Source organism: Eulemur rufifrons, chromosome 7 (genome assembly GCF_041146395.1).
Source record: "Eulemur rufifrons isolate Redbay chromosome 7, OSU_ERuf_1, whole genome shotgun sequence".
Taxonomy (NCBI): Eukaryota; Metazoa; Chordata; class Mammalia; order Primates; family Lemuridae; genus Eulemur; species Eulemur rufifrons.
In genome coordinates this window covers 276,643,208-276,713,975 of record NC_090989.1, presented here as the reverse complement: position 1 = coordinate 276,713,975, position 70,768 = coordinate 276,643,208, and the positions used below count along the sequence as shown (strand labels likewise).

Sequence of the window (70,768 nt, the reverse complement as noted above, 5' to 3'; positions counted from 1 at the left end):
GGATCGTTTGAGCTCAGGAGTTCGAGACCAGCCTGAGCAAGAGCGAGACCCCATCTCTACTAAAAATAGAAAGAAATTATATGGACAGCTAAAAATATATATAGAAAAAAAAATTAGCCGGGCATGGTGGCTCATGCCTGTAGTCCCAGCTACTCGGGAGGCTGAGACAGGAGGATCGCTTGAGCTCAGGAGTTTGAGGTTGCTGTGAGCTAGGCTGACGCCACGGCACTCACTCTAGCCTGGGCAACAGAGTGAGACTCTGTCTCAAAAAAAAAAAAAAAAAAAAAAAAAAAAATAAAGTCCTTTTTTGATGCTAAGAAAGACCTAATTGAAATATGGAAAAATGCAGTAAAGTACCCACGCCGTTGGCAACATGCCCGAAAAATGCTTTCTTGCTTTTCAACCCCCTGTTGCTGTGCATCTACGTTCTCTCACGTAACCCAAATCAAGATGCCTTTAAGGTCACATATGACTGATACCCATCTAGAGGATCAACTGAAACTGCGGACCTCCATGCTGCTACCAAATATTCAAATGCTTTCCAATAAAAAGCAGACACAACAAAATCAATAAAAAAGTAATTAACTTTAAAATTAGCAAATAGTTTTCATTTTTTGAAATTATTAAGTATATAGTAGTTAGATTTTTACAGAATAATGTACATTTTAAGTATATCTAATTGAAGTTTCTTGAATTTGGCCTTGTTTGATTACAGCTCAATTAATGCAGCTTCCAACATGAAAAGGTTCCCCACTCCTGGGCTGGTCCAAGCTCTTTGCTTGGTTTATCTCAATTAATCCTCATCACTCCTATGGCATAGGTGCTATCATTATTTCTACTCATTAGATGAAGAAACTGAGGCATACAGAGAGTGAAAACTTGCTCAGGACCATACAGCTAAGAGATGGGTAAAGCAGGACTCAAACCCAGGCAGTCTGGCTATACACCAACGCTCATGACCATTGCACTCAATGCTGTGCTGTCTCAGCCTCTGTGCCTTGGCACAGCTGTTCCCTCTGCCTGGAATGCCTTTCCACACCTTCTCTGCCTGGTAAACTTCTATGTATCCCTCAAAACCCACCTCAAATGTCCCCTTCCCTTGGATGACAGTCAACCTCTTCTCTACATCTTGCTCACCCCGCTCTCAGAGTGCCAATCATGGTTTGAAGTGATTGTTGTGACTATGTCTTTCTCCCTGGGGACAGGGACCAGATCTGATCCATTTCTACATTCCTCATACTCAGGGTGGGCCAGGCACGGAGGCAGACATCAGTGAATGAATGGGTGAAGGAACAAAGGAAAGACTGAACACTTCATCACATACAAATTATAATCTGGCATATCTTTGAGAACAGATTTCAAAACTTTAAGAACTAGATATTTCAAATCTCCCAAATTCCTGTTTTTGGAGAAAAAGGAAAGTAAAACACAAACACCTGTATAATTGTCTCATGGAAATTTACCCTTTTAGTCTCAATTTTAATTCTGAGTCCAGCAGAACTGTTTGGATCTTTGTAACAAACTCAAAACTACCCCTGGAAGAAGGAGGGAACCTAAAACTCCAGAAGGGTGTTCCTGCCGGGGGCAGGGGAGGGTGGAAGGGAAAACAAAACAAGGAAAGGAAGAAATTCATAGCACCCCATGAGTTCCTTCAACATCCTGAATAGCTAAAAATGCATTTTTTCTTCATTTTTTTTAAAAAAGGCTTTGTTTTTGTAAAAATGACATAGACCCTTTTAAGTGATACTGATTACATCATTGAAAAAGATTTAAACCAGCCAGAAAAGAACAGAGAGGCAAATATAATTACTCCCTATCACAGCTCCCAGCAGCTGACGCAGTGTGTTCCTTTGTGCAGTCATTGAGCTACGCCTAAGATGTGAGCACGCTGATGTGTAACACTTTAATAAAATCCCACCACCCACAGCAAGCTGGTATCATCCTCCAGCCCTCACACCTGCCCCTTGTGAGGTACTAGTTCATTTGCCTAGCCAGTAGCTATTTATTGAGCACCTACTCTGTGCCAGGCGCTGCCTGGATCCTGGGGACAAAGGGTGGGGCTGCTTCCATGGGACAGACCTTAATCAAATAATGACACACATAATTATTTAGTTGCAAATGTGGCCAGAGATCCCAGGCAGGTGCTGGTTCTTTGACAAAGCCAGAGAGAACAGGGAGGGCTTTCTGGAGGAGGTGACAGAAGATCTGAAGCAAGAGGAGGTGCTAACCTGGAAAGATGGAGAAAGAGTATGCCCAGCAGAGGGCAAGGCCTGTGGGGAAGGAATTGCGATGTGGCCACCATGGCTGGCTGCCAGTTCACTTCCTTCTTCACTGTAGAGGCCTGATTTTGTTTTAGTGTGTATCCCTCCATTTGCTAATTTACTAATTTACTCAGGTAACTGCTGATGAGTCTGAGCTAGTCGTGGTGGTCCTCATCTCCTGGCCAGTGGTTTGGTGGGGGTGGGGGAGGGCACATGACCCAGTTCTGCTCATGAGAAGAGTAAGAAACAGTCTGCAGGGGGACTTCTGGGAAGGACGATCCCTTTTCTGCCTCTGGACACCAATGGTGAGGATGTGATGTCCACATTGCTGCAGCCATCCTGACCCCTGAGATGAGGCCGACAGGCCAGCAGGGTGGCTGAGCAAAAAGAGCAAGAAGCTGAGGCCTCGGTGCCATCATGAGCCTTTGACTGGACAGTCCTGGGCTGCCATCTCAGGACTTCTTGTTATGCAAGGACAATAAGTCCCTTTGTTGTATAAATGATTTTGAATAGCTTTTTGGGGGTGTCAGTCTAGTTAGAAGTGGGGGCTGAGGGGTTTGTCCTGCAGTGATTGCACAGTGAGGTGAGCACACTCTTTGCCTTGGATATGGGCTTGCAGGGGGGGAGAGGGGGCTGGAAGAGACTATGAGGGCGGTGAAATCTTCATCCCCCAAACCATCCTTTGCTCCACTAGAGCCCACTAAATGCTACTGGGGCTCCAACGCAGAGAATAGCGGGTAGCGTGCCAGGAGAGATAGCTGGGGAGGTGGCTACCTGCCTGTGTGCACGGAAGCCGCCTGTCAGTCCTGGCTGCCCCCAAGTAGCCCAGCCACCCTTTGATACTCAGCGAACTTTAGCTTCTCATCCCATGCACTGTGGGACATGCCCCTCCAGTAGTCCCAGGGATTCCTGGGGGGCTGCACTCCATAGTGCTATTGGCTTCCTAATTATTGCTTTGCATTTATCAATTTTCCCCTGAAGTTCCATCAGAATTTGTGTTACTAAAACATTATACACATACCCCAAATTTACCCTTTTAAAATGTACAATTCAGTGGCTTTTAGTTTATTCGCTAGGTTGTGTAGCCATCATCACTATCCTAATTTAGAACATTTTCATCACCCCATAAATAAACCCCAAGCTCGTTAGCGGTCACTCCCCATCCCCTGCCCCCAGAAACCACTAGTCTTTCCGTCTCTATGGATTTGCCTATTCTGACATTTTGTATAAATGAAATGATACAATATGTGGCCTTTTATGCCTGGCTTCCTTTTCACACCCAGCATCCCATAGGCAAATTCTAAACAGGGGCAAGAGCTACTGCAATTACCTCTTGTTTAAAAGACCTTCCCTCTCTGTGTACATAAAATGTTATAAAAATAAAGCCATAGTATACACGTGGTTTTTAAATCTTTTTTAAAAATTCAATAAAGTATCAGGGACATCTCTCTGTGTCAGTACAGATCTGCATAACTCTTTCATAGTATCTGTAGAGTAAATTACACAGTTAAAACAATGCCTGGAGCAAGCTCTGTGGTCTAATGCTCAGGCACACGAGGAAGGCAGACGAGGCCCCCCGGAAGGGTCTTTACTGTGTTTTCAGCTTTTTGTGAGCATAAGTGATGACTGGATGAACATCCTTGGACATGCATTTCCTTAAAGTCCTAGATATGAGATTGTGGGCCAAATCGCATGCATGTTTACTTTTTAAAAAATATTCTGCCAAATTATTCTCTGGAAAGGTCAGATCGGAAGGGCTGTCTGCTGTAATGAAGCATTGTGGCCTCCGCACAGATTGCTCAGGTTTCAATCCCTTCTCTACTGCTCGTTAGCAGTAGGATCTTAATCCATTTTGCCTCAGTTTCCTTATCTGTAGAATGGGGATAATGAAAGTACTAATCTCATAGGATTGTGTTCTTTTCTCATAGGATTGTTGTAAGAATTAAATTTGCATAATCCATTTAAGCAGTGGTTCTCAACTAGGTGCTATTTTCCCCTCTAAGGGACATTTGGCAATGTCTGGAGACATTTTTGGCTGTCACAGCTGGAATGAAGTACCACTAATTTGTAGTAGGTAGAGGCCAGGGGTGCTGCTACACATCCTGCAGTCCACAGGACAGCCTCACACAACAAAGAACGCTCCCACAGTCAGTGGTGCTGAGGTTGGGAAACCTCAGTGTATAGGGGCTGGCCCAGAATAAGCTCTCATCACTGTCGACTGTCATTATTTATGATCCCATCAGCAGGGCATGAGAATGTTCATTTCCACAAACTTTAGCCAAACCTTTGAAATAGGAGTTACTCTTTTTTTTTTTTTTTTTTTTTTTTTTTTTGAGACAGGGTCTCACTATGTTGCCCGGGCTAGCTAGAGTGCAGTGGCATCATCATGGGTCACTGCAGCCTCAAACTCCAGCTCCAGGGTTCAAGCAATCCTTCCAACTCAGCCTCCTGAGTAGCTGGGACTACAGGCATGCGCCACCAGGCCCAGCTGATTTTTTAAATATTTTATACAGATGATGTCTTGCTATGTTGCCCAGGCTGGTCTCAAAGTCCTGACCTCAAGTGATCTTCCTGCTTCGAAAAGTGCTGGGACTATAGGTGTGAGCCACCACACCCAGTAAATCTGGCGGGTTTTAAAAGTTCCCCAGGAGATTGTGCCATACATTTGAGGTGGAGGCCCCGCCTCTCACCTTCCTGCTGCTCAGCAGGGGCACCCCACAGCATGGCAGGGTGGATCTGAAGACTCCACGGAAGGTCAGACAAAGACAAGGTGAGTCAGATGTCAGGCTACACCCAGAAAAGCATCGTCTGCCTTAGCTGCCCCAGAAGAAGGAGCTGGGAGAGCAGGCCCTGGACTGGCGTGTCAGCCATTTCTAGCCTGGCATGTTACCCATGGGGTGTCTGCATGGGTGGGGTGTTCCTAAGGCACAGAGCACAAAGGCTCTCTCTGGCCCCAGGCAGTGCCCAGATGCTGCCCTGCCCACCCAGCCAGCTTGAGTTCTGCCCACATCTGGGGCCAGCCTCTCGACCCCCCACATTCCTGCAGGGACCCCGTGAGGCAGGAACAGACAGGGCTTTCACAATGTGCGCCTGCTGGTGGGATGAATTATCACCAAGAATTATCTGCCATGAGCACAGGGTGGCATTTCACGTGCCAAAGATTGGCTGGCCCCTCCCCGCCCTGGCTGCTTGGCTCCAGGGCCCTCATTCCAACTGTGCAAGGACAGAAACTTTATTCTCTCCCATGGTGAGAGGTCTCTGCCCTCACCATCTGTGCAGAACTTCTTTCCCTCCCCAGCTGTCTCCTGGCCCCCACCCAGGGGCCAGAGCTCTCCTTCCTTACGGCCCAGCACCAGAGCAGATTAGATAAGGGTTATTTGAAAGTCAAGTTTCCCAGGTCTATTTAAGCCAGGGATTTTATTGACAGGGAAAGTCACCGTTACCAAGATGTCCACCCCGATCCATTCTGGCTTTTCTGCAGGACTGCCCTGCCAGGCACAAACAGTTATTGCAGCCTGGGACAGGCCCCTTGTGGAAGGAATTAGAGCTTTTGGAGCCTGACAGTCCTTGGTTTGAATCCTGATCTATCATTTACCACCTATGGAACTTGGACATGCTGTTTGAAGTCTCTGATCGCAGTTTTCTCATCTGTAAAGTGGCATGACAACCTTGATCTTCCAGGAACATCGTGAGGTTAAAACAAGGTCATGGATGTGAAAAAGCTCGGAAAATGGGAACATGGAGGGTACTTAGAAAGACGAGGCATGGTACAACATAACTAACCTCAAAAACCGACTTAGAGTATCCCCCTCAGTCTCACTCTCAGGGCCTCAGTTTGGGGGAGACCCAAAACGAATTGTCAGCAAGCTCAAGCAGATCCTCAAAACTGATGACTCTCCTTGTCTTATATCACAGAGAGCAGAGAGGGCAAATTTCTTTCAATCTGTGTCTATCCAGATTGATTGGTAATACCTATCTACGTGAGCTGCCCACTCAGGCCCAGTGCAAGGGAGGACTCTGAGTGATTAGCAATGTCTGCCATGAGAAACAGAAGTTAGGGTGGTGGAATGTGTGCCACATTTTGCCATTTCCATTACAGAACAAAGTCTGAATAGTACTTTCCACTCTTATTCTCACTCATCCTAACCTTGAACCCCATCAATCTAAGAACTTTCAAGAACCAAGATGTGAGCATTCGCGGCAGTTTGGAAAGTCAGACTGAAAACTCTATGCCCAGACGCACAAGAGCAGGTCGAGATCAGAAGGCAGCCCAGACACCTCACTTCGTTTGCCACCAGTTAGCCTAACAAACCAGAGGGGGAATTTCTAATGACCCCAGAGGTGCGGTTTAGCAAAGCTGTCATTCTGCCCATCCCTAACCACACTGACGGGATTAGTCCTAAGTGGCCCCTGAGGAGGGGAGTTTACCCTGCTCTCTCCACATTGCCATTCCAAGGCAAATTCCCTCGTCAGCAAGACACAGAATGGAGGCCTCCAGGCGTTGCTGTGTCCAGAGTTTCTTGTCCAGGGCCCATGCATGCAAGAGGGTCCCTGTCCCGCCAGAGAGGCCAGGGGCCTCCTCCCCAGACTCCCTCAGTCCCAACTCTTACTATTCCCCTGAAGGCAATCAGATATTTTAATCTTGCTGTTCCACAAACACCTACTCTGAGCTCTTACTGTGGCCAGGTGTGGGTATGAACACTGGGGATTCAGAGGTGATGCACGAAAATGTGCCCAGCAGGAGTAGGGGTTCAGCAGACATTGCCAATGCATCTGCCTACAAGGGCTGTTGCTCCAGCGGCACCACCAGCATAGCATGGCTGGGGGATGAGGACTTCATACACCTCAGTCTGTTCCAGAATGCCTGGGACGTGTGCTGAAACTGCCAAGGAAGGGTCTAGGCTTGCTGAAGAGGCAACCATATAAATAGTTCCTTAAGGGAAAATAGCTGCTTTAAAGAAAAGTATCCAGATAGGCTTCTTTGTTCTTTCTTCTTTTTAACTTTTTATTAATTCTTTGACATAACGTCAGTCATAGGAAATTTACAAGAATAGGCAGGGCACAGTGACTCACACCTGTAATCCTAGCACTCTGGGAGGCCAAGGCGGGTGGATCACTTGAGCTCAGGAGTTCGAGACCAGCCTGAGCAAGAGCAAGACCCTGTCTCTACTAAAAAAAAAAAATAGAAAAATTAGCTGGACACAGTGGTGCATGTCTGTAATCCCAGCTACTTGGGAGGCTGAGGCAGGAGGATCGCTTGAGCCCAGGAGACGGAGGTTGCAGTGAGCTATGATTACAATACTGTATTTCAGCCTGGGCAACAGAGCAAGACCCTGTTTCTAAAAAATTAAAATAAAAAATAAAACCCACCAAATGTCAGTGCTCACTCCCACAAATCTAGTGTATTGGTCTGGGCTGGCACCCAGGTATTGGCATCTGTTAAAACTCTCTGGTGATTCTGACATGAGCCAACATGAGCTGGGGTTGGGGACCATTGCTGAGGTGTTTTGAGAGGGTGGCAGCTCAGCCACTTCCAGGGATGTGACGTTGAATACCTGATGGGCTTCAGTTTCCTCATTTGTGAAGTGTGGACAGCAACAGTCCCTATTTCGAGGGTCACTGGGAGGACTCAATGCGATAGTGCCGTGAGGACTCAGCCCTGCGCCTGGCACAGGGCAGACGCTCAGATGGTGTTGTTCCGATGGATAGGTCCGATTATTTCTTCCCTTCCCACTATGGCCAAAGAGAGATTTTAGGGCCTTGAAGTCCCAGGGAAAAATTCTAAAGGGCAGAGAGGTCCTTCTCAAGGGCCCCATCATTACAGGTGACCAGAGGAGGGTTCCTTGCTCTGACATGGAAGCTGGTTGGAGGTGTTGGCCACTTCTGTGGCTCCCGTGGGAATCCTTGTGACTCCTGTGGCTCTGAGAGAAGCCCACACTCCTGAGCAGAGTGCATGGAGCCCCCTTGCTCTCCACGCAGCAGGCACACTGAGTGGATGTGGTCGAATGTGGCCTCCCAGCTCCCAGCAGGCTCTTGGGGTAGGGACACCTGCTCCACTGGGTGCCTCTGAGCCCAGCACACAGGAGGTATCAGTCACAGTGTACAGCCCACAAGGCGTGACATGCAGACCAGCCAAGACAGCTGGCAGATTCTCTGAGCAGGGAATTAACTGGTCACAACCGTAGCAGTAGCAACCGCTTCCTGAACCCCCAGCATGTGCTGGCATCATGCAACGGGCTTACAAAATCACATGAGCCTCGTGACTGCTCTTTCTAGCACACCCAGATGATAAGGGTCAGGGACAAGTCTGTCCAGCCCCCGAGCCCACTGAGCTCTGCGGCCTTTGGCCTCTGCAGGCCATAGAGTTGCCTGGAACACTGACTTCAGGGCCCAGAGCCACATGCCTGCTGTATGCAGTGCCGTGAGAGTATCATTTCCACACACGACAGAAATGCCACAGCTTTCTTTGCTGCACAAGTCGCTGGTTGCAGACCAGGGTGGGGATTTTAGGCAGGTATTTTTCCCTGAAGATGAGTTTTCTCATTTTTGTAGAACTACAGGATAAAGAGAGTCACTGGGAATACCCTTTCTGCTCTCCAACCTTAGTGATCCGAGATTGCATTCTAGAGATTTCTGCGAGGAACCTGCCTAGGGATGGCCCAACAGATGTGATGCATTAATAAATGAAAGAAGTGTAGCTCATCCTGCGGCCATGACCTCAGAGCCGCTTGCTCAGGATACCGTGTATGAACTTGCCCAAGGTTCAACTGTAGATCACTGTTGTTTGCGGAAATTAGTTGAAGGTCTCCTCCGTGCTAACAAAGTGGGGAACAAGCTCTGTTCTCACAGAGCTCAGATTCCAGTGTGAGGGAGGGACAAACTTTACATGTGACTTGGGCCAACTTTACTGCTTCAAGGGACAGCCTCCCAGGGGAGGTGACACTTCAGCAGGGACCTGAATGACACCAGGGAGGCAGCCATGTGTAGGTGCAGGTACAGGTGTGTACCAGGCAGAGGGATGCAAAGGCCCCCGGCGGGGGAAGCTGCAGAGCGGGGCTGATGGGACCGAGGCTGGGGAAGGGCCCGAGAGGGGAGGCCGTGCTCCAGGTTACCCAGAGCCCAGCCCTGCTTGGCTTGCTTAGGACGTGAGTCAGCCCAGTGGGGTGTGCAGGGTGAGAGGGACTGCGCCAGCAGCCCCTGCAGTGGTGGAGTGGCACTGTGCTTCTGTCCTGTGGAGAGCAGGACCCCTGTCCCTGCCAGAGGCTACAGAGACAGGGCCCAGCTCCCAGGCTAAGGCAGGTGCTCTGCTGAAGCTGGCCTGCAGCTGGGGGAGGCCGGGGAGGGAAAGCCCAGCTGAGTGAGTATGTCCATGGGGGTCTCTGTGTGTGTGTGGGGGGGGTTGGTCTAAATCTGAGTCTACCCGCCAGTGGTTTGAGACAGCTCCTTGGTGGTACTTAAGCCACTGTGCAAAGGGCTATTCAGTCACATGGGAGAGAGCCATTCCCTTTCCATCCCCTCCCTCTGATTACATCAGGAACAATGTCCACTTGCTGCCACTTTACCCTTATGTCCCTTGAACACTTGCTAATCTTCTTTTTTAACAAACGGCAGCGGGGCTCGGGGCCCAGCAGGCACATTCCCTACGGGATGCGATAGTGCTGCTTGTTTTCCGTTGCGTCCCGGTTCGTGGTCATTGACACTGGCTTCCTTTTTACTATTGTAATATAAAGCTTCCTCCTTAAAAAATTTTTTTAAAGTTTTCTTGTTTTGTTTTGCTAATAACTTATAGAGCTTCCTTTTGAAATAAAATTATTTTCGGGGGGACTTGCCAGCCCACTGACAACCGGGATGCTGGCAATGAGGACACCCTCAAAAAAAATAAATAAAACAAAATGATTTTAGTAAAAAGAATGGACTCATCTGAAAGAGGAAAGTAAGCCACCCTGCAGGTGGTAAAGGAAAAAGCAAAAGAATAGCGAAGAGGCAGCAAGAGCGACGGGAGTTTGGGGCACGTGGGATTAAGCAGTGTCCGAGGCCCCTCCCCAATCCCACCACATGCTATTTTTCCCAGGAAGGCATTTCTTTTTTTTCTGACCTCTCCCTCAGCCCCACATTCTGCCTCAGGAGCAAGTGCACACGGCAGTTCTGTCTCTGTGGCCAACGCGAGGCGGAGGGGACGGGGCTGAGGGTGCTGTCTGAACACCTTTGGGAAGGGCTCTTCTCCTCCCGCCGGGGTCTAGTTTTCAGCCTGCACTGGACTCAGCACAGCCCATCGTTCAGATTAGTTTTCAGCCACAGTGTTGCAACAAGGCCAGTTCTTTACAAACTAAATAGTTTTTAGAAGTTATTACATGTATGTGTTATTATGATAAGGATACAGACCACAGCATTTAGTCAACACTTTTAAATCAAACTTTTGATCATGTCTTTATTTAGGTATATCCCACTTTGTTGCAAAAAAGGTATCATGGCAACTTTACAAAAATAGATAAAGTACAATAGAATAAAAATAAAGAGATCAGGGTAAAGGTAAAAGCAGAAAGCTAGGATGAAGCAAGTCTAGCAGGAGACTGTGTACAGTTGTTAGAAAGGATCTCAAAGTTTGACTCTGAGCTTCCCAGTGGCCAAAACAAAGAAGAAAACACTGGTTACAAGATTCCTAACGATAGTTAGTTTGGGGCTTTGGTATAAAAACAGACCTGGTTCAAATCTTGACTCTGCTACTTGTTAAGAGACATGACCCTGAGCAGGTTGCTTAACCTCTCTGAACTTGAGGTTCATCACCTGTAATGGGGAAAAATAATGCCGACCTTGGGGGTTCCTGGGCGGATTCGTGGTAATGTGCATAAAGGTATCTCTATCTTTGGAAGGGAGCTGCCTGGGCCTCTGCAGCCCTTGTCCTCACTGAGCTATGTGTCTTCAGCAATGAGCGGGGGTTAAAGTCCTACCCTGTAGGGAAAAGAACTTGCCCAAGCCAGTAGCATCAAGAGGTGGGGCTGGATTCCAACCCAGGGCTCCTAACTCCCATCCAGGGCTCTCTGACAGCCATCCAGCACCGTGTCCCTCTGCCACCATAGTGGTTTCCAATGCTGCCACAGAGGACAAGATGCTTTGGAACACATGGGCTTGCAGAAGCCCCTCAAATCATTCCCAGGAAAATCCCCCAGCCCAGCCTCACCGTTAGTGTTCCTCCCAAGGCAGAAGCTCCCTCCTTTCCTCCCCAGACAGCACAGATTATATTTAAGGACTGGAAATCTCTAGGGAGGAATCAGAGGTGGCAGCCAAAGCCCCTACACATATCACGTTGTCAGAAACACCAGAGACAGCTTCCTCTGCCTGCACAGCCGCGGTCGGTGAGGAACACTGGCCCTCCCTCCTCAGTCCCGGCCCTTCCTTGTTTGAAGCACCGTTTGCCAAATGTAATAAAGCCCAAGATAGGTAAAAACCCCAAAGTTCGGAGGGGTCAGGTTTCCTGTAGAGCTGGCTCCAGTTCCCCGACAAACCTGCCCTGCCTCTCATCACCAACGGGACAAAATCCAACTGTCTTAGAATTTTCTTTTCTCTCTTAATTTATACTTGATTTTGTTTTAAAAATGACTGGAGTTAGCCACTCCTAGGCTTGGCATTTAGGCTTTGTACAAGCTGGCCCCAACTGCCTTCTCGGGGCTGCTATGTGGATGCAGTTTGTGGCCCGGCCACACCAGATAAAAGCAGTGGCCGCCAAGTCTAGAGCTGCCACTGAGAGGCAGGCAGTTGGCAAAGAACATGCATCGACCAGCCCTGGAACCCCAGCCCTGCCACAGACTGAGCTGCTGCGTGAGCCTGGGTGGGCTCCTTCTCCTCAGTGTCATCATCTGTAAAATGGGCACATTCAGGATACATACCTTCCACTGTTGTGAAGATGCAAGAAGACACGCATGGGACATGCTTAGCACACCGTCAGTGCTCAGTTAATGCTGATGGTTTTATTTATTACCTGACTTTGAAACCTGGCTCACCACTTAACTGCTGATGAGAGAAGTGACTTAACTGTTCTGGGCTCCAGCGTGACCATGTGTAAAAATGAGGAAAATAACTGTACCTACCACATTACCCATGTACAAGAGCCCGAAAACAGACGGGGCATAGTGAATGTTTGGGGGCCGTGGCCAGCGTCATCCCCCAGAATGCAGTGCTGCTTGTCCTTTACTTTTTAAAAATCAGCCTATTGTAGCTTTCTCTTTTCTCCAACTGGTGAAGAAAAGGGGCCTTCTCTTTCTTCTCACATGGTTGGGCTGTGATATCATGAAAGACACGATCTCGTAAAACCCACACCCAGGGCCAAGGGAAACGCCAGGCCTTGCAGCCCCCTGAGGAGTCTGCACGTGGAGCCCGTGGCCGTCGGCGGCTGGGGGAAGCTGGATGTGTCCACCACTATGAGTCAGGCCTGGGTGTCGCCATTCCCCTCTATTTCAGGGGTGAGTTACAGCTTCGACAAAACACCATCACCTGACAATGCCTGAAAGAAATGTATTCTGCACAGAATGCATTTCCTCACACCCCCGTCTTTGCAGCCGAATTTCCTAACATGGCAACTGGGCATTCCAATACACAGCTACCCAGGGAGCTGGCGTGGGGGCAGGAGGAGGCCAGCAGGGTGCAGGGCTGTGTAGGGATCAGCAGTAAATGCGCGTCTCAAGTGTAGGATGGTTGGGTGCCAGGTAGTGTACTGCCTTCCCACGCTGGGAGAACGAGGGATGCAGACAAAACCCTCTGGAAGGAGACCGGCTGTGCCCTGTTCCCAGTGTGACTCTGGGCTGCCCTCTAAACCTCTCTGGGTCTATCTTCCCTTTGGTGAAACAGGAAAAATGGACTAGAGAACTTCTTTCTAGCTCTAAAAACACCATACAAAGCAGATCAGAGGCAGGATGGACAATCTTGTCCTCTGGGGGCTACCTGGTCTGAGGCTCCGGGGAGCTATCAGCAGCCCCAGGTGAGGTGGCCCCCCTGTGATCCTCTCCCCCAGGTCCTGGGCTGCCCCAACACCTCTGAAGCCAGGAAAAGCCTATTCCCAGACCCCCAGTCTTCCCTTCCCTGGTTCCACTCTCTGGCTCTTGCCTGCAACCAGAAGGCTCAGTAGTTCCCTGGACCTGACCGTTCAGGCTCTCTGTCTTCCCCAGCTCCCCAGGCTGCTGGGCCAGCCCCCCAAAAGACCAGGTCAGGACTGACAAGGAAGAGGGAACGGCTCCATCCTGGTGCCACCCCAGCCTCAGCCTGGGATCTTGTTCATGGCAGACTTGGAGGTATCCCTGAGTGTGTATAGGCCATGGGTTTGAAGGCCCAGAGAGAGAGGACAAGGTGGACCCCAGGCCCAAAGGCTTTGGGAGGGAACAAGGGGACCCAAGGCCGGGGTGTGTGGCCAACGCCAGTGCTTCTGGATGGAGAGGGAGGCTCGGCTCAGCTCCCCATCCTGGTGGAGCTGCTGCTGGCAGACAGCTGCCTGCCGCCTTCTCAGCCGCTGCTGCAGAAACAGATGACGGCACTGACGAAGAATAAGAGAGAATGAAAATGAGGACAGCAGGGAGGGGGCCTTGGAACAGGGGCCAGGATTTTCTCTACGGGTGTGGTTTCTGCTCAGTGGCTAGGTGACGGTGGAGGTTTGGAATGTGGCCGGACAGCGGGTGGGGTGGGATAGAGGCGCTGACCAAAGGCAAGAAGCAGGGACATTGGCCAAGGGGCCCAAAGCCCAGGACCACCAATAGCTGAGCCAGACAGGGGCCTGGGTGGCAGGCAGAGCCCGGGCCTCCGTGCAACACTAGCACATTGGCCCCAGAGGCCTCTGGTCTGAAGTGGCCCTGGGAGGGGAGACAGAGTTGAGGGAAGAAGAGGAGGGGGCGGAGGGGAGAGGGTTAGAAGGAGGAGAGCATGGAGACGTCTCCTTGTCCCCGCCGGAGCCCAGCTGAGCCATTGGGCAAGTGACGCTGCCTCTCTGAGCCTCAGATTCCTCATCTGCTGAACGGGCTTCACGACCTCTCTCTCCAAGGGCAGTGCTGGGAGAATGAAATGGGTCCTAAGTGCATGTAGCGCTGGGCACAGTGCTCTGCCAGTGGAAGCGAGTGCTACCCACTGGGTGCAGAGGAAGCTCGATCCCAGTTACCACCTCGTGCCTAGCCCGAGCCTGGGCTGGCCCCAGTAAATATTTGCTGGTTGGGTGGGCTGCAGGAGTTGCCGTGGGGAGCCCCTTCCCCACCGCTGCCCCTCCTGTGAGCACAGGTCCCTGCTCAGACCACGAAGTGGAGGGTGTAGGTGAGCTGGTGGCCGTTGTCCCAGGCGTAGAGCACCCGCTCCTTGGGGTTGTAGTCGATCTGGGTGGTGTAGGCGTGCTCGTTGAGGAAGGGCAGCTGGGGGCGAGCGTCAGTCCCCGTGTGTGTGTCGAAGGCGTAGGCCACCTGGCCTTCGCGCTGGTTGTACGTGTCCACTGCGTACAGGATGCCGCACACCAGGAAGCAGTTCCCGTAGGAGTTCCGCCGCAGCCGTGTCTTCCACGTGGTCTCCCGGTGTGTGGAGAGGTCGCCCGGGTCTAGGCGGCTCAGCACGATCACTTCGGGCTGGGCCTCGTCGCGGTCGTCCACGGCAGGGTAGATGACCCACAGGCCGCTCTCGTCCACAGCGAAGTCGATGTCCGAGTGACCGCGCCACTTCCAGGGTGTGGTGTCCTCATACACCACGTCGGGCAGCAGTGCCCAGGAGGCCACGAAGCGCTGCCGCAGGTCGTACTTGATGATGTTCTTGGTGAAGGCGCGGTTGTAGTAGAAGGCGCCCTGGTACACCACGTGGCCCGTGCCGATCCAGTTGTAGGGCAGCTTGTACATGTTACTCCAGCGGCCTGCAGGTGGAGGGGGTGGTCACACCAGAGCCTCCGGAACAACCCACCCCACATAGTGTGAGGCCACCAAGGGCTCTCAAGTGGCAAAGAAAGCAACTGATACCAAGCACATGCTGTGCCTGGAGCTGGGCCGACCCCTCTTTACATCACAAGAGTCCCCTGAAGGAAGTATGATCATCATTACATTTGCCTATGAGGAAACAGGCCCTGGGTTCATGGTCACCCAGCTAGGTGACCTTGGAATGGCACAGCTAGGATTTGGACACAGGGTGATGTAAGCCCCGGGCTTTGCCCCTGCTGTTCCTTCTGTCTGGACTGGCATCCCAATCGATCTGCCTGGGGAATGCCTGCCTGTCTTTCAGAGCCCTCAGTCAATGTCAGCTCCTCCAGGAAGCTTCCCCTGCCTTCCCCAAGCTGAGTGAGGGGCCTCTCCTCTGGCCTTGCCAGCCCTCTGTCTTGACACTTATCACTGCCTTCCTCCACCAGCCTGTGAGCCGCTCGAGGCAGAAAGCAGGCCAACTTTGAGCCGGCAGCGAAGGGCGTTAGTTGTTCCAGGCCATACTCTGGGACTGCATGGCTCTCAGGGCAAATCTAAACTCCTTCATGTGGCTCACAAAGCCTGCCCCAGCCCACTCTCACCCCCACTGCCCCATACCACTGTGCTTCCTATCACTGCCAGGCCTTTGCACATGCTGGGTCTTCTGCCTGGAACATCCTTCCCTCTCGCTTCTGCGGGCTGACTCCGACCCTTCTTCCAGGGCTCAGCTCAGCATCACCTCCTCTGGGAAGGCTTCCCTCATCTCAAGACTGGGTTCCCTCTAACGCTGGCTTCCAATTGTCTCTTCAAACCTTTGCCTCCCACACCAGACTGTGCATGTTGGAGGGCAAGGCCAAATCTAAATGACCCCTTCCCCCATCACGCCCCAGATCTGATAACCAAAGTTCTGCCCTTCCCCATGCTGATAGCTCCAACCTGACCTCTGCACAGACCTGTGGCTCCTCTAAGGCCTGAGGCCCTGCTCACTGGTAAAACAAGTGACAACCCCTAGCCCGTGGAGTTAGGAAGATTCCATGAGCTGATACCCACAGGGCGACAGGCTGTATTAAGTGCTCAGCACGCAGAAACTCAGTGTTGTTCCCCATGATGGTAAGTTACATTGTGACAGCAGGACCACGTCCTTCTTGTTTGCCACGGCATTCCCGCTCCTGGCCCAGTGCCAGCACACAGGGTGCCACAGGGTCTGGCTGGGCCCCAGCCCAGTGCCCCCAGGCTCCCCTCCTTGGGGTGGCTGCCACTCTGGAGCCTTGCCAGGCTGCAGCACAGGAAACCACAGGCAAAGGCAGGCCAGGGCTCCATGGGGGACCCTCCCCAGGCTGCCCACACCTTCCCCCTTCCCATCTTCGGGGTCTCTGACCTTGCTTGAAGTTTTCCAGGTTGCGAAACTCCACCAGGCTGTTTCCATAGTAGTAGTTGGTGACGTAGATCCTGTCGTCCCGGGCAGCAGGGTCCTTCATCCAGGCCCCCTCGTGGCGCCCATAGCTGTGGTGCCTCACGGGGGGGTCCACGGCCCGGAGGGTGCCCTCGCAGCTCGCCTCCCTGCCTGTGGGGAGCGAGAGGCACAGCTCTGGGTCCAGCTCTGGCGCATAGACCCCGCCGGCAGTGAACCAGAGCAATGGCCCTTGGGACGTCATTGGGGTCTAACTTAAATCCCTCCTGACATTGTTTATGGCCTTTCCCCACTTTCCTCACAGTGAAAGCAGTGCCTGATCAGTGCGGAAAGCATCAGATTCCATTATCCGTTATCTGTGGGACCTACAAAGTTGAAATCTTTGAAGCAGAGAATAGAGCAGTGGTTACCCAGGGGGTGAGGGACCTGGGCAGATGTTAATCAAAGGATTCAAAATTTCAGTTAGACAGGAGGAGTAAGTTTGATATATTGCATACTTGAAAACTGCTTAGAGAGATTTTGTGTTCTCACCACAAAAAAAATGTATGTGAGGTAATATGTATGCTAATTAGCTTGATTTATGCATTCCACAATGTTTACATACATTGAAACATCATGTTATACACCATAAATACATACAATTTTTATTTGTCAATTAAAAAAATTTAAACCCCAAGAATAAATAAAATAAAAACCTAAAAAATGTTCCATTATCTAAAGAAAATTCTAAACCTGTCATATTTCCTTCCTTTTCTTTTTTTCTTTGCATGGACAGTCACGCAGACATACTTTAAAAAACTGTGGCTCTTATGAATATACAGTTTTACGTATCCTGTTTTTTCCCTCCACTGAGAAATTTCTCACATCATTAAATAGCCTTTTAATGATGTGATTTCAAGGTTCTGCCAGGCCACAGGCAGCTGTGCCCTCGAATTGATTTAACCAGTCCTCCCGTGTCAGCTGTTGAGGTTATTTCCAGTTTCCTGACATTCGAAATTGTGCTGTGATGCAACCGCCCGAGTGGCAGCTGTTGTCCACATCGCCGGTGGATCCTTCAGGAAAATTCCTAGAAGAGGAATGCACTTGGACGAGAGCAAGGAATGGTTTTTGAAGGCTTGTCACCACAGACGGCTCAAGAAGAATGGGATGGATGGTTTAATGAGGAAGATTTCTACCAAGAGACACAAGTCAAAAGCGTAAATTGGAACATAAAAACATCGCCAAAGACTGAGAGAGGAAATAAAGAAATGAAAACAGTTGCTAGATTTGATGACGGGATTCTAAGTGTCATTTTAAGAAGAACTTGTTAACAATACTACCTGTTTTATAAGCACTTTATTTTTTTATTTTTTGCATGTGAGACGGGTAATGTGCCAACGTCATAACAAGGACTGCGGGAGGCACATCTCACGCATGCGAGTGAAAACCCAATCGTCACGCTTAGAACGACAAAAGGATCTACATAAGTGCTTTAAATGTTGGCAACGTTTTTCTGTATAGGATCAGACAGTAAACGTCTGCTGTCTGCGGCTCTGTAGAACACATACTTCTATTCCTTAGTCTCTTCTTTGTTTTTTTCTAACAACCCTTTAAAAATGTAAACACCATTCTTAGCTTGAGGGCTATACAAGACAGGCCGTGGGCTGGATTTGGCCATGGGCTTGTGAGGCTACTCACCTGGGCTGGGGACTTCTGGGCGTGAAGGTGGCTCGGTGGGCAGGGGACTGGTGGTGGGAGTCGGGGTGGTGGTGGTGGTGGTGGAGACAGGGTCTGAGGTGGTGCTGGGGGCCAAGGCCTCTTCCTCTGAGGACCTGGGCCCGGCCTCATCCTGCTCCGCAGAGTTGGGCTCGGGTGGCCTGCCCTCCACCTTGGGCGGTACTTGCTCCAGCCAGGAAGTGCCCTTGAGGGCGTTGTCTGCAGAGAGAAGACCCTGTGCTCACCCCCCAGCAGTACCCGTTGCTGCCTGGGTCTCCCCCGAGACCTACTGGATTCTTAGCAGCTCTGGAGCCCTGGGGGAGTCGGGGGAAGCGGCTCCCTCAGGGCGCTCCCCACACCCCGGGGAAGTGAAGGGCAGCCTCACTATTAGGGTGCCAAGCCCAGCTCCACCCCTCCCCAGCTGGGTGGTCCCATCCAAGTCCCCTGCCTCACTGGGCTCACTTCCACCCCGAGAACGGGAGCGATGAGGCCCACGGCAGGCCGCGGTGTTGCTCATCGGGAAACGTACACAGATCACTTGCACAGGTCCTGGCAAGTATGAGTTGTCAACTATGAGATCCCTTCCCTTCCTAAGCCCCAAGCACTTTGTACCCGTTCTTTCATTTCCTACATTCAATTCCAGAAGCCAGAAACGCTTGCTCCCATTTTACAGACTTTCTCTTATTCCTCTCCCCTGGAAAATGCAGTTGCTGCCAGGATCAAATGCAGTGGCATGTGTGAAAGGACTCAGAAAACTGTGACATCAGGGACAAAAGAATGGTGCTGTTGTTACCATGATGGCCTGGCCCCAGGGGACTGCCTGGCCAGCCAGGGGAGGGGCTCAGAGACCCCTTGACTCGAGGACAATGACCTGACTTCTTCCTTTTTCCTCCCTGCTGGGCTTCCTCTTTGCACAGGGGGTTACCCGGGCCCTGCTGTAGGGCAGCCCTGGGAGCCTGGGCCCTAGCCTGGACAAGGACAGTCCCTCTGGTCAGGGGAAGCCACTGTGGGGCCTGGCCTCGGCAGCCTGCCAGGGCAGGGCGCTCGTTCCCACAGCCCTCACTGGTGGAGTCAGATGACTGCAGCTGTTCTTGGGCAGTGCCCCAGCCAGGGGTCAGAGGCTCGGTGCTGTGGCCAGGCTGAGCTGGCAGGGCTGGGGGCCAGCAGCCGGTGCCAGGGGCTGGGGGAAGAGGCCCCTGAGCCCTGAGAGGCCAAGAAACAAGGGGGTTCTTGGAGGAGACTGGTCCCTGCCTGTTCTACCTCCCAGCCCCCTTGGGCATGGGCTGGGCAGAGGGCCTCACCAGAGGAGGTGATCAGTGAGACCCAGGAAGGGGAGGAGTAGGTTTGGGACACCCCTCAGGGACATCAGAGGAGAGCAGGCTTCTGGGGAGGATCTTGGGGGGATTTAGGAGCCACAACCAAAGGGTTGTGAGGCTCAGAAATTTGGGGTATCTGGGAACTTTTGTCTCTTATTTCCCGCTTAATCACTTTGTTACCCTTCCCTGTGATCCAGCAGGGAGCTGCAGGAAAAATACATGAGCCTGTGGGGATATAGAAGTGGGAGGGGCTGGAGAGGCCAGGCTGGAAAGGACAAGGTGCCCAAGAGGCCCCGTGTCACTTCCCAAAGCCCCGTGTCCTCCCACCCCCACCTGTGGCAGCTGCTTGGTCATAGGTATGCTTTTCCCACTAGACTGTGAGCTCTGTGAGGATAGGGACCGTATTTACATTGTTCCCTGTCACCTGGCGCACGGTGGGCCTTCAGCAAATCTATGAATGAACAAAGAAAAGTCCAACGAAGGTCAAGACTGCTTTAAATACTGGGCAGAAACTGAGCTCTTCCTGTTGGTTCAACCATTTCACTCCCTACAACCTCATGAATGGGGCGTCATCCCCCTTGTGTGTGGATGGGCAAAGGCACCCAGTGAGTGATCAGTGGTGGGGCTGCAGTCTGGGCAGTCTGACTGCAGAGGAGACGAGGGGATCCCTGGGAGGCGTGATGCCAGCAAGCCCCACCCGCAAGGTTCCCACCCCTCTCCAACTCACCAGCCACCGCCTCGGTCACCTCCTGACCGCCTGCCTTGTAGTAGGTGAAGCCCCGGATCACAGCCTGCTGCTGGGCCAGGGCCCGGGGCTTGGCTGTAGGCTGGGGGACTCTGCTCTTGCTGCTGTCCTTCCTCAGTTTCTCCACCTTCAGCAGCTTCTCCTTAGGAGGTTTCGGGAGGCCCCTGTCTACGAAGCTCTTCTGCACGATGCCATATTTGTTGGTGCCCTTGCCTTTCCCTGCAGCTGTGTCCTGGGGGAAAAGGGAAGCCTCAAACTGGAAGGACAGTAGAAGGGATGTTGTGAGGGGTCATGGGGCTCAGCATGCAGGGGCTAGACGTGGTCATATTGCTCAGGACCCACGTCCCAGGTGCACTTGAAGTCACAGCTTTCCATACCCTCCCACAGTGGCTGCATTCATGACTGGTTTGCCTCGGTTTCCCCACTTAGCTCTCTAGCTCCCTTGCAGGCTTGGAGCCCAACCTGATGAGTTGGATTCCTGACCCATCTCCCAGCTCCTGCCCACTCCTCCCCAGGGAGTTAACTAGAACATTCAGCTCCCTGGGGAGGTGGCTTCCTAGCCTTGTCTCTCTCACTCGCTAGTCTCATTGCACGAGTAGGGGAAAGTTTCTTGGGCCCTTAGACAGCGTGACCAACTCATCTCAGTGTGTCTGGAACTTTCCTAATTTTAGCACTGAATTTGCTGCATCCTGGGAAACCCTTCAGTCCCAGGCAAACTGGGACGGTTGGTCACTCTACCTCTAGGACATGCAGTTTCTAACATTTTGTGAGTTTTGTTATTTTCACTTCCTATTTAAATGCCTCTGATGCTGGCTTGGCCCAAGAACATAGGGCCTGTGATATCACCCATTGTTAGGCAGAAGCTCAGGCAGATACGGCAAGTACAGTATCCAGCTAGAAGCCTTCTGTGCCACTGCCAAACGGGTTCATTCTCGCCTGCGGAACCGGCACCAGAGTGAGCAGGAAGCCAGCTCTGGCCCAGGGCACAGGCTTCCTCCACACATTATTGGTAGCTAGGCGGTCCCAGAGGCAGACACGAATGGCCCCATTATCACACTGTCAACACAGGAACAGGAGGCCGAGAGGTAGAGAGGAAGAGAGGAAGAGGGCGGGCTTGGCAGTCACGCAGACCCGGCTGCCAGTCCCGGCTCAGCCATCCCTTCTCTATGTGACCTCTCCATGTGTCCTCATCTGCTGAATGGGCAGGGGTCATTCCCCCTTCTGGGTGGTTATGAGATTAACTGATAATGTCTGTGAGAAAGTCAGGTTTGAGTATGAAGTCCACAGATGTCAGCCCCCTTTTTCTGCCACTCACCAAGAAACAAGGCCACTGTGGACAGTGGCATGGCTCGTCTCGCCCTGTGGGCTACTGGCTGATGGTGCATGAATGGGGCTGCCGTCTGGTCTGCGCTCCATTCGCCAAGCCACACACCCTAGTGTGCGTCCAGCATAGGAAGGAGCCTTTGGGCAACGCGTTCACCCCAAGGTAGCTCTTCGTTCTAATTTACGTGCTTAGATGGACAGCCATTTTTGGAATGCATCTGCCTAAAGGGAGGACCTTTATTAAATTGGCACAAAGACGTGTTAGCTGTCATGGGTGGCTCTGCCTAGTGACCAAGCCAGTGCCTGTGCTCATCTTGTGCTCTGAGCTTGAAGACAGAATGTCTGGGTGTTTGGTGCAGGGATTCTCCACACGAGGTTGGGCTGGATGACTGAGGACCTCGAGGCATTGCTCACTTACCCCTGAGCCAGCCTGACCCAGCCAGGGGCCCAGCCACAGCAGGGGAGACTAGAAGCAGTTTTACTGCAGCTGACCTGGTCTCTCAGGACCAGGCAGGGAGTGTCATCTTCACAAACTTGTCTCCACTACTTTGGAAACTTGGGAATGAGAATATTACCAAACACCTGGCTTAGGGACCAGCTCCCTTGGCTGGATACTCACGTCTGCCCCCGCTCACCTGTGCCGGCTGTGCTTGCTGCAGAGCAGGCACCTCTGCCCCTGACCCTGCCAGCCCTCAGCCCTGCACTATGGCCCCAAACCCCCACTGAGCTGGCCCTCAGGGCCAAGGTCCTGGCACACTGTGCTCCCAAGCCCAGCCACCACCTGGCCAGTGATCAGAGCCCTCACCTGAGCCTTGCTACCAGGGCCGGTGGCTGGGGCCGCAGCAGGAGCTGCTGCATCCTTCTGCAGCAGCTGGAGGCCCAGACTGGACAGCTCCTTCTTGATGCTCATCATGATGGCCGAGTGGTTCTCGTAGTGCCTCAGCTGCTCGCTGAGGTGGCGCATGCTCTCCTTCACCACCTCGTTCTCCCGGCTCAGGTTGGCCTTGATGCTCTGTGGGGGTGGGATTCTAGGTCTTTCCCAGGCCAGCTTCTTCCAAACCCCCAGACCAGAGGGACACCCCAGTGTCAGCCACCAGGCCTTGCTGCCCAGTCCCCTGAGCAGGCCGGGTGCAGGCGGGGTGGCACCAATGAGCATGGGTGGAGCAAAGCATGTTCAAAGAGACCCTGCTGTCATCAACTTTGTAAATTTAAAATGTGAAGAAATGAAAAATAGATAATATGTGTTCATGATACTAAATTAAAAAGATATAAATGGGAGGCCAGGCGCAGTGGCTCACGCCTGTAATCCCAGCACTTTGGGAGGTCAGGAGTTGGAGACCAGCCTGGGCAACACAGTGAGATCCAGTCTTTATTTATTTATTTATTTTTTAGAAACAGGGTCTTGCTCTTGCGCAGGTTGGTCTTGAACTCCTGAGCTCAAGCGATCCTCCCACTTCGGCCTCCCACAGTGCTAGGATTACAGGCATGAGCCACCACACCCGGCCTAGACCCAGTTTTTATTAACTAACTAACAAAACAAAACAAAAAAATTAGCTGGGCATGGTGTCATGCACCTGTAATCCGCAGCTACTCAGGAGGCTGAGGCAGAAAGATGACTCGAGCCCAGGAGTTTGAGGCTGCAGTGAGTTATAATTGAGGCACTGCACTATAGCCTGGGTGACAGAGTGAGACCCTGCCTCAAAAAAAAAAGATATAAATAGGTGTAAAAAATGTCTAAATATGTCTCCCGCCATTATTTCTCAGTGCCACCAATTGTTGTGGGTGTCTTATGTGTCCTTCTAAAGACAGTCTGTACACCTGGAGGGACAAACATCTATAGACATACACACGGACGCTTTGGCGCTTTGTGTTTTCACTGAGCAGCCTATTTTGGAAACTGTTCCATATCGGTATCTATAGAGCTCCCTATTCCCTTTAATGGCTACACGTATGCCATTGTATTGGCAGGCCATAATTTATTTAGCCTTCTTGATGGTTATTTAAGTTGCTTCCAACTTTTTGCTACCTTAAAATTACTTTTTTTTTTTGAACCAGAGTCTCACTCTGTCGACCAGGCTGGAGTGCAGTGGCGTCGTCATCATAGCTCACTGCAACCTTGAACTCCTGGGCTCAAGTGATCCTCCTGCCTCAGCCTCCTGGGTAGTGGGACTACAGGCACGTGCCACCATGCTGGGCTAATTTTTTCTATTTTTTTGTAGAGACGGGGTCTCGTTCTTGCTCATGCTAGTCTTGAACTCCTGGCCTCAAGCGACCCTCCTGCCTCGGCTTTCCAGAGTACTAGGATTATGGGCGTGAACTACCGTGCCCAGCCTAAAATTACTTTTTAATTTCATAAGTAACACATAAGTACATAAATACCTTCCTTTTATAAAATATTCCAACATTTATATGGAGTGAAAGTCTTTGGGGTTTTGCTGTGGGTGAGCTCTGCTCCCTCCTTGTCTCCAAGCCTCAAACTTTCCTCCCATCCCCGTAGGCTCCTCCAGTGGCCCTGGGCCTGCCTTTCCTCCCAGGCTTGTTCTCCTGCCCACCCCATCTTCCCTCGCTGGGGCCCTGGCTCCCTGCCTAGCCTTAGCGGCTGCCTCCCCTCCCCCTGGAGCTACTCCTGGTTCTGAACCCTGCTGGGAACAGATGGGCTGCTCAGAGCCACGATGCTCCTCGCTCTGTGAATCCCTCACTACCTGGCGATCCCCTGTGTGGGCTGTTGCCCAGGCTGGCCTTGTTCACCAAACAGGACTCAGGAAACCTGGCTGGCCTGGCAGGCCTCAGTCCCAGGGCCCCAAAGCCACAGTGGGTCTGGGGTATGTGTGGGATTCCTTGGTCTGAGTCTACTTCTCAGATAAAGCAGGAGAGACTAGAATCAGATGCAGGAAGCTAAGAAGCTGTGGAGTAACAGAATTGTGAGTTCAGAATCTCATTCACAGAAATTGTCACAGAGGAAAGTGACTTACATCCAGTCAGTCCTGAGTGACTCAGCCTCAGGGACCAAGAGGCAGCGGGCAGGAGTCAGACACACCTGGGTTCAAACCCTTGCACTCCACTTCCTGGCTGGATAACCGTGGGTGAGTAAGTACCTGTCGGGGCCTCAGTTTCTTTGCTGGTAAAATGGGTCCTCATCATAATAACAACTAAACCGCAGGTTCAGTGTGAGGCCGAGAAAGGCTGAGGAATATGAAAGCACATTTTAAACATGACCCCAGGGATGACAGAAGTCAGAGCGTGTAAGGCAGATTTTCTCGGCCTCAGCACTATTGACATTTGCCAGATAGTTGTTGTTGGGGACAGTCCTGTGCACTGTAGAGTGTCCAGCAGCATCTCTGGCCTTCACCCAGTAGAAGCCAGTAGCATCCACCCTGTCCCCTGCGTAAATTGTGACAACCAAAAATGTCTCCAGCTAGTGGCAACTGTCCCCTGGAGGGCAAAACCACCCATGTTTAGGAACCACTGGCATAAGGGAAGAGAGCAGCGGGCAGCTGGGACCCCAATTGCTGCCCAACCCCCGGGAGGTTCTTCCCTTTGGCGGAGGGAGCCGGCTTTTGAATGAGGCTGTTTGCTCCTCCTCCCAGGGTGAGCAGAAAGCTTTTTTTCTTTTTCCGTAGGGTTATCACTCAGTAAACCATAGTTAACAGAAGCAAAGCACAGATAATGTAAAACAGAAGATAATTAAAAAATCATTGCTTTGTGGCTGTGGAAATCTTTTCTGATTTGTTCCAGGCCCAGGAACCGTACCCTCCAGATCGTCTGGCTCTGAGTTACATGAAGCGGGTTAATATTTCCTGAGATTACAAGAGGAAAGATCAAAGGAGGATAACTTCAGAGCCAGCAACAGGAGAGCCTGGCACGTACTAAGTACACAGGAAATACTGGAGCACGGACACAATTCAATAAATGTCAGCCTTCTCCCATGCTGGCGTGGGCTTGGCCTGTAGTAGGTACTAACAGACACTTTCTGAATACTTAAAGCCACTGTGACCCCAACCTTTGGGTTAGTAAGGGGTTAATCTCCCACCCTGGGGCACAGGATACCCAGATGCCCCCTCCTTCTGTAAAGGAAGCCGGGAAAGGAAGCCCCCACACCCACTCCTGGCAGCTGCATGTCCCTAGACTCCCAGCGGCCCAGCAGAGGTTGCATGCAGGAAACAGGCGGAGGCCAGGCTGTGCCAGCAGAGATGCAAACACTGAATCTGCAGCCTGGACCCTCACGCTCACCCAACTCTGTCCTTGTCCCCAAGGAGCAGTCCCAGCCACCTGCCCAGCCCTATAGCACTTTCACCCTGACCAGGCCAGGACACTCAGCACCTTTGTCTCCACTTCAGCTGGGTACTGGGACAGTCATGCTGCCCAAGCCCAGCGTCAGTGGGGTTGGCCAGTCCTGCCATGTTGCACCAACCCAGCCGGCAGCACTGACATGGTATCTTAGTGAATGGTGCCCCCAGAGTTGTGCCACTGTGGGTCCTGATCTTGGTGCATTGAGGGCAACCACAAGTCCCAGCCACCCCCACACCCCTTTCATAAAACCAGCAGGTGCCTCAGGTTCTCCACCCAGCCTTCCAGCTTCCTGGGGGCCCTTGAGCCCCAGTGACCTCTTCCCCCAAGACTGGACCCTGAGGCCTGCACCTTCCTCCCCAAACTCCCTGTTGGAGTCCATCTTCCAATGGCTACCAGGGTCAAGCCAGAATTGCCCAGGCCCCTTTGGCCCCCAGCACTGTGCCAGCCTGGCCTCTGGCGGGAGCCCCTCTTACCTCTTCCAGCGTGTTCATCTGGGAGGCCACCTTGTGGACGTAGGCGTGCACTTTCATCAGGTCCATGCTGTACAGGGTGCCCTCCAGGAGATCCACCATGGACTGCAGCTGCCCGGGCAGGGGGAGTGTTAGGCAAAGGGCGCAGTGCGCAGCCAGGCACGGCGGGTGCCAAAGGAGTCTCACTGCAATTAAGAACTCCCGAGCCCCAGAGCCGGGAGTGGCCTGCGTGGGCCCTCGGTGCTCCCTAGCCCCGGCCGGCTAATAAGCACAAGAAAAGCAGCAGATTCCATCTTTTGGGCCCTTACCATGTGCCAGGCACTGTGTTACGGGCTTTAATGAGTGACGTCACTTAATCATTGTAACAACCCCGTGAAGTGTGTAGCGTCCCCTTGGAGGAGCTTGTCCAGGTCCCCAGGGATCCCTCATTCTGTTTCCGCGCCTGTATCTGGGACTCTCATCAAAGAGCAGCTTTGACTGGCTGGTATGGGCATCTAACAGTCTGGTTCCCTAGTTCCAGTGAGGGCGAACCGAGCCATCCTTCCCACTCCAGAGCTCCCCCGAGCGTGAGACTGAGGCTGGCACTGTGCCTGAGACCACACCCTTGCCGGGTGTCCTCCTCTCCCGCCCCTGCTCTCCCACGTCAACCCCAGTTTCTCTGGGAGTGCTCCGTAGTAAATCACTCGCCTCCAAATCACTGGCTTCAGGGCCTGCTTCTAGTGACCCCACCTAACACAGGTATGGACAACTTCTACCTTCATTTTCCAGACTGAGAAGCTGCAGCTTGGAGGTGACTTGCCCAGGGCTGCCCAGCTGTTAAACGGTGGCGCCAGGAGTAGCACCCAGATTTGTATAAACACAAACCTCTCTCCTGCTCCTGTCCTGTATTCAGATGGGAAACAGAGGCCACGAGAGGAGGACAGCCTTGCACAACAGGTCAGCAGCAGGACCTGGAACAGACGCCAGGTCTCCCTTGCCCAGCCCCGGGTTCTGCCCCACAGCTGGCCCTCCCCTCTTCCTCTCTATCCCACCTCATCAGGATATGACACTCCCTGCAGATGGCCAAGATGCCAGAGTGTCTGGGAAACGTTGGCACAAGGGGCCAGTTGGGAAATCAGCTTTGCCTGGCTGCTTGGGAAGGGCAGTGCCTCTGCCCACCCTCCCGCGTGGCCCCACTCGGAGCCCCGCAGCGTTTCTCAGGGCCTGCACAGGCCGGTGCTGTTGTCTGGCCCTGACCAGCTGTTTCCCAAACAGTGTTACTCCCACTCTCCCAGGGGATATTCAAACTGTTTTAAGCCAGGGAGCTTTTCTCTGGGCGGAATCTGATCTAAAGCAGAAACGGGTGGGAGTCTCTGCTAGAAGCAGGGGCAGGCCCAGTGCCTTCTCTGCTCTGCAACAGCCTCACTTCGGGTCTGAGGGGCTGCACGGGACCCTTAGGGCTCTGTGGAGCACAGTTTGAAAACCATGGCCGTAGACATTTCTCAGCAAAGGAAGCTGTGCCTCAGCTTCCTTTGCTGAGAAATGGGGCAACAGGGCAGTGGTAAGGAGTGGCAACGTCCAGATAGAGCTCAGCACAGGGCAGATGCACAGCAAGGGCATCGTGAATGCAGGCAATGACAATTACTGCTTGGGGGGCCAAATGGGAGCTCCCAGCTTCACTGTGCTGCCTCCGTGGCCACCAAGATTGGCTTCGACAAGGGTCTCTCCCCTGCTAGATAACTTTCTTGGCTCTCCACTGTCCACATGTGGCTTCTCACCTCCTAAGCCTGGCATTTGAACCCTCTGTGACATGCCCCTGCCCTCCTCTTCAGGCTCAGTAGATGTTTACTCTGGGCCAGGCACTACAGACAGTGATGAGCAAGACAAGCATGGGCCATCGTGGTCCTTCGTGGGCTATCAAGGATACAGAGAGTGACATACAGATGCCCAGATCAGGGGACAGACAGTGACACATGGGTGCCCAGATCAGGGGACAATGACACAGAGGTGCCGGTATCAGGGAACACAGTGACACACAGGTGCCCAGATCGGGACAGTGATACAGAGGTGCCAGGATCAGGGGACACAGTGACACACAGGTGCCCATGTCATTAATGATGGGGCACTGACCTTGACTGTCAGCAGGTGTGGGTTAGGAAAGGCTGTCGGAGGACGTTCTGTTTGAGCAGAGCTCTGCAGGAGGAGCACTAATTTGGTGACGGTGTCTGGGAAAGGACAGTCTAAGCAAAGGGTACGGCTTGTGCTCAGAGCTGCAGGGGAGAGGAAACCCGGCATGTTCCAGTCTGGCTATCAAAGCATGAACTGCAGGTTAGAGCTGGTTCAAACTGCTCGTTACCAGGCTGTGACATCATAACTACAGAAAATGAGAGTAAGTTTTCAGGAACTTTCAGAGCCACTTGACAGAGCAATTTTTTGTCTATTGACTCTCATAATGAAACACTGGACTTATATTTTGCGTGTCTGCTTTCATCTCATTTCATTTTTCTAATAATTCATTTGTATAGTATTTTACAAAAGTATTGGACTTTGGCATATTTTTGATTTTTTAAAAAGCTGGTGGTCCTGAGAAGCACTGTGTCAGAGGGAGGGCCGGGGCCAGTGGGGCCGGAGCAGACAGAAGGCACGAGGTATCCACCCGCTCCCTCTCACCCAGAATGCCCTCCTGTCTTCCCTGCCTGAGGAACTCCTACACATCCCTCCAGCCCCAGCCCCTCCCTCATTATCCTCCTTGGGGCTCCCATGGTCCCTGGGACATCTCTCAGCCCAGCCCTTATCACACTGCCATGACTGGGGTCAGCAGCTGTGTCCTCACAAGCCTGGGGACTCCTATGGGACCACATCCAGAAGACAGAGGAGTGGAGAGGCGAGTGGCGCACACCCTGCAGCCAGCCCACCCAAGGTGGGGCAGGGGACAGGCTGCCCACAGTGTGGTCTTTTACCAGAGCCACAGGACTAAGGCCAAACCGCAGCTGGAGTTATCAGCTTGAGGGGAGGGCTGGGCAGAACAGGGGGTAGGCTACAGGGCAGGGGCCCCACCCTATGGGCTTCCCTTCACCTCCTCCCCTGGGGGATGCATGCCAGGAACCTCCTGCTGAGGGAGGGGGCGCCAAACTGTCTCCTACAGCCTCTGTCCCCCTCTCCTCCTCCAATCCCACCATCACCCTACTCCAGTTCTGTAAGGCTGAACGAGACCCCATGGTGACCGTGCACTGAAAAGGCCTAGGGGACGTGGGCTCCTGGCTGACAGGTAGCCTAGTGACCCCTCTAGTGGGCAAGGGGACATGACAGAGAATTCCTGAGTTCAAATCTTAGCAATGCCACTTTCTTCCTATGTGATCTTAGGCAAGTCACAGCCCCTCTCTGGGCCTCAGATTCCCCACAAGTACAGCCGACGCCGTAAGGGTTATAGCAAGGACTGAATTGGGCAGCATTTATGAAAGGGCTTTGTGTGTCCTCACGTCAAGCGAGCTTACAATCCAGTGACTGAGAAGTCGACCTGAGCAGAAATCGGGTTTGTCCCTGTAGCTGAAGACTGGCTTATGTCCTCGGTGCCTGGAGTCCGCGGGGGCCTCGTGAGGCTCCAGGGAAAGTGTGGTCCGGGGACTGCTGAGAGGCAGTCAAGAGGCCACTCGGCTTAAAATTCACCCCCACCCCATCCCCAATTTTGAGAGTTTTGGCATCCATTCAGGTATTAACAAAAATAAAACTAAAGTTGAATTTAAAGAAAACATTTTTAGCCAAATGTTGGGAGATAATTCCTCTCAGAAGTCTTTTGTTTTTACGTATGTCTCACAGGCAGAGGCACCGACTGTGTCTGTCCTGAGCCATCGAACTGTGCAGTGAGCAGCCCAGGGAGACAGAGACAGTGCGTCCCTCCAGAGGAAAGCGCAGGCACACACAGTGCCCATTATAAAAGGTTTGGATTCTCTAAGCTCGGGGCTCCTCTCCGTAACACACCCCACTGTGAGTGCAGGTGTTGTCTGGGCCTCACTGCATCACCCCAGGGGAACTGGAGCTGGGAAAGCCAGTGCCAGAAACCGTAGATTTGCTGTGGGGAATAAAGGCCCTTGTCTTTGACCTAGGAGGCTGTATCTTCTGCCAGCGTCCGTGACGCCGGCAGGCTAACAGGTTAGCTTACAAGTAGGGTGACATCTTAGACCTTTTACAGTTTTTGATACCACACAGGCAAAATAGACACAGGTTTGGAAGAAGTCATAAGAGAAAAAGATACTTTCAAAAGATACCAAATAATCTGGTCCTTTACAAAAAGGAAGACAGGAGAGCAAGGTGATTTAGAACACATGCTTTTGATATAGCAGGCCCTGGGTTCAAATCCCAGGCCTACCATGCCCACCAAGCACCCAGATAAGCGTAGTACCAATGGCAAAAAGGTGCCTGACTGGCTGTGGGGACTGAGATCTAGCCTGCACTCGCCTAACCAAGCCACCTTGGTGGGCCCTGGCATGGGGCCGTGTCCCCCAGAGGTGACGTCTCTTTCTAATATGCCTATGGGAGCGTGGACCTTTTCTAATTCTTACAAAAGGATGGTGTAGACTTGAAGCTGCCCATTGTTACGTGAGCTTGGGCAAGTTACCTGACTCCTCTCAGCCTGTTTTCTCACCAATACAACGAGGACAAGGAAGCCTATCTCACAGCAGGACTTAAGGATTCAGAGAAATAACGTGTAAAGGAAGCACAGGATCTCGCAGAAACCGGATGATTCAGAATAGTTACTCAAGCATTAGAAACAGTTATATCTCTGTATCCATCTGACATCTATACCAATCAGTAGAGAAGAACAGACATTTTATAATGCTTGTACAATGCCTTGAAAATATACTATACAGCGGGTAGTGCTTGAACACAGGAAATATGACATTAAAAACAATAAAATGCCACAAGATCTAAAACACAGATTGGTGCCGATAGGTGACTTGGTTTGGGTGAAACACAGACACCGGAATAGGTGGCGAGGGCCACACTGAGTAAACAAGCCAAAGACCCTGCCTCCGTCACTTACTGGCTGAACAGTCTTGGGCAAGAAGCTTTCCCTCAGGGAGCCTCAGTTTCCTCATCCGTGAAATGGGGTGGTGACAGCCCCTGCCTCCCAGAGCATGCGGTATTTGCCCTGGAAGGATGGCCCTGCGCCAGCCGGGGAGAGCCACTCACTTACCCCCCTCCCGCCCAAGGCTACCTTAAGGAGCTCCGGCGCCTGCTTTTTGAGTTTCTCCATCTTCCACTCGTTCTCGCAGGGGTTGAGCGAGGAGGGCGGCGCGGTGCAGGAGCAGCGGCAGTCGGCCCCCGAGCTCACCGTCTCCACCGTGTAGAAGTCCTCCACCCGCGCCCGCCCGCTGCGCACCCGGCTGCAGGCGTCCTTGCTCAGCGGGCGCATGATGCACTTGCAACGGCAGTCGGAGCCCTCGGAGGTCATCCGCACCTGGTCCATGTCCCCGAACACCTGTGGCACGAGGGGATCCAGTGAGCTGCTGGCCAGGGCTGTGGCGGGGAGGGGCGAGGTTGTAGAACCCAGCCCGGCTGGCCTTGGGGGAGAGGAGGCACCATCAGAGGTGGTGGGGAAGGGAGCGACCCTTACAGGGAAATAGAGGCCTTATAGTAATAACAACAATTAAAGTATTAATGGCAGCTGTGAAAAAGTCTAGCAGTTTCTCAACAAATTAAGCATAGGATTACCACATGACCCAGTAATTCTACTCCGGGGTATTTACCCAGAATACTGAGAAGAGGTATCCAAACAGACTTGGGCGTGGACATTCACAGCACCATTATTCCCAACAGCCACAAGGTGGAAACGACCCACGTGTTCATCCACCGAACACAGTGTGGCCTACGAGTACAACGGAATATTATTCAGCCATAAAAATGAATGGAGTATGATTCATGCAACAACATGGATGAATCTGGGAACATTACGCTAAAGGAAAGAAGCCAGACACAAAAGGCCATATACTGTATGATTCCATGTCTATGAAACACTGTATTCAGAACAGGCAAATCCATAGAGACGGAAAGCAGATTAGCGGCTACCAGGACTCAGAGCGAGGGGGCAACGGGGAGTAACTGCTGAATGGGCACAGGGTTTCCTTTTGGAGTGACGAAAATATTCTGGAACTAGATAGTGGCGGTAACTGCACAGCATTGTGAAATGTACCAAATGCCACTGAGTCGTACACTTTAAAATGGTAATTTTGTTGTTTATTTTACTATAATAAGAAATATGGAGACTTTTTATTGAGCACTTACTATATGCTAGGTTTCACATGCATATGCTTTTCAATAATACCTGTGTGTGTGTTGGGGGGAAGGTGTTGTTACCTTCAAAGCCCTTTACCACAGCCTTCAAGGCCCATGTGAGCTGACACGCTCCCTGCAACCACTCCTTTTTTTGCTCCTCCCTTCCAATGGCTCACTCCACTCCAGCCACAGAGCCTTTGCACATGTGATGCCCTCCGCCAGAGTCTCTTACCCCCTGATGTTCCTGTGGCTCACTCCCTCATATCGTTTAGCTCTCAGCTCACGTCACCTCCTTGGGGAAGCCTTTCCTGACCACCCACCTTGTTGCTCTCTATCCCCTTATCTAGTGGCTTTGTTTTCTTTATTGCACCTATTACCACCTGAAATATGTCTGTATTTCCTTATTTTCTGTCTCTCCCACTCCACTTTAGGTACCATTAGAAGCAGAGTTTGTCTAGTTCCTTCCTGTATCTCCAGGACAGTACCCACCTGGCCTATAGTAGGTGCCCAGTAAATATCTGTTGGATAAACGAGGCTGCCTTTTACAGACACGCTAGAGCACAGGGTTAAGAGCATGGAATCTGGAGCCTGGGTGAGACTGTGGGCAACTTAATCTTTCTGTGCCTCTGTTTCCTCATCTCTAAAATGGGCTCCTGTTTTGTGGGGTTGGTATGAAGATTAAATGAGTTAATATAGGTGAAGAACAGGCCCTGGTACATATTGAATGCATCTTAAGTCTGAGCCATTATTAATGCAAGTAAAGAAACAGAGGCTCAGAGAGGTGAAGTCACATGTCCAAGGTCATTCAACTTCAATGCAAAAGGTATGTCTTTGGACTTGGCTCCAGATCACAATCACTGCTCTATGCTGTTTCTCATACAGACCCTATGTGTATTTCTCATACAGACCCCACACCCTATATGACCTTAAACAGCTTATACAACCTCTCTGAACCTCATTCCCTCAATGGTATAAAGGGTGACTCTGTACCCAGCCTTCTCACAGCCAGGATCAAATGAGATAACACGACCCTAGGTTAGTGGTTTCTCTGCCTTTCCTCCTTCTCCCTCAATCCCACCCCCAGATGCCACATATCCAACGACCAGGTATGGCCATTAGTCACTGGGGGCAGCAGGACTTTGTGTCTGCAGGAGTCAGCTAAGTGAGATCAGTGACAGATACTAGGCTCAGTCACCACCTCCAGCCTGCCTTGCCCTGACAAGCCTGCTGGGCTCTGGGAGACCATCCAGCCTCTCCCCTAGCTGGCTCAGCCAGCCCACCCTGGGCCCTGGGCCCTTGGCACACGGCTGTTCGTGGCTCAGACAACAAACACCTCAGGCCTCAGGGATACTCAGCTCTCACTGAAGCCACCAGGACCCAGGTGAGCTCAGAGCTCCCGGGGGCTTTCTGCCAAGCCCAGTGCCCAGGAACATCCCAGGGGCCTCTAGGGAAGGGCCTTTGGCATTCTGTTTCCACTCTGAGCCCTCAGACATCTGTTTGAGCTCCTGGCCTTTTCTAGGCCCCAGGTGCAGGAGAAATGGATCGAGGTATACTCTTGACTTTCTCAGCCACGGGAGAAGCTGGTGTAGTGAGCTCTGAGAGCCCAGAGAAAGAAACCCACGAAGACTGCTTGAAGGAGGGCACCTTTCGAGCACATCTTTAAGGAGGAGGGTGTTCCAGGGACAGCAAATCAGACATGTGGAAACAAGCAAGGGCCTAGTACTTTGGGGAGCCTAGAGGTGGTTCACTCTGTTTTTCTTTTCTTTATTTTGCCTGTGTGCTGGTTGACACTTTGAAGTGGTTCACTCCGGATGGTGCTTCCAGGGAGCCCGGGGTGGCAGGAGATGAGGCTGAGGGGGGTGGCAGAGCCCAGCTCCTGAAAGCTGGCTGAGATCCTGGCTTCTTCCTGAAAACACGGGGGAGTCATGGAAGGGCTTTAAGCAGGGGAGAACCACGGTTAGATCTGCGTCACAGGAAGCTCCCACCAGCTGCTGTATGGACAGATGGTGGACGGAGGCAGCAAGTCTAGGGCACAGAGCCCAGGGAGGAGGCATTCACCGAGCACTCACTGAGTGCTGGGGAGCGCAGGGCAGTGGTTAGGAGTGCAGCCATAGGCCACCAACAGCTGTGTGCTGTTGGGTGGATTACTTAACTTCTCTGTGCCTCAGTTTCCTCATCTGTAAATCGAAGTGCTACTAGTGCCTACCCAACAAAGAACTGTATGAGGACAGAGAAATGGAATACCAGTAATATAGTCAGCCTGGTGCCAGGAGCACACAGAACATTATGGATATTGTAGCTATTATTATTACTATCAATAATTTTGGAAAGAAGTTTAGCTGTTTGTTTCTCCATGTGGATGCCATGGTAGACATTCTTAATGGTGTTCTTTTTTTTTTTTTTTTTCCCAGACAGGGTCTCGCTCTGTTGCCCAGGCTAGCTAGAGTGCAGTGGCATCATCACAGCTCACTGCAACCTCAAACTCCTCGCTCTAGCGATCCTCTTGCCTCAGCCTCCTGAGTAGCCGGGACTACAGGCGTGTACCACCACACCCAGCTAATTTTTCTATTTTTTGTAGAAACGGGGTCTCGCTATGTTGCTCAGCAGGCTGGCCTTGAACTGGCCTCAAGTGATCCACCTGCCTCGGCCTCCCGAAGTGCTGGGATTACAGGCATGAGCCACTGTGCCCTGGCCAACAGTGTCTTGCAGAAGAGGAAACTGAGCCCTGGAGCCGTCAAATGACTTGTTCAAGGGGATGAGCCCAGGTTTGGTTTACTTGCTTTTTCTGCAGCCTAGGAGGGAGCAAGAGAAAGCAGGAGGCGAGGAGGGCGGGGAAGAGGGTGGCTGTGGGTGGAAGCTCTGTCCTGGGCTCTCTGTGGGTGAAGTGTACTCTGGGCACTGAGGGCCAATTCTCCCCTGCCCATGAATGCTGACAGTCAGGCACAGGGTCCCATGCATTCCTTAGGCCTCTGCTAGGATCCTAACCCTGCCTTCCCTTCAGGTCTCCTGGACCCCCTTCTCAGTTCTGCTGGGACCCCTTGCCAGCCCCACCCACTGCCCCAGTTGGGGTCAAGAGCCCAGTAGGTAGATGTGGGTGTGGTCTGTGTGGCCAGGCCAGAGAGGCCCTCCTCCTGGGGACCCACACATACACCCAGCACCCACCCCCACCAGCAGCAGCCTCCACATCAGACTGCAACATTCCTTCCCTCCTCAGATGAGGTGTTACCTCCTGAAGGGAGCGGCCAGGGCCCTGACATGGGCTAGGAGTTGGAGGAAGGCCTCTCTGCTCCCATCCCCAGCTGCCAGGACCCCAGGCAGGGTCCTCCCCCCTGGGATTGCTACATCCTGTGGCACTGGACTGGAGGCAGCAGAGTGCCATAGTGAAGGGCCAGGCTGGGCTCAAATGCCAGCTCCCACATCTCCTCCTTGCGTAGCCCTGACCCCTCTGAGCCCCAGCTTCCTCCTCTGCAAAATGGGGAGAATAACAGTCCCTTCCTCATAAGCCTGTCGTGGGTCTGAAGAGAGTCGATGTATGCAGAGCTCTGGGCACAAAGCCTGGCTAGTGGTTCTTCCTCACATTTGCTCATGGTTTCCTACCTCTGTTTGCTGTCACCACACCCATACCTTAGAGAGGAGAAAGCTGAGTGTCAGAGAAGAATAGGGGCTTGCGGCACAGCCTGATTCCAAAATTCGGTTTACATGTTGTCCCTCCTATGACCACCCACAGTCACCAGGCAAGGGCTTCTCCCTGAGCAGCTGAGCTGGGGCAGATGGGTCTGTGGAGAAGGGGCCCCTGGGGGCACAGGACTTGGCACTCCCACTGAGCCTGGCCCACCCTGCCCTTGGCATGAAGGCTGGGGTTGCTGCCAAGCAGGAAAGTCCCTGCCTCGGCACCCCCATCTCTCCCTGCAGCCTGGCTCAGCACTCACTCCTGTCAAAGCCCCCAGAAATGTGGGTGGTTTGTGCTTAAAAATGTCCTGGGGTATTTACAAGGAAATCCCACAATGAGACGAGGGTGTACTTGGGATTTTTCTGAAGAGAGACGGATAAATCTGGCTGGAGTCGAGAAGAGGGTGTTCAAGCTGCAAAATGTTCTAGCAACTGAACAGGCTCAGATTGTGTCATCTTGAAGTTGGGTCTGCCCTCTTCTCTCATGGCCAGCTCAGCCTCATCATGAGGAAATTTCCACGATCTCTTGCAGGCAAAGACCTCCCCTAGAGCACAGTGCCAGCTTGACACCTTCCCCTGGCTGCATGTGGGCACCCAAGCCATCCAAGCCGAGCCTCTTCTCTCAAACCCGTGTCCACCGACCCTCCCGCCCAGCCTGGATCTCAGAGCTCCCTTCTTACCCTGGACAACCTGTCAATCATCATGTTCTTCTCACTCTTTATCCTAAATATCTTCAATTTCTGTTCCCTGCTCTCCACTCCACGGCCACAGCTCTGGTTCCAGTCACGTTTAACGGCTGCCTAGACAATACAGCAGCTCTTATCTGTCAGATTAATCTGTGCCAAAAGCTCCTCTTTGGTGATCTGTTACTTTCCTTGCTCCACAAACCTCCATAGCTCCCTATCACTTCCATGAGTTGTCAACTAGAGGACATGCCTCAGAATGCCCTGGGGTACACTTGGAAAATGCATATGTCCAGGCCCTACTCCAACCCATGATTCAGACTCTCTCTGGCTCCCCACACCATTCGGATGCCCACTAAAGGCTGAGAATCCTGGAGGTCCAGGAGCCTCCAAACTCCTCAGGCTGCCTCTGGCTAGCATATTTGGGCAGCCCCAACCTGACTCTATTGAGCCTCAGTGTTCAAGTCCGTCAAATGTGGGGTACGACTGAAGTCTCAGAGTATTGCCACGAGGCTTCTGTAGGATTCTGCATGTAAGTACTGGATATGGGGCTTGGCACACAGGATGCTCATCAGGGCTTTGTCCTGGGTGCCCCAGCCAAAGGGAGTGTTGGGACAAGACCTTCCCTGCAGAGAGCCCTGGTGGAGGCTGGGCTGGCCTCACATTCTTGGTGTGCAGAAGTAGGACTCCATCACTATGCAGCCCTTGCCTACTGCGGAGCCTGTTTCCAATTACACCCCCAGGCGGAAACTCCCTGAGCGGAGGCAAAGCAACACCTAAGCCCCCGGGACTAGCCTGGCTGGGAACATCTGATCCAGCCCCGGATGCCACCGCCTGTCTGCTCCAGGCCCTCTTCCTCCCCTGGCCAGGGTCCCACGGGTCTTGGCCTTCCCTCTGTCCTCAGGCCCCTGGTCAGTAGGCTGACCAAAGACCCCCTTCCTACCCCTCACTTCACGGAGGGAGTGAGGTACCAGCAGCTCTTTCACAGATAGGGAAACTGAGGGACAGATGGGGAATTCTCAGCCACATCCCAAGAACCCACAGCAAAAAGCAGGTTCCCAGAGGTCTTTGGTGCCATGCCTGGGTGTCACATGGTTACCTGTCTCTCCATCCCAACCTCCACGCTGGGCAGCTTTCAGAAATACCAGGGAAGCTGTGAGGTCCCCCTCCTACTCCTGGTCTGGACAAAGCACTTCCTTAGATGGAAACTCAAAATCCACTTTAGGAGAGACCTTGCTATAAACACGGAATGAAAACATGTTGAACAAGGAGCTGGCTGAGGAGACCAACAGAGTCCTGGGGGTGAGCTGCCTCTGCACCCCTGAATGTATTGGGCCAGAGGAGAGAATGGACCTCCCAGGAACAGGAAGCCCGAGGAGGGGCCAACTTAACTCTTTAGGGCCCTAGATCAACTTTAAGTCCCAGGCTGGCCCTCTGAAGGGCTCATCCTCCACCCCAGGGAAAATAGGAAGGGCTTGGAGAGGAAGGAGGGGTTGCTACAGGAGAGGGAGCGGGTGATAATGAAAACAGCTCTCTCCTCTGGGCAGAGCCAGCAGGAGTCTGGCTGAGCTAAGGAATGCAGAGTAAATTCACCCATCACTTGATTTTTATTTTTCCCAGCTGGCTGAAGTGGTGCAGGGGTGGGAGGTGTCTGGGGGAGGGCCGTGCTCAGTCCCCTGGCTGCTTCATCCTCCAAACTCTATGTTGTGCCTCTCCACCCCACCAGCCCCAGCTTGCCCTGGGACAACTAACCCCTCCCCCCAAACCTAGCAAGTGTTTGGCTGACTCACTACATAAACAGGGTGTTGGGTTTTCTTTGTCTTTGCTTTGTTTTGAATGTAAACCCTCCCCCACAAGCTCAACAGCCCTCTGCACAGCCTAGAGGATGCCCAAGACCAAATATCCCTCCCAGCCAGAGATACAAGAAAGAGGTGACAAAGCGTGGATCAGGTTATCTGGGATTTTCTGCTCACTTGTTCTCTTACTGAGCCAGATCAGGAATCTTAGAGGGCCCCATATGGAAGGAAGGTTGGGGGGACATTGTTTTTCAGATGGGGGAACTGAAGCCCAGAGACGGGCAGTGAGTTGCCCTAAGGTCACACAGCAAACAAATAGCAGAGGAAGGCCAGAACCTAGGGTTTTTGGTTTACAAGCCAGCTGCCTCTCTAAACACCCTAGTTTCTTCATCTGTAAAATGGAAACAATGCTCATTCATTCCCTCCTTGTCTCGGGAGTACACGGTCAGGACTGCACATGGGTGCTTTCATGCCCAGAGCGGAATCGTCAGGCTGAGGGTCTGCAGGACCCACTACTCATACACTTACTGCGTGGCTAGTGGCTTCTGCCCTTTACCTGCCCACGGGCAGGACACTCACCTTCTACCAGGAAAGAGGCTGGAGAGACACTGAGCGAAGTCACTCTTTTGCCCTCATGCTCTGTGAGCAGGGCCCTCCCGTCGTCCCTCTCATGGGGTCATTTCCAGAACACCCTGTAGGGGTCCGTGCTCTGGCTGATGCTAAATGCTTGCTTTCTCTACATTCCGGACCTCACACCCCCTTTTGGGGTCCCTGTGATAAGATTCCAGAATCACGGGATCATTTATTGAGCACGTACCAGGTGCCAGGTGTGGTGCTAAATATTTTACTGGCATGATCTCACCGAATCTAGAAACCATCGACTGCAGGGAGCGGGTACTTTTATTCTTCCCATATCCACAGGTGAATAAATGGAGGCTCACAGAGGTGAAGGCACCAGCTGAGAAGCAGATGTGGGATTTGAACCCAGGTCTGCTTGGCACTAGAGCAGATCCTCTTAGCCAAAGCAGAGAACAGCTCAGGTCACTTCTGGAGATATCTAGTTCTCCAGAGGGTGGCGAGAGCATCAGAGGCTACATGAGTGGTTTCCTTGTGGGGGCAGGGGGACTCTGGGTCCCCAGCATTGCCTGAAAGCCTTGGCCCAGAGCCTGCCGCAAGCCAGAAGTCGCTGGGTAACAGTTGCCCAGCGGCTTGCCCTCACGTCGTCAGCCTCCCATGGAAACTGAGCCTGCCCAGCGCTCCTGGGCACACCCTCCCTGGCCCAGTGCGGACCTCCTCCACGAATCGGACAGGGTCCCAGGACCCCTTCCTCAGGCTCCGGGTCCCAAGCACCCCAATCTCCAGCGCTGCTTCTCCGGCGCGCTCCTCTCCCCGGATCCTGGTCCCTGGGGCTTCTGTGCTAAATCACAGGTCCAGTCGCCCCCTCTCCGGGGTCCTCCGCGCCGGGCCCCTGGGCATCCTCCTTGGCCTCCACCCCCAGCCACAGCGCCCCCTCGCGCCCGGCTCCCCGCGGAGTCGCAGTGGGTCGCAGGCGCGCGTACCTTACTGTCAGCGCGCACGGGGCCGACGCGCAGCAGCAGCAGCAGCAGCGGCAGCAGGAGCAGGGCCAGCGGACGGGGCGGGAGGGCGGCCGCGGCCATGGCACCACGGGCACGGCGGGCACAGGCCTGGGAAGGGCGGGCCACACTGCGAGCTCCGCGCTGCCGCCAGCTCTGCCAGCCCGGAGCGCCCCGCGCCTGCCCCTGTCGCTCGCCCCGCGCCCTCTCCGCCGCCGCTGGGGGCGGAGCTAGGGCGGAGGGGGCACCCGCCCCGCCCCACCCGCTCTCTGCGGGTCCCCGCCGTGGGGCGCTCTGCCGAAGAGCACCCCTGCACGCTAGCAGAAAAGGGTCTTGCCCGAGGCCGCAGGAGCAGAAGGGCCGGGACTGACCGCAGCCCCGTTCTATGAGAAGTGGGACCTTGGGCGTGTCCCTCCCTTCACCTCTTTGAGCCTCAGTTTCCTTATCTGTAAAATGAGGAAAATAGTGCTCTCCGTTTGGAGTGGTTGTGAAGTTCAAATGAGGGATGTTTCCAGGGGAGCTGAGCCCTTTCTCTCTCCGAAGCCACCGCCTTCTCTCCCCGGGACCTTCTCACGGATCAGCCCCTCTCTCCTGCATCTTCCATCTTCCATTTCTCCCTCCTGGAGCTCTCCAGTTAGTTCCTAACCAACTCCGGTAGCTTCTACTTTTTTTTTTGAGACAGGGTCTCGTTCTGTTGCCGGGCTACAGTGCAGTGGCTCCATCATAGCTCACTGCAGCCTCACACTCCTGGGCTCAAGCCATCCTTCCACCTCAGCCTCCCAAAGTGCTGGGATTACAGGTGCGAACACCGCACGGTGTTCCTACCTTCTAAACACTCTCCTCTTGCCACCGTCCTCCTGGGAGTGTCTCATTTCTCTGCTCCCTGGGCAGCAAAACTTCCCCAAAGAACCGTCTGTGGTCGCCTGCTCCTCTGGTTCCCCATCCATCCCCTCACTCCAGGGGTCTTTGGCTTCGATACTCCATCCAGATGTCTTGTTGCTGTCCCCGGGACCCCCTGTAACCAAATCCAAGGTGGCCCCTCTCCACTCTCCCTGAATCCGCTTTGGGTCAGGCCTCCTTCTCAAACCCTCTGCTCTCCTGGTTTCCCTGTTTCGCCAGGACCTCCTCCCCAGCCTCTTTTGCAGTCCCTCCTCTGAGCAGCCTGGGGTGTTGGACCCCCTTCCCTCTCCACCTGTCACTGCAGGTGTCCCCTCCCCTGAGCCCAAGACAGCTCTACTTGTGTATGTTTCCCACCTTGTAAACCTCAGCTGCACAAAAAAGGACACTTACTTGTGCCCTAAGTGTTGCTCCACTGCCACTCACCCCTACTCTCAAGCCTTCCCCCCTCAAGAACTCCCCCACTTCATTTTCTTCATAGGACTTACTGCTCAATGCAACTGTCTTTCTCCGTGGTGCGTGTGTTTCCTTGTGTGGGGCATGCTTTCCCTGGTGGAGAGAAATAAGGCCACCAGTATGCATACCTAGTCTCTCCCCATAAGCAGCTAGCTCAGTGGTTCTCAAAGTGGGGTCCCTGGGCTGACAGCCTCAGCATCACCTGGGAACTTGTTACAAATGCAAATTCTCAGGCCCCACCTCAGACCTACTGAATCAGAACCTCAGGGTGGGGGATAGGGGGTGGGCAGGAATCTGTGTTTTAACAAGCCCTCCAGGAGGTTTAAGGTTTCAGAACCACTGACCTAGCACCAGGTCTGGTGCTCCATAACTGTCAGCTGAATTAAAGAGTCATGTGTGCAGCAGGCATTCAGTACAAATAAGCTGCTTTCATAATCAGAGATCCCCTGGGCAGGTGTCAAAACCAGGGCTAGATTAGTGTAACAAATAAATATTGTGGCTGGGTGTGGTGGCTCACGCCTGTAATCCTAGCACTCCGGGAGGCCGAGGTGAGAGGATCGCTGGAGCTCAGGAGTTCGAGACCAGCCTGAGCAAGAGCGAGACCCTGTCTCTACTAAAAATAGAAATAAAAAAAAAATAAAAATAGTGTGTGTTCTTATGTATAGAGACTATCTCTGAAAGGACACACAATATACTGGTATGGTAGTTATCTTTAGGGAGGGGATCCAGTTGGCAGGAATTGGAGTAAGGAGAATTTTCATTGAATACTTTCCTGCATCCTGTGGATTTTGTAATCGGTGTCCATTCTATTAAAAAATAGACAAAATAGACAAAATGTATTTAAATGGAACCAGGCAGGGGTTCCCTTCCCCAGCCCTTTCTCCTGAGTGCAGCCCAGTTCTGACTCTCCGGGTAGGCCATGGAAGAGCAAGGCTGCTGTGTCACTTGGGGAACTCTGCCCCCTGCTGGCCCACCTGATCCTACGATCTCCTCTGGCTGCCTCTTCACCCTTCTCTCCTGCCCCTTTCTCTCCCTCAGTGGGCTCCAGACACCACAGCTTGTCAGGTCGTCAAATGTGCTAAGCCCTTGAGACCTTTGCACATGCTGTTCCTTCCATCTGACTCTTTCTCTCCACCCAATCTGACTCATTCCTACTCATCTTTCCCATCTTATTTTAGTGCTACTTAACCCAGAAAGCCTCCCTGATCACCAGCCCCAACTAGAACAAGCCCTAACCAACATTCCCATAGCACTTGGAACTTCTAAGGGTGTTCTTAGTTGCAGCACTTATGGGCAAGCAGGGGTAGGGTACCTGAAGCCTCCTGATTTCAAGACTTTTTTTTTTAACCACTAAAGGAGGCAAGAAAAGCTTCATCTTTCTCTGCTGCACCCTTTTTTAATAAAAGGATTTGTTCTGTAAAACTTGGGTTCAGTCAAAAGGCCACACTTAAGGACCTAGGCCACATGTGGTCTTAAGGCTGCAGGTTCCCCACCCCTGAAAAGCCCCCAGGATAAAGCTCCTATTGCCTTGTTCTTAGCTGTACCCCTGTCAGGTCCTGTCTGTCTGCCTCTGGCTTCAGGACACTTCCCCTCAGATCCTCCTTTATCCACAGATACTTCCCCTTTCAGCTCTTCTGTCTTGAGTCCTACAGGTGGTGGGAGTCTTTTGCATCTGTCTTCCTAAGCCTGCTCTTTTGTAAATTAGGGGGAAAGTATTGACTTCTCAGGATTGCTGGAAGAAATGCAGAGAAATTAGAGAAAAGGCCCTATAGAAGGTGTTGGACTCACAGTGGGTGCCTATCTTATAGGACCCTACATGGTTAGGGCGGTGGCTGGGGTCCCCGTACAGAGTCATTTCCTTTGCTTGTCTCAGTTTTGTAGTATTTGACTATTCCCAGAAGCATTTTCAGAAAGTGGTATCTGGGATTTAGGAGTACTCTTTAAACAACATTATCAATAGGTTCCATTTATTAGGCCAGATTTTATGTTAATATATAATTGCTTTGCATGCATCATATCATTTAATTCTCATGACATTCCTGCCAGGTAGTAACTATCATTGTTACCCCTCTCCTCTTAGAAGCCAGGACATTGAGGCTCAGAAGTACCACATCCAAGATCACATGGTTATTAAGCAGAAAAGCCAGGTCTGTTTTTATTCGTTCTTTCACCCAGTCAGCAATTATTTATTGTGTGTCTCCTATGTGCAGGTCCTGTGCTCAGCAGTTGGGGTTACAATGATAAGAGTGAGAATAAAGGGATTTGGCTTGCCAGGGGGATCTGGGAAGGCTCTTGAAACGAAGGGAAAACAGAGCTGTAGTCTGCTCAAGTTTGAGGAGGAGTCTTTCCAGGGGCTGAGTGTTTGGCTGAACTCTTCTGCCTATGTATGAGGGCTGACTTAGAATCTTCAACCACCACTGAAAACCCAGCGCTGCAGGAGTTTTCTGCGGGGCTACTTAGACCATGACTGGATCTCTAAGGGAAGGGGAATTCGCTACCTCTAGAGGCCTGTGATAAAAAGGGAAATTCTGACCCTGGGCAGGCCACGTGGTCCTGACATGTTTTAGAACTCAGAGCTGAGGGAAATGGCCCAGAGGATCCATCTCCTCTGCCTTCCACCTCTGCCGAAAGGTAAGGGCTCTCTCTCCTAGTCACAGGGGCTAGCTCCAGAAGCATTGCTCCCTGCCTTTGGGAGAGCTGCGTGCCTCAGGAATGGTAGCGAGGAAGCAATCACAGAGAGATCATTTCTTACAGTCCGAAGAGAGCTCAACAGAGCCATGTGGGAACACAGAGGGGATCTATTGGTCCCTTAGTGGGATATATTAAGGAAGGTGAAGAAAAATGTGAACAGGATCACGAACGATGAATAGGTCTTTGGGAGTGGGTTGGGTGAAGTCAGGGGCATTTGACTTTGAAGGCGCCAAGGGTTCAGGTTCCGGTGTCTGACTGATTGGGGTTGGAATCTCCACCACTCCTGGGTGATTTCATCAGTGTAAGATAGGGACAATACTGGAGCTACCCTACAGAGTGGATATGAGGTTTAGAGGACATAGCGTTAACGTAAATCGCTCCGAACAGGGGCCCATACAGAGTAAGGATGAAATACATGTTAGCTAGTGTTGGTAAGGTACAGCCACTCTTGAGTGCAGGGAAGTGTTGTAAAACCTCCTGCTTAGCAGGTGAGGGAAGGGGTCAGACCAGGCAGGGATACGAACGCCAAGATGAGGCCTTAAAATTAAGCAAAAATGACACAGAGGAACCATAGGATTGGCGGGGCGGGGAGGGGCGGGGTGGGGGAGAGGGCGAAGGACCAGCCAGTGATGAAGCTGTGGCACTACCCGGCAGAGTAGAGCTGGGCAAAGCACCAATGCTCTTGTCCTTTGTCTTCAAGCAGGCCAAGTAGGGCTTAGATCCTAGGCGGCTGCCGCGAAGAGTCTTTCCCTGAGGGGGGGGTCGCAGAAGGTGGACACCCAGGTAGACCCAGTGACTGGTGGCCGCGCGCCACCTGGTGGCTGCGGGAGGTAGGCTCAGCCGTGAGCAGGGGAGACGCTACAAAACACGGGATTTTGCTTCTGGAAACCTTCGGGAAACTGCGGCCGAGGACGGAGCATTTGGGATCTTCCAATTGGACCCCGTCCGTATTCGAATCAACCCCATTTTAAAGACAGGGAAACTGAGGAGAGGAGAAGGTGAACAAGGCTGGGTAGGGGGCCACTCTTAAATGGAGGGCTTAAAGACACCTGAAGTCGACAGCCTGAGGCTTTCTTTATTGGTATCAATGGCCTGGAGCTTAGTTTGCCCATCTGTTCTATGGGCAGGGGGAAAATGAAAGAGGAGGAAGAGAAACTTTAGTCATTTCCCGCCCACCCGGAGGTAAAAGGCTTTAAAGACTACCCCGGAAAGCTGAGTTTTATAGATTCCATTTGCATACGAACGCAGTCACCTCGAGTTAAACTCCGGTCCTTTAATCTCGGGTCCAATTTGTCCCGCAGCCGCGGAGGAAGTCCCTCGTGAATACCTCCAAGCCCCGCCTCCCCGGGCCCCGCCTACAGGGCTGGGCTTCGTTGCACGTGCTCACCCGGCTCCTTTGCGATCCACCTACTTGGGAAGACTCATTATTGGGGCGGGGGGGATACGAGGAGTCTTAGGGAGTTTCCACCATGGATAATCACAATAAAGAGGAAGCCCTGAAACAACAATTTATTACATATTTATCAGAAGTCTTACTACGGTTTTTGGTATTGGCAGGCCTTAACTTTCTCGTCTGAGGGCCGCTTATCCTTCCTCCCACCCCTTCAGTTGGTGGGGTCCCGCGTGGCCGGCCTCGCCGGGCGTACTCCAGTTCCCAGCGTGCCCCGCAGGGCCGTGCGCGGCAGCGGCGCGTGACGTCAGGGGAGGGAGCTGGCCAGTGCTGAGGGGGCGCGGCGCGGAGGGGCGCGGAGCCGGGCGGCTCGGGGCCCAGAGAGCGCCGCGGCCGGGAGCCCGCCGGCCCCTGACAGCCCCCTCCCCCCGCCGGACGACGAAGACGACGAGGGCGCGGGTCATGGCGGAGCAGCGAACCCAGCGCGGGCCCTGAGCACCACCGCATGGAGCGGGACGAACGGCCGCCTAGCGGAGGGGGAGGCGGCGGGGGCTCAGCGGGGTTCCTGGAGCCGCCCGCTGCGCTCCCTCCGCCGCCGCGCAACGGTGGGTGAGGGGCCTGCACAGCCCGGGCCACCAAGAACCGGCCTCCTATCCCTTCACCGGGGGTCCCCCTCCTCTCAGCCAACTCCCGCTCTGGGAAGCCGCAGCGGCCCGGCGGCCCCTCGGCGTGGACCTTCACCCCGGTCCCCTTCAGCGCAAACCCTCCCTCTCCTCCCTCGTCTCGCTCAGTGTGGACCCTCCCCCTCCTCGCCCGTTCCCCTCAGCGCGGACCCTCCCCCTGCCCGGTTCCCTCAGTGCTGAGTTTCATCCCCCTCCCGCCTGCCCGCCTGTCCCCTCGCCACAGGCCTCCCCTCCCCCGCCGTCCCCTCAGCTCCAATCCTCCCTCCTCCCGCCGGTCCCCTCAGTTCGGACCCCCTCCTCCTCCTCCTCCCCGTCTTCTCATCCTGGAGCCCTCCCTTACCCCCCTGGGTCCCCTCAGCGTGGATCCCCCCGCAGCCCGTCGTTGAGGGCATCCCCTCCCCCTGGCGTCCCCTCTGCGCAGAGGCCCCCGTCCCCCACGCGGGTCCCTCATCCCTTCGCAGACGCTCCCTGCCGACCCGACTCCACGCCACCCTGATACCCCTCACCTTTCTGGAACGTTTTCCTTCTTTGCATCCCCGCACTTCTCCCCTTAATACTTCGAGCCCCCGACCTCTGCCGGACCCCCCCCCCGCTTCGTTAGCTGTCCCCTCATCGTTTCCTTTTTCGGACCTCGCATGGCTGCTGCTTCCCCAGCGCCTCACCTTGCCCGACGCCCCGCGCCCTCCTGCCCACCTCCGCTGCTGCTCAGCCCACTCTCGGTTAGGCGACGACTTCTAGGGGCTCAGGTCTCTAGAGCGACCCGGGGCTCGGGAACCTGCCTCTTCCCGGGTTCTGCCGACCGATCCTGATCTGCACTTGCCCGGCCTCCGTCCTCCTTTTCCCCTTCCCGACCCCGGACCGCGGGCGCTGGATTTTCTCACCTGGCCCGGCCCTTCCTGCGGCTCTCCCCCTGCCCCCTCGTCCGGGCCAGGTCCTCAGGTTCCTCGGGGCTTACTCTCCCTCTTCCCCTCCCTCCCCCGCAGGGTGTTTTATTTGTATCTGTTTGATATTTTCCTACTTGGTGTTTGCCGCGGAATGTTTTTATTGGTAACGTGTAAGGAGCTTTTGTGAGGTCGTAAAAGGTGAACTTTTGAACTTGGAAAGCGCCCTGGAGCAATTAGCGCAGGCGATAGCCCCGGGAGGCCTGCATTACAAAGGGTGCTCGTACCGGCAGGCAAACGCTCCGGCGGCAAACCCGATTTATTTATTTATTTGCCCTGCTTTCCACCTTTCACATCTCCTCATTTCCGAATAAAGGGCAGGCTCTCGGAGATCCGTGCCTCCTCCCCTCTCTGCGCCATAAACTCGCAATTCTGTGAAAGATCTAGGACCCAACAGTGTCTAACAAGTAACAGATTTCAAATTGAATGCAAACACCCGGGACAGTTAGGAGGCACTAAAAATTAATTGCTTCAGCAAGTTTTCCAATCAGGACAGTGACTTGGCAGGTGTGAGGAAAGTAACCTGAAAATAGGTCACTTAGGCGCTCAGCTCTTGAATGAGTGAGTAGCTAGAGAAGGGAGAGATCCTGGGGTGGATCTGCGCCTTTGTACCTTTAGGAACTCATCAAACATTTTGTTAATTCAGTAGATCTGGTGTTTTTACTAAAAGGAAAAATCTGTTTAGAAGAGAGCTTGATTAACTTCACTTGATGTTGCTGATCAAATTGTGATGTGTTTTCAGATCCCTCTTTAAAAAAGATGTGTATGATGTGTGGTGTCTAGGTGGCTAGCCACCCCGAAGGGTGTCGTTGGAGACTAATTTCTGAATGTGAACATGTTTGAGATCAATAAAATTCCGTGTCACAAAGGATGAGGCTGGAATCCAGTTAGGGTAGAAGGAGACAGTATCACAGTAACAAAGGATTTCTTTAATGCTTTTGACTTTTTAAGCTAGTTTGTGTGGGGATTTGGTTTGGTATTAATTTGTGAATGTTGTAAATCCTGATCTAAAATTTACCACGCTGATTTTTTTTCCCCAAGCCCCAGATCTTATAGCCCATATTAGCGTGTATATTTCCATAATGCCTTCCTATGCGTGAATACTTGCTATACTCACCTGTACATATAATGTAGAAGACAGGTTTTACTGCAGCTATTATTTTCAGTTCTACTTGAGAATAATATTGTTGTAAGGGAAGCCTAAGAACTGCTTTTGTTATTAATTATTCATTAGTACATTTTAAAGAACTCAATGGTAATTTTAACTCTTAATCAGATTTCCCATTTGTAGTCTCATTTCCTCAGTTGGTCAGAAGCATTTAAAAAAATGTTATGGAGCAATGCATTTAGGCTAAGGTGGCTTTGATAGTTTACATCAGTCCAAGTTAGTGCTACAAATTTTTTTTAACAAATATCTTCTTTTTGCTGAAAATACAATGGGAACTTTTGGCAGCTTGATGGGCTTAAAAGAAAATACATGAATCACTAGACTTGTGGGATATTTTATTTTTCGTTGTTAAAACTAGCATTGTATACTGTTTTACAATGTATGTTCATTAGCACTCATGAACTTAACATGCTCACAGAAGAATTGCCAAAAAAGAAAAAATTTTTTAAAGTTTGATTTTGGAATAGTAAGCACATTTTTCTTTTTGCCTCCTGATTAACATTTTTCTCCAAAAATAAATGAAACTGCTTAAGCTCTAAGCAGGGGGAAAAAAAAAAAAAAAAATTCTCTTGACTTTTTATCCTAGCGACTGATTTCCATTTTGTATGAAATGGAAATATTTGCAACAGATAGCTATCTAGATAGGAGGTCTTTTGGTCTGTGTCAGGAAGAAATGAACTGGAGGTGGAATTTTAGAAATGTTTTCCTCCCGGAAACGCCATTGGTGCTGAATTTACAGTCCTTTAAATGGTTTTTAGTATTCTATTAGAACAGAGTTGCGAGCCTTTTGAGGCACCATCACAGTTTCAGGAATTCCCTGTACTGACTGCGCTATTTTCAGTTGTTGCTTGCAGGTTTTCATAACAAACATAAACTCATTTAGTCGTAATAGAGGACTGCTCCCTTTTGGGATTTCAAAGGAACATGAATGATTTGAGGAAGCATATGTTGAATATTGCATTTGTTCATTTTAAGAGAATGAGGGAGTAGACTTTTAAATATTTAAAGCAAAAGAAGGTTATAAGCCATTATAAGTAATTAAAAGCATATTTTATATAGTTACACTTTACAGAAAAAGGGGAGTTCACTAAATACTATGATGCCTTTTGTCCTGCTACAACTATGTAATCCAAATGTTTATTCCTGAAAATAAGTTAGCAAATATTCCTCATGACAATTTAACTTTTTAGTTTTGTGACTTTAAAAATTAATTCTGAGTTGCCTCAGAAATTTCTACTTCCATTAAAAAAAGAATAATGTGTGCTGTAGTACTGTTGTTCCTTAGTACATACAGTACAGGTTTTTGAAAGATGACAGTGAACAAATTCACTGGTGATTTTGCCCAGCTGAGGTGTGGGAGATGACCACATTTCCAATCTCTGATGTACAATTCTCCATTCTTTGAGCATTTCTGATTCATTTAATCAAAATATGATCATGACATGCTTCCTAATCTGTAATTCATTCTGAAATCTATGGCAAAAAGGTGTGGTTGTGCGCACATGCATGAAAGGGAGTTAGATGAGGAGCTAATGAAAAAAATAACACTGCTTAATTTGTCCAAATCATGCATTTCCATATGTTAATAATTTCTTGGTTTCTTATCCCCCCTTCCCCGCCCCTTTTCCCTGTGGTTGTGGAGCAAAGGTAGAAAATACTGTAGATTAAAAACCGAATTTTAGGATCCTGGAGGATGGTGGGTAGAAATGCCAGCTGCTAAATTGGTAAAGGAAGTTCCTTACACCATTTCTAGTGCTTGTTGTGGAAGTTGGCTTTAAATTGCTAATGATGCTTGCAAGTTTTGGGGCCTGGAGCTAGTTGTGTTAGCTTCATTCTGTAGTATGACACCATCACTTTGTTTTTATAACTGGGTATTTATTGGTTTGTGTTGAAAGAAATTGGCGTATTAATGAATTGTGTCCAGAAGGCAACTTCTGTCTTCAGCATTTCATAGAGCTAAGGTAGAGTCTTCCACATTAGGAGACTTCACTGTCAGCAAATTCATATAGATCTTGGGGGCCTTGTCATAATTTTCACTTGTGTTCACTTCTGGTTTGTAGCCAAATTAAATGACACTTCTCTGTTAAGTATTTTTTCCGTGCATATAATCAAGTTGAAAGTTAAATTTGGGAAGATGCCTTTTAAGAGTAAGTTTTACATTGTTGGTCAAAACTATTTTTTTTAAGTAAGACAAAAAAAAGTACCTTATTTTGTGTGTAAACTAGATTCTAGTCATCTTGTACGTGAAAAGGGGTCAGAGTCAGAAAAATCAAAGTTCTGAATCAACAGATAAACAAACTTGCATTTCAGCAAACAATGAAAGTCTCCTACAAACAATTTTAAACAGAAACTATCTAATATGCCCACATAAGTAGTGATCTAATACCCAGCTCTTTTTAATACTTTGAAAGTATTTCCAAAACCAACAAATTGTGAAGGAAAATGTGTGCATGCTTCTGTATTAAAGTCAACCTTTTTTTAAAAAGTTTTTTCCTGAGTCAAGTAATTTCTTAAGAGTTTTTGGATGCGTTTGATTAATAACTAGGGTTCAGAAATCACAATTATTGAAAGTCACAAGAAGGGAGTTTGGTACTGAGCAGGTAATTCTTTTTTGGGTATTGAGCTTTTTAGAGCTAAGGTTTCAGACTCAGCTGAGCTTAATCTTGAATTTAAAAAACATCTCTGAATATAACTTTGTTATACAGGATTTCTAGAATCAAGCCCAGCCTTTTGTTTATTGCTTGTTTTTTTTTTTTTCTTTCCCTAAAAACATGGTTTGTCTTTAAGAAAAAGAGGGGCGTTAGACCATAGGTGGTGGAAAATTAGAGGAAAACCACTGTAAGATGTCTAACCTGCTTCTTTTCAGTGTGGTTTAGAAATAACTACAGGAGAAAAGGGGAGAACTTTATTTGAAAGAATAAAACACTTCCTATATTTTTTTATTCTTCATTCTTTATTACCTGCTGTTAAACAGCAGCCTTTGTAGAACAGCTTCTCAAGAAAACAGATTTTTTTCACTGGTTACAATTATTTAAATAAGACTTTACTAGTGTAACCCGGTAATTCTAATTAACAGTGATTTAGTTTGGGAGTGGACCAGGATTTCCTCAGCTGGCTGCTGGGGAGCTGAATTGCTTTTTTCCCCACCCCCAGCTGCACCAGATCTTTTGATCCCCAAGCTACAGTGGATGTCATTTGAGAAAGCAAACTGAAAGAAAATAAGTTGTGAAAATAGCCTACTTTGAAGTAGTACTATCTGCATTTTAGAATTTTGTTCTTAAAAAAAATTCTAAGAATAATTGAACTCTTCAATTTTTATCTTGACAGAAGCAAACTGGCCAAACTTTTATATCTAAGTAGAAAATTCCTGCATCTCCTTAAATAAACATTTTTTGGCTCTAGAAATGTTGGGGGCTGTTTTAGTATTGACAGTCACTGTTTCAAATGAGAATTTATTCTAATTATAAATTCACAGGAGGCATTTAAGCATTTTGAATTTCTTTGAGAGTGTTTGGGGGACAAAGTTAGCCTTTGTGTAATGGAAAAACCTTCATTCAGGGTAGTTTGTGTTATATAATAAACTCAAATAGAGAATTTCAAATTCTTATGTCTTATACTAAACAAACTGTACAGTTTGTTAAGAATTAACTTTAAAAAGTATCTTCAAATGTTGAGGGCTTTGGATCTTAATCACACGGTCTAGTCTACACCCTTCAATTTGTTTACACCAGAGAAGCTATTCAAGCATAAACCACAGATGGCAGTAGCAGTATATTTTTCTGTTTTCTGGACTGATTCTTGCCTTTAAGTTGGTGTCAGTTGTATGGGCACTGTTGATAAGTCAGCAGGCAGGTGTAATGTTTCTAAAACCAATTCCCTGGACAGCAACATGTAATGTATTCGGGGAAAGAAATCCAGGCATTTGATTTGAAGATAGACTCTGTGGGTGGTTTGAAACAGAATAGTGACTTTATTGTCATTGCCCATGTAAGAAATTATAAAAAGAATTCAGTAATAGTGATTGAGGGACTGTTAGAGTAATAAGCTATAGCACATTGGAACTGTAATGGTGTTATTGGCAAAAAAAATGTGTCTAATCTAGATATTTGCTTGAACAACTATTTGCATTGGAAACAATTTATAATTTATTAAAAAATACTCAAGAATCATAATTTTGAGAGAGAAATATACAACTAAATGCCTCATGTGAAAAAGGTAAATAAGTCTTCCCCAGCTTTTTATTTTTATTAGATCTGTCTGTAAAAGTGTTTCAGAGATCTGAGTGAGTTCTGCTTGCTCTTTTTTAGTCCATCATTGTAGTGTCAGAATTTCTATATTTTCTATTTTTTCCTCTAAAATATTGATTGAAAAAAAGAGATAATTGATTAATTAAATTTCCTATGATATTTTACCTGTGATCCCTCCTTGAGATATAATTCTATAGTATAGGACTCGCAACATTTCCGTAATAAATCTACTCCAAAATGAAGGAGAGACTGATTCAGTGAACTAGTTTAACCATATTTAGTTTTCATTCTAAAAAGTAATTTAATTCAAGTGCTCATTTTAATCTTGAAGCTGTATCACCTTGGAAGAATTAAAAATTCAGTCTTGACTATTTTTATTCCTATGCTCTACTGGATCAGATACAATGTTCTTTTCATTACACTGAACTCTAATTTATGAAACTTAATTTTTCTGTCACAAAAGAAAAAAAAATTAGAGGGTAGGACACTTCTGTGTAGCCTTATACGCTGTTTATCCTGGTTCCTCATCTCTTGCCTTTTTAAACAAATAATAAAGTGGTACTCAATTGGATTGTATTTTCTATCATTCATCATTTGTTGATCATTACTGGATTGTTTCAGACGTGGTGTCTTTCCACGTATTGAGCCATTAAATTTATGTACTGTTGTATCTAAGCCAGTGGTTTTCAAAGTGTCATCTACAAACACCTGGGAGTCCCAAAGACCCTTTCAGGATGTTCTCCAGGTCAAAACTATTTTCATTATAATACTCAGATATTACTTGTCTTTTTCACTGTGTTGACGTTTGCTCTGATTTTGCAAAAACCATGGTGGGTAAAAACCGTTAGTGCCTTACCAGAAATCAAGGCATGAAACTGAAATAGTAGTCATTGTATTCTTCACTTCCATGCACTTGTATTTTTTAAAAAAGCCTTTTTCACTTAAGAATGTCATCCTTGATGAAGCAGTAAAAATGATTAATTTTATTAAATCTTGACCATTGAGTACATCTGTTTTTGATCTTCTTTGTGATGAAATGGGGAGTATACACAAAGCATTTCTGGTGCATACTAAAATAGAATGGTTGTTTTCAGGAAAAATGTTTTCATAATTATGTTGTGAGCTGAACTAGCCACTGTTTTTCATGGAACACCACTTTTACTTGAAATAATTAAACTATGCTTTATTTAGTCTTGGGTATTTGGCATACCATTTTTCTTGAAAATGAACAGTGAGCCTGTCACATCAAAGAAAACTGACAGTATTTGTTGCCTGTGAATAAAATTTGAGCTTTCAAGTAACAATTAGAATTTTTGAAAATTTGTACCTGCCACTATAGCTTGACAGTTTCCCAGTACTTAAAGCCTTTTCTGATGAGATGGATGATAATATTGACAATATGATTTTTGATATCGTAAAGTGAAATGTGTCAACATTTCAAGGTCTGCATATCTCAGTGATGCAGCATTTCCCAGAAGATCTATGTATGATATTACAGAAATCATGCCTGAGTAAAAGATCTTTTCAAAATGCCAGATCGACCAGTGGATTTTAATGTAACAGTACCCATAGTTCATTGATAAGATATTAGACTCCACACTGAACTAACCGTTAAGAAACCACCACTGAGTTTTGGTATAGTATTAAAGAAAAATATCTACAATTATTTTTTTTTTTGAAACAGAGTCTCACTCTGTTGCCCGGGCTAGAGTGTCGTGATGTCAGCCTAGCTCACAGCACCCTCAAACTCCTGGGCTCCAGCAATCCTACTGCCTCAGCCTCCCGAGTAGCTGGGACAACAGGCATCTGCTAGGCCCGGCTAACTTTTTTCTATATATTTTTAGTTGTCTGGTTAATTTCTTTCGATTTTTTTAGTAGAGACAGTGTCTCACTCTTGCTCAGGCTGGTTTGGAACTCCTGACCTCGAGCAATCCTCCTGCCTCGGCCTCCCAGAGTGCTAGGATTACAGGCGTGAGCCACCGCGCCCAGCCAACAATATTTTTAAAAGCAAGTACATTTTCCTTTTCCAATTATAAATCTGTGTAAGGCCAGATTTTCTGCCTATACTTCAAGCAAAAAAAAAAAAAAAAAATCACAGCATACTGAATGGAGAAGCAGATAGCAGATTGAGCTGCTAAAATTAAGCAGATATTAAGATATTAACAGAACTGTAAAACAGTGCCACTCGTCTAATTTTTATATTCTATTGGAATATGTAGTTATTTTTCATAAGAATATGTTATTTATATTAACATGTAATGGGGCTGGGAATGGTGGCTCATGCCTGTAATCCCAGTGCTTTGGAGGCAGAGGCAGGAGAATTGCTTGAGCCTAAGAGTTCGAGACCAGCCTGGGGAATATAGTGAGACCCTGTCTTTATAAAACATAAAAAAAAAATAATTAGCCTGGTGTGGTGGCATGTGAATATAGTCCCAAGCTACTGAGGAAGCTGGGGTGGGAGGATTGCTTGAGCCCAGGAGTTTGAGGTTACAGTGAACTATGATCATACCACTGCACTCCAGCCTGGTGTCAGAAGAAAAGTCTGTCTCTTTAAAAAAAAAAAAAAAAAATCCTATCTTTTTAAAACTTCTGTCAAGAAGAGCTTGCTTGTTTGCTTTCCTTAGGCATGTTTGGCTTTCACTGAATTGTCTTAGAGTTGTGATTTTGGCAATACCTTTTGTAGATTGGTTCGCTTTTAACCTGGTTTTCACTGAGGTGGTAATAAAAGTCTGTATAGTAGTAGAAGCATCTCCTTCTAAGAATACCCTTTCCTGGTGTGAGTAGCATTTTAGTGTAAGTCAGTTACTGTGTTGTTAAAGAGTTAGAAATTTACTCCTTAAGGTAATTGGTAGGTAGGTAGAACTCATTCTGTAGTGGGCTTGCTGGCTGAAGGAATATCACGTAACAATAGAGAGTTACTGCATCAGAACTTACGGTGAATCTTTGGTAGGTGATGAAAGATCAGTGAGGTATTTTGGTTTCCTTCCTAAGAGCTCTAATTATTTTGATGTTCTTGGAGTTTCATGTAATGTACTTTTAAAAACATTTTTGTGTTCTCTGGGGATTGAGCTAAATTATAAGAAGATACAAGTCTTTTTTCATTTTAATGCTTGGATTTTATTTCAAGATTCAGGTGAAATCTTCAAATGCATTCTTCAATTGAGTTAAATTGCTTTAATTTACTAAACTTGATAACTGAAACAGATTCCTCTTCCATATTCTTACTGTACCCTTGAAATCTAACCTGTCTGGAGACTTCCTCTCTAGCCTTGGAATCCTTCCCCCAAGATGCTTTTTTGCAGGATAATAAACCACCTAGGGGAAACCCCCCATTGACATCTATTTAGAGGGCTTTGGTTTTTTTGGAAGTGGCAGTAGTAGTCCCATCCTGGGAGGAAGGATTTTGGTTAGATGCTATGAGAGGGAAAGAGCAGGGATTCTGGAGTTTGGTAGAACAAAGATCACAGCTATGTGACTTTGTCACTTGACTTCTTTGAACTTTGGTATTCTTGTTTAATAATGACGGCTAACATTTATGTAGTGCTTATTATATAATATTCTAAGCACCTTATATCTATTAATTTATCCTCATAATCCTATGAGGTAGGTAGATATTCTGTTATCATCCCCATTTTATATACACGAAAACTGAGACCCACAGAGGTGAAGTCCCCAGATTTTGCAGTAACAGCATTTATTGTTCACTAGATTTAATCCCCCCCACTATGCTAAAGTTTCTGAAATTTGCTGTAGGGTTACTAGGATTAGAGACCAGGTTTGTAAAGTACCAAGTGTAGTATCTGCATCAAAGCAGATCCCTGAGAATCCAGGCCATTTATAGATGGTGAGAAGGCTCAGAATTCAACTCCTGTTGATTAGAGAGCCAGAAAGATCCAGTCTTAAGAGTTGGAAGTGATTTTTTTTTTCTCTCGTGTTGGTTTTAATAAGAGATTGACTAGAAAGCAGTTTTGCCAAATTAAGGACAATCCTTGGTAAGCCTAAGAGGTGCTAAGGAATGAAGGGGTTTTTGAGCTACTCAAGGCAGGGATACCTTGTCTTATATCTGTGTTCTAAGCACTGAGAATTGATGTTTCATGAATTTGGTGTTTTTTTTTTTTTTTTGGAGACAGGCTCTTGCTCTGTTGCCTGGGCTAGAGTGCCGTGACATCATCGTAGCTCACTGCAACCTCAAACTCCTGAGCTCAAGTTATCCTCCTGCCTTAGCCTTCCAAGTAGCTGGGACTAACAGGCTTGCATCACCATGCTTGGCTAAGTTTTCTATTTTTTTGTTGAGATGGGGTCTCGTTCTTGTTCAGGCTGATCTAGAACTCCTAGCCTCAAGCAATCCTCTGACCTCGGCCTCCGAAAGTGCCAGGATTAGAGGTGTGAGCCACTCGTGCCCAGCTGATGTTTCATGAATGTCAGATGAAAGAAGAGAAAGGTCAGAAATCTGAGTCTTTTGCCGCTACTCAGAGAAAGTGTACAAAATGTAAGGTAAGGGAATATGTTTTTGAGCTACTTGAGAAAGTTGGGGACGGTATCTAAGTCAAGCAGTGTGTGGAAGCTAAATCCAAGGTTTGATGGGCCCTCGTGGAACTAGAATGTAGTTTCTGTTGGAAACGTGATTCTCTTTATTTAAAGTGACTAGATACACCAGATTAAGATGAGATGGCCAGTAAACTGGTGGCTGTTTGCTTGACTGCGTTCGGGAATGCAGCTTAGGAAAAGGTGGCCTTTGTCCCTTGTACTTTTTTTTATTTCTGCCATACAAAAGTTGGCTATGTGCAAGAGGGGAGAACCAATTCAAGAAGGTTGATCTGGCCCTTTGAAAATGAAAATGTAGGAGCTAGTTGTCCAAAGTTTGTAAAATGTGGAAGCTGATTTCCTAGCAAAGAGAGAGAGAGTGAGAAAGATGTAAAAGAAGGTAGGCAGGCAGTATGGGTTAATAGCAACGTAGTTAGAGTAGGAAAAGACTTCAGAGAGGAGACCAAACACATTGTTTGAAGAGGTATGAGGCCCAGGAAATAGTTTATGTTTAAGTTCTGATTCTAGCTCTGTTTCAAAGGCATGTCTCTATGGGCCCACCTATAAAATGAAGAAGCTAAATTATACAATCCCTGAAGGAATTTTCTAGCTTTATGATGGAATGAATTGGGCAAAACGGGAAGTTGCAATTTAGGAAAGCCCTGCCTAAAGCAAATAGCTGTGGCACTCACAGCCCAGATTCTCTGGGATGATTTTGATTTCAGGTAGTGTTCAGTCATCTCTCTAAGAACATTTACACTTACCAAACCGTTTCCCTGTTTTGGTTTTAGAACACTTGACTGCTTTAAAGTCTTTAGGATCACATAATTTACATGTAAATTCCATTCTCTGTGTCCACTTTATAGAAATGTTTACAGTTAAAGTTCTGATGTTATGATAATTTGTAACATAAACTTGAAATGTTAAAGTATTTCATTTGTTTTTTTAACTTGATCACTTTTCTCTCCATTTATAATCCCTCCATGCCACTTTTTCTCTTTTGTGAGTACAGTTTCATTCACGGAGTCAAACTCATAGTTAATTTTAGAGTTTTCTCTCCTTCCTTGTAAAGAGATTTTTACCGGTAAAACTAAGTCAGCATTGAGAGGAGTTCTATCTTCTTAAGATTAAATTGCCCTGCATTTGAGTAGATTCATTAAGGAAAATTGCAAAACAGAAGGGAAACCTCCTTAAATGCTGCTTAGTCTGTCAAAAGGGAACCCAGCAGGAAAGGGGCGGCAGTGCATGGGGGAGGGGTGAAGTGGGGAGTGTAGCAGGGGAGCTGCAGTTGAAATATTCATCAATCATTTTACTGGCACCAGGAAACCAATCAGCCTTTTAGAGGAGAGAACTTAATCAATCACCTAATGTGGGAAAATACAATTGCTTTCCCACAAAAAAAAATTCCCTTTCTTGTTGACAGATCAAATCTGAAAGATAGTTGGGCTGGTTGGGATTCAGAACTGACTGACTGCAAGGAGTTACTGAAAGTACTACTATGATGCAGTGAATTTAACACTTGAAGAAAAAAATTTCCTGTTTGCTGTGAGCGTTTTAAAAAGTTTGCTTTTCATACAGTGTGCTCATTAATAACATTTATGGGCAATACCAAGTGTGTAAAATACTCCAAATTTGTTTTCTGAAGTTAGTTTCAGGAGCATAGATGGGATGGACTCAAGGCTGGAGAATACCCAGTGTTTTAGATGCCTTGTTTGGAAAGCAGTGTTAGAGCATTGTCTAAGGAACCTATCCTGGGAAACACTGTTGGAAGTGCTTGCATATAAATAAAGCGGGAGGGATCTAGCCACATCTTGTATTTAGGATTTAAATGGTTGTGATTTCTTGAGTGTCTGTGCTTGAAATGCCTGTCGCCCTTAGGTTCTTAGGTGTGAGCTGCTTACCAATCCAATGTTTTTAAAATTAAAAATGCATAGTCACTGTAGAGAATATGGAAAATGAAGGGAAAAATGACCTGTAATCCTACCTTTAAGCAACTTTCATTAACATTGTCTTCTAGACTTCCAAGACTAGTTTTTTGCTTGTTTTTTGCTTGTTTTTGTGATTATGTGGTATATACTGTTATGTTTTCTGCTTTGTGTTTAATTTTAAGCTTTTTTCTCCTGTTATAAATTTTACTCATTCAACATGAATTTATTTAAAACTTTGGATAGCACACCATCTTGTGCTTTCTTTTATCTTGGCTTATTTTTTGGGAAAATTTTTAGATGTGTCTATCTCAGTGTACCCTCACCAACAACCAGTTTAATTTACACTGAATATCTTGTATACTAACATCTAGGGCTGTCAGCAGTACATTTTTTTTTTTTTTTTTTTAATAAATGCCTAGATTTGAGACACTGAGGTAGGCTATTTGCTTTGGCCCCATTTTTTGGAGCGATAAAGTCATTCCCAGTACTTATTTCTGAATCTTTTAGTTTTTGACGCCAAAATGTTGCCTTCCATACATGTTGCCTCCCACTCCAGGATCTCCATCCAGCCTGCTCAGAGCAGTGCTTAGGGACCCTTCTGAGGCTGCCTTCTTTTTTCTTTGGGTGAATCGGTAGCAAAGATACTCTGGAGCCTTCTCTGGTTGCCTCTCAAAACCTCAGGAAGATAGCTTGATGTGTGTGTGTGTCTTCTAATATATAATTATATTATCTTCCTCAAAAGTCTTTACTATATCGGAAGACCTACAACTGAGTGTGGTTAGAAATTAGGTACATGGAGAGAGTTTAAAGTTGCATTCTTTTAGAAATCTGCATAATCTGCATGAATTCCTCAGTGTCTAGTTTCTATCCTGATCCTGTCCTGTAGTGGTTTGATGGTGAAAGGACCTAAATAAATCTCATGCTAATTTGAAAGGCATTCACAGTTTTTAACAGGGCTGGTTTCGGAATAGAAATAGAAACATTTTGGGAGTCCAGCTATCTATAAATTTTTAATTAAAGCATAAGTCATATTTGGCTGAAGTTAAAAGTGAGGAATCTTCTAGACATTTTTAAAGTTTATGTTGATTGAAAGCAAACTCACATGTTTGAGATCATTTGCTCTGCTTCTTTGTGCTCACCACTGGTGGTCAGAGAACTTGTAATTTACCAAGACACAGTTTTTATAATGCTCTTTAATAAGAAAGTGAATAAGCCAGCTGCTCTTTCCCTCAACTATACTGAGTACAAACCTCCTCAAATCCTGGTTAGTAATTAAAAGCCTTGAGATGACCTTGAATCTAACTGAACTACAAAAGCTGTCTTGAGTTAAATTTATAGCTTTTGTTGATTTCAAAAGATTAGGTAAAATCGTATTCTATTGGCCAAAACATTAAACATAGCCTTGGATGTATATTGAAGATGAGAAATCATTAATAAGAGGCACTATTAAAGTGCAAAAGAAAAGCCCGAATGGGCTACAGAAATAATTAAGTTTGTCATCTGTTGAGCATTTAAAATATGTACTTGAAAGGTTTAAAGTAGAGTGACATTTTTCAGTATGTCATTTTGTGCTATTCAGATTTGCTGAAAAGATCTTTCTTTTCCTCATCTTAACATCAAAGACATTTTTGAACCCAGTGGGGAATCAGAACAAATATTTATCATCTTCTTAATGTAGTCGTTTAATTGGTTCTTAAAATATTTTACAGTAGTGGGAACTTTATTAGTGAAAGTTTCTAATTATACTCAGGCAGTGTAAAATTGAAAATATTAATATTTTTAAATGTTTTATATATGGGCCACATTATAAGATCTATGAACTAAGAATTTTTCTGCTTACCGAAAAGGACAGAATATAGTCTCAATTGTTTAGAGAGCCTTGAATTATCTTATTGATAGAAGGAGCCTTGAAATTGTTGCTGTAAGAAAAGTCAGTGTCAGTAGGTGAGATAATGCTATGTGAAAAGTTATGTTTCCATAGGTGAGATAACACATACGCCCTAGCATCGTAAATGTGATAAATCCCTGAAGAGTCCAGCCGTAAAACAAATAGTTTGAGCAAGCACTAATGTCTTACATAGATCTTGCAGATTTTAGGATTATTTTAATTTTTACATTTATTTAATGAGACTAGCCTAGTCACACTTTGAAATAATTGATCATGAAATTGTATGACAGTGTGTGTGCAAATGAAACCAACATAATGAAAGGAAAAAGTTGTAATATACAGAAGGGATTGCCAGTCTGAGAGTCCCTAAAGATGGTAATGAAAGTTCTCAAGCAATTTGAGTTCTGCAAAATTTACCCTGAAATCATATGAACAATAAGGTTGTCCAGGCTAAATAAAATAAGATAGATAATAAAATAAAATATATCTCTAAAGTTTTGACTGAAAACTTTAGTCAATTCATTTAGTCTGGCAGTAATGCCACTCAGCCTCTGAATAGCAGATATAATCTTTGCAGAAAAAGGTAAATTAGTTATTCCAATTTTAGTATATGTGTTGACAAAGTACAGAAAAGGTTAAATAGTTACTGTATTATGGTAGACAAATTTTAGCAGTGGGGGCAGTTAAAAATTACTTAAGCAAATTATGATGTAGTAATAACTAGGTGAATCAGAGAATGAGCTTTAGCGTTAGACCTGAGTTTAAATCCTGTCTCTATTTTTGTGATTTTTTTTTTTTTTTTTTTTTTGTGGGGAGGGGCTTTAGGGTAGGGAGTGGTAAAAGGATGTAGAATCGCCACACATACTACTGGAAAATGAAATGAGGTAGTATGTGAAGAACCTAGAGTGTAGCTATGTTCCTTTAGGAAAGTTTCTGAGTTAATTTCCTTATCTGTAAAGTTAATACCACCAACTTCATAGGTACAGCAAACCAGTTTGCCAAAATCCAAATCATTGAAAACCAGTTTGCCAAATGTCCAGTTTACTCAATATCCAGTGCAATAAAAGTCAGTTTGCTGAATCTAATTTGTTAATCTTCTTTTTCTTAAATGTTACCCTGCCATTTTTTCCCTTTTTCTTCTCCCCCTTTTCCTGTCCCCCATTTCTCCCCTATTTCCTGCAGCCCAGATCAGGTTGTACCTTCCTAGCAACAAAGGTCTTCTCTCTGCCCCAGTTCTCTCCAGCTATAGCAGCAGAGAATTGGGTAGAGACAAATTGAACATTCTTGAAAATGCTGCTATTTTAATGGTCAATTCTAACTTCGGAGAAATCCTTAATTGATCTGTCCATCAATACAAATTGTTATAAACTGTCTAAATAGTTAAAACAAATTTTTGATAAATTTAGAGAACTAGCTATTTGGAGATTTGTCCATTTGGCGAATTGACTTGGTGGAATTATTTCACATACAGGTTTGGAGAAATTAGTCCCTACATGTGAAATAAAGTCTATTACTACACAATGGTAGGACTATAGTAAGTACTCAGTTGGTGTTCCTTTTCTCAAAGTATCCCTATTTACAGTTGGAACCATTTTCCTAACCTGTGGAAAACCCTCTAGGGTTTTCTCACCTGTAGACTCTAGTTGGACAGTAGCAGAGGATAATCATAAGATCAAGGCTGGTTTAAGGACCACATAGTGACTTTCTTTTCCACTACAGCCTTGTTGAATTTGCTCAGATGAAATACTTCTTTTGGCTTGGATTTCTGTTATAAAATGGCCCTTTCTTCCTTGGTACCCTTCATGGTTAAGATATGTACCACTTTTCTGTAGCACTTTGTTCTCAGTCATTTGTTTGTAGCTAGAATTATGAGCCTTAGGAGAGTAGACTGCAGCTTTGTCAGGGTAAAAAGCAAGGCTAGGTCCCTGGAGGTTCTTAGTGGAAAGTATTACAACCAGGGAAAATGCTCCTGTCGCTAATATACAGGAAGCCTGGCTTTCCCCCTGCCCCCAAAGCCTCTCTCTCTGGAGGTCTCTAAAAGGGCTTTCTGGTAATATCCTTAAAAAGGGAAGGGAAAAAATAGTTGTTGAATACTCAGTACCTGGCACAGGGCTAAACTAACTCACGTAATCCTTCCCACAGCTTTTCTTTGATAGATAGTGATATTCCCATATTATAGATGAGTAAACTGAGGCTTAGAGTTGAAAATAACCTACCACAACTTACAACACTATTCCACTAAACCAGTATTTTCCAAACTTAAGTCTTTCCTGTGTCACCACCATGATTTTTGTCATTTTCTAATAGATTGTTTATTTATTATTTTAAATATTGAATCTTTAGTACATTACAACCCAAAATATATTTTAAAAGGAAATTTTATCATTGTTCTAAATGGAAAATTACTTGTCATAAATAGAAGGTAACAAAATAAGTTTAATGAAAATAAAATTGTGTTAAATTTTAGCTAGATGCTATTGTCTGCCAAAGTCTTTGATCAGGTCTTTGTTAGAAAGGGAGTTAAGTAAGCTTTAGAGAGGCACTAGACAAGGTAGCACCAAACTGAGATTTTTCTTCTTATGTAATCAGATGATTGAAAGGTAATAACTTGGGAATGTTTTGAAATGTTTTCTTTTTGTACCATTTAATATCTTCCAGTGGTTCTCTTCACTTTGGGAAACACTGACATAGGTGATAGTGTGCTCATTTTACAGGTGAGTAGACTGAGGCTTAGGGGAGAGGAAGTTTGTTTCAAGTTGAACCACTAGTCCCACAGGCCTTACTGGCTAGGTATCCCCTTTCCTCCTCCTTTTTCCTTCTCTCATTTTTCTCCTCTCTTCTTCTTGGCTCCTTCTCTCCTTCCTCTTGCCTTTTCTTCCCCATCCTGTAGGAGAATTCAACTGACTCCAGAGTAATGTATAGAAGGAGATTTGTAGATGCTTTTTTTTTTTTTTTGAGACAGAGTCTCGCTCTGTTGCCCAGGCTAGAGTGAGTGCCGTGGTGTCAGCCTAGCTCACAGCAACCTCAAACTTCTGGGCTCAAGCAATCCTACTGCCTCAGCCTCCCGAGTAGCTGGGACTACAGGCATGCACCACCATGCCCAGCTAATTTTTTCTATATATATTTTTAGCTGGCCAGATAATTTCTTTCTATTTTTAGTAGAGATGGGGTCTCACTCTTGCTCAGGCTGGTCTCGAACTCCTGACCTCGAGGTATCCTCCTGCCTCGGCCTCCCAGAGTGCTAGGATTACAGGCGTGAGCCACCGCGCCCGGTCTAGATGCATTTTTTTGATGTCTTTCCCCCAGCCACTTAATTGCTGTGAGAGAATTTCATCCTAAGGAACTCAGATCTTTCTCAAAACATTGCATTTCTTGCTGCTTACTGAATTCTAGAAGTTGGGTGTAAAATATACAATAATTTTGTAGGCACTTGTTCCCTCCGCCATAAAGAATTTCTTGAAATAACTATATAGACATCATACACCTTCTTTTGTTTTCTAATTATTATAGATAATGTTGGGAAAAGTGAGTTTGAGATAATATATTGCCAGCAGTTTTTAAAACAGGTATTATCTCAAGTGCAATAAAAGGCAGTTTCTTTCATTTTATTGTCTTTTGTAGTTTTGTGATTTATGCTTGCAATAATTATAAATTTAATTACTGTTTTAGTGCATTGTGTTCTATTGGAGACAATAGGTACCTGGCATAACTCTACCATAATTGGAATCTAAATTTTAATTTAAAAAATTCTATTCTTTTAAAAAGGGTGATTGTTTACATTTTAATTTGATTTGATTTTTATTTACCTTTAAAACTTACTGAATAAGAAAAAAATTTTCTATTGTCATTTTTTCTATTTTGTATTGTGACAATTGCTTCTTCAAATACAAAAGGAATTTTGTAATCCTATTGTTTAAGAAGCTCTACTAGTTATTATAAAAGAAAAATTCAGTTCTGAATTATTTTAATTAGCATCTTTAAAATTCTTCATAGAAACACTTTGCACTTGGAAAGAAATTATGAGGAATTTTCTTATAAATCAGTTATAATAGTTCATTTTCCTATTTCTAATTATTGTACTTTGTCTATGCTAGGCATATCTTTGAACATTACTGTAGATTCTGGATAAATCATCTAATGAAACCTGTATCTAACAGGTTTCTAACCCCAGGGACCAGAGTTATATAGTGTATGTTGGGCCACAGTTGGTTTAATTGATATTTTAGTAAAATTTCCCTAATACTTAGCATAAGCCAAAATACATAATTCACTGCTCTGTAACACTTTGAATCCAGGGTTTGAGAACAGAGTTTAGCTCAGGGTAAGGAGATTTGACAGCATGCCTTGGTATGAAGTAAGGACGACTTCAAACCAGGAGTTTGAACGTTTACTGTCAAGCTCAGATATGCTCTATCTAGAATTTTTACCACTTAAAATTGTAAATCACACACAAAAAACTTAATTTCTCTCTGTCTTTTAGACCGTACATTGAACTATTTGTATTCTTGTTAGAAAGTTTTTGTCTCAGTAAAAAAACAAAACACATTTTTGTCTCAAACTGATTTCTTAGCCGAGTTGTGATTTAACAACTTTATTGATGTGTAATATTAGCCTAATTAGTACTTGGGTGTGACTAGTGTCTTTCTATGAAAATTTTGTAGTTAATGGTTTGCCTTTCCTTTTTTCTTAAACTGAAATTTATTGTTCACTGTGTGCTAATTATGTGCAGCAATCTTATATGGAGAGTAACATTATTGTCATTTTGCAGATGGGAGAACTGAAAGCAGTGAAGTGACTTGGCCCAGTAAATGGTAGAGATGAGATTCAAGTCCAGATGTGTCTGACTCCAGGGCTTACAGTCTTAGAATTTCAGCAGCAGCTTCTGGTAGAGGAGGATCCAACGGGCTGTTTGTATGTACCTTAAGGCTGTGATCCACAGCTCCAGCGTACTGGTCCACAGCCTGTTAGGACCGGGCTGCAGAGCTCCTTCCCCACCTGCTTCCTTGGAACTGTGGAAAAATTGTTTTCCATGAAAGGGGGGAGGGGTTTGCACAGCAGGAGGTGAGTGGCGGGCAAGAGAGTGAAGTCTCATCTGTATTTACAGCCACTCCCCATTATTCGCATCAACACCTGAGCTCAGCACCATCCCCCACCCCCACACGGTCCATGGAGAAGTTGTCTTCTATGAAACTGGTCCTTGGTGCCAAAAAGGCGGGGGACCACTGCCTTAAGGAGTCTAGTATTTAGGAGACATTGCTTTAATGGCAGATGCAAGAATTAAAACAAAACTTCATTTTTAGCCATGGGAATAGGTGTGCTGTTTGAAAATTGCCTGTTTAAAAATCTTGACTTTTTTCCTTAACTAGTCATGATTTTTTTTTTGAAAGATATCTTTATGTATTACCAAGGAGAAGAATAAAGTCCAAAGGCAGTTTGTGGTGTTGGAGAAAGATAACTGTTGTGGGGTTTAGGACAAATTGTTGTCAATAGGGAGGCAAAGAAGCAAAGAGACCCTTGGTTAAATGCTGGCCCCAGGCATGTGCCACAGAAGCAGATCTCTCTGTGTGGAATGGGAGAGTCTTTTGAAACTAATGCCTTTTAGGAAACAAAGCAAAATAGTATTGGACTACTTAAATACTGTTTGGAACAAGATGAAGAGTGAATAATATAAACTAAAAACGTGAGAGTCTTAACATGTTAAGGACTGAAAGTAACCAATGTGTCTGTACAGCTTCAATTTTCATGTCAGCTTCTGTTAAAGTCAGCCTTGTGGACCTTACAAGAATGCTCTTGTTATTTGATATCATTAGTCAGTATTTGCTTTCTGAAAATTATGGTCACTTTGACTTATTCAGGAATGTGAGACATATTCGGAGAAGCATTACTAAAGTCAGAACAGCTGTATACCAAATAGTGATTTCTTATCCTGGAAGCCCAGTCAAGATATAGGGAAGTAGGGATGTAATTCTTGAACTCCTGACCTCAAGTGATCCATCCTCCTGCCTCGGCCTCCCAGAGTGCTAGGATCACACCTAGTGTCAGGTGTGAGCCCCTACACCTGGCCTGTAATTCTAATATTATGTTTGTGCTAATACTAGAAGAGGAACATTCCCTCTGTGCCTGTTGGAACTTATAAAAGGTATCAAAAACTATAAGGAAGCCTGTATTATACAAGTAGGATTGTGATTTTAGTAGTATCTGTAATGCTCAAACAAACTGGGTGTGGTGGCATGCGCCTGTAGTTCCAGCTGCTTGGGAGGATAAGGCAGCAGGATCACTTGAGCTCAGGAGTTTGAGGCTGTAGTGCACTTTGATCGTGCCTGTGACTAGCCACTGCACTCCAGCATGGGCAACATAGTGAGACCTTGTCTCTTAAAAACAAAAACAAACAAAAAAACCCCCAGTTATTTATTTCTTTGGTTGGGTGATCTGAATGGTTGACTCAGAGGTCAATTTTCACATAAATGCTGCAACCTCATCAAGAAGCTAACATCTCAGTAATAGCACTGAGTGATGACTTAATAAAAGGTCATATTCCCTACATGTGCACAGAATGGAACACTTTCCCTCGAGCTGCTGCAAAGTAGTTTAGATTTTTAAATCAAGAAGTCTTTCCCAAGTCTATTTATATTGTGTTTTGGCGGGTGAAGAGATCAGAATGACTTTACCAATTATAATAATGGTAACTCTTATTGAACATTACTGTATGCCAGGTACTTTCTTGAGTACTTTATATTTATTATTTAATCCTTAACAGCAACCCTATGAGGTAAGTATTGTTGTGGTTCCCATTTTTAGGTCAGGAAAATGCTGAAGCCTTTGGAACCATGGTTAGTGTTTAAATCACAGAAATAGCTACATATGTTCCCTTTATACAATTTCTCCCTTCTGTAAAATGGGGGCCACAATGGGATGGAACAGATTAGGGGTGATTTATAGTTTATCCTTCTAGGTTGTTTTTTTTTTTTTTTATCTAAGAATCTTGGTAACCTGTTAGGGGTTTCTCAAGTGTTAGCATTATGTAATTTGTAGCTCCTATTACACATGACTGTTACTTTTGATAAACTCATAGACTTCAGAGCTGAAAAGGGATCTTAACAAAATTGGTATCCTTTACTGAGGAGAAAAATCTAGATACTGAGGGATAGATCACTTAGCGTTACATAAATGGCTTATTAGTACTGGAGCAAGGCTAATGTTCAGGTGTCTTGCCTTGAGTGTCACTTTATTGAAGTCTTAATATTAGGAAATTGCTTTTACATCAAAGTTAGTGTATTTTTATCTCTGTATAAAGAGAGTTTGGAAATAGGAATTTATTCTTTTTAAACTTCAGGGTGTGTCAGGGAAATAAGGTTGTAAAAAGTAGCTTTTCAAATGTTGGATTTATTTCTGTAATTTAAGGCCATGAATGCCATGCTGAAAAGTTGAAAAAAGGGAGCCACCAGAATTTTTGAGTGGATTAGGAAATCTAAATTCCAGGAAATGAAAGAAGTGGCAGGAGAACGGTTATAATAGTCTAGGATTCTAGGGTGATTAGAAGACTTGAACTAGGTCTGGGAAGATTTGAGAGAGAATGAAATGTCCTGGTGACTGATTGGATATAATTGCAGTGGAAAGTTAGGGAGGGTGTAAAGTGGGAACCAAGGAGGAGTCCCTGGGATCTCTGGCTTGGGGGTTGAGAGTTGGTGATACCTGGAACCTGAGTGAAGAACACAAGAGAAGCAGATTTCAAAGAAAAAATAATAGGTTCAAATTGACATGTTGAATTTGGTGGAGCCTGTGGAGTATCCAGGTAGATATTGATAATAGGCATTTGGATGAATGGGTCTTTGGTTCAGGAGAAGAGTCTTATCTGAAATTGAAAGTTTAGGAGGAGGGGAGTCATCAGTTGGGACGTGTAGGTGAAACCATGTGTGTAAAAGAGACCATCTAACCCGGAATGAGAAAGTAGTGTGTGTGCTGAGATAGGCCTTTCTTGCCCTTGATGACATTTAGGAAAGAACTTGTCAGACAGGGCCTATATAACCATCTGTTGGGGATATGACCATCTCTGGGAAAAACATTTGCCAATAGTGGGTAAGGACATCCAAAAGCTATGTATGGCTTTCTGAGTATTTTTGATAGTCTGTCTAAATTTACATTCTTCCTTTGCTCTGTTACTCACCTGATTTAAGTGCCATTTTTGCCATCAAATCTTTTCTAGTTTCCCCTAGGAAGAAGTAAGTACTGTTTATCTAACTGCTGCCAGTGTCTCCATTAGGGCATTTACTTAATACATAATTCCTTGTATCCAGTCAATTTTCTATTTTCCCTATTAGAGTGTAAGAAACTGGGGGTAATTAGCTTTATTCATCTGTCCCTTATGGAATCTGACACAGTGCCCTATACATTGAAAATGCTGGGTAAATATTTGTTGAATTTAATTTTAAAATATAGGAAAATTTAGCATCTAAGAAAAAGCAGTTTTTTTTTACCTTAATCCTGTTTGTAGAGTATCCTTTATTTATGCAGTGCTATAAATATATTGATTGTTGTCTTCTGTCTTATCTCACCAGGTTTGAATAGTTTTTAAAAATTTCTTTTGGAATTATTTCGTGGGTATGATTAACTAGCCTTGCCTTAGATTTGAAAGATCCTAAGAGTGAAAGGATAAAGATGTTGTATCTCTTTGTTGCCATACAATGGATTTCTGAACCTGGGAGATGGGAGATGGTACTGAGCTTTAGACATTAATGACTATTAGAGTATGTCAGAAAGATCGGTGCCCAGAATTGTGTTTCTAATAAGATTGTAATTTAAAAGTTGTTTAGAGAATGTCTGATAGGTTTTTTCTTTTCAGTCGAAGTGGTTGATTTTAGAGAGTTTAGCCAAATCATTTTGTTCTTAGGCTTTTAAAAAATGTACATGTTTCTGTTTATAAAAATAACATATTTTTAATCAGAAAAATAGGTTGAAGGAAAAAAATCAGCTGTAATGTCTACATTTAGAGATAATCACTGAGAGAAAATAGACCAAAGTGTGCTTTTTCATGTACATAGGTATTGGGATATAGCTGAGCTTGTTCTGAGAGTACAGTTTCATATTATGTTTTAAATACGGTGTTTCCCCATTAGAAACTCTTTGTTAAACATAATGTTCATAAAATATCCCATCAAATAGGTATACCATAATTAAATCTTTGTCTTGTGGTTGAATTTTTAGGTGGTTTCCAGTTTTGTACTATTTTTTAAAATTTCTGACCCTTAGGATAGATTTCTAAGATTAATCCGTAGGGACAGACATTTTCAAGGTCCTCATGCATCCATTTTCCATTTTTATGTGTGCGTTTTCAAAGAGAATAAGGAAAAGGTACATTCTGCCACCTGTGAGGCATTTCTTTGGTTGCATCTGCTCTTCACTAAGGGATTTCCTGAACAGAGCTGGCTTCTGCTCTACCAAACCTTCTGTTGAGAATGGTATGGGACACTTTCTGAAATGACTTTGAAAGCTCTCTGACCATGTTCAAACTCCTTGGCCTGTAAGTCTTTTCTTCAGTTGGTCTTTGAAATGACAGCAAGCAAAAAAAAAA

At 47.6% G+C, this 70,768-nt stretch overlaps 1 protein-coding gene and 1 non-coding gene across 6 annotated transcripts; both read right to left on the bottom strand.

Moving 5' to 3' along the window:
- Positions 1 to 10,709: 10,709 nt before the first annotated feature.
- OLFML2A (olfactomedin like 2A) lies at positions 10,710 to 40,556 on the bottom strand. 5 transcript variants are annotated; one of them, XM_069476774.1, is made up of 8 exons: positions 40,373 to 40,556; positions 31,608 to 31,871; positions 26,417 to 26,524; positions 22,459 to 22,665; positions 20,313 to 20,586; positions 18,252 to 18,488; positions 16,542 to 16,727; positions 10,710 to 15,126 (listed from the first exon to the last, which is right to left on the bottom strand). In XM_069476774.1, the coding sequence occupies exons 1-8, from the start codon at positions 40,469 to 40,471 to the stop codon at positions 14,522 to 14,524; spliced, it is 1,980 nt and encodes a 659-aa protein (XP_069332875.1). In that variant the 5' UTR covers positions 40,472 to 40,556; the 3' UTR covers positions 10,710 to 14,521. The 5 variants fall into 5 exon arrangements, with proteins under 5 accessions (XP_069332875.1, XP_069332876.1, XP_069332877.1 ...); XM_069476775.1 differs by having other exon boundaries at positions 20,313 to 20,562; XM_069476776.1 differs by lacking the exon at positions 40,373 to 40,556 and having other exon boundaries at positions 31,608 to 31,914.
- Positions 17,930 to 18,032, bottom strand: LOC138388614 (small nucleolar RNA U13). The gene has a single exon (XR_011234151.1). It is a non-coding gene; the product is annotated as a small nucleolar RNA U13 (small nucleolar RNA).
- Positions 40,557 to 70,768: the final 30,212 nt, after the last annotated feature.

Excerpts from the sequence above, each read along its gene's own strand:
- OLFML2A (XM_069476774.1), bottom strand. The coding sequence starts at position 40,471 with ATGGCCGCGGCCGCCCTCCCGCCCCGTCCGCTGGCCCTGCTCCTGCTG. Across the intron at positions 31,872-40,372 it reads CCGTGCGCGCTGACAGTAAG|GTGTTCGGGGACATGGACCA; the intron begins GTACGCGCGCCT and ends CTCGTGCCACAG. Across the intron at positions 22,666-26,416 it reads AGATGAACACGCTGGAAGAG|AGCATCAAGGCCAACCTGAG; the intron begins GTAAGAGGGGCT and ends CCACCCCCACAG.